At 50.5% G+C, this 70926-nt stretch overlaps 1 protein-coding gene and 1 long non-coding RNA gene across 3 annotated transcripts; one reads left to right on the top strand and one right to left on the bottom strand.

The window, feature by feature from the left end:
• Positions 1 to 33553: 33553 nt before the first annotated feature.
• Positions 33554 to 54181, bottom strand: LOC121824983 (uncharacterized). 2 transcript variants are annotated; one of them, XR_013046945.1, is made up of 5 exons: positions 53979 to 54181; positions 36512 to 38489; positions 35562 to 35783; positions 34121 to 34225; positions 33554 to 33715 (listed from the first exon to the last, which is right to left on the bottom strand). It is a non-coding gene; the product is annotated as an uncharacterized LOC121824983 (long non-coding RNA). The 2 variants fall into 2 exon arrangements; XR_013046946.1 differs by lacking the exon at positions 34121 to 34225.
• Positions 49913 to 58741, top strand: Pkdcc (protein kinase domain containing, cytoplasmic). Its single transcript, XM_006990511.4, has 7 exons — positions 49913 to 50591; positions 54770 to 54892; positions 55265 to 55536; positions 56160 to 56239; positions 56466 to 56570; positions 58078 to 58251; positions 58487 to 58741. The coding sequence occupies exons 1-7, from the start codon at positions 49953 to 49955 to the stop codon at positions 58570 to 58572; spliced, it is 1479 nt and encodes a 492-aa protein (XP_006990573.3). The 5' UTR covers positions 49913 to 49952; the 3' UTR covers positions 58573 to 58741.
• The last annotated feature ends 12185 nt before the right edge of the window (positions 58742 to 70926 follow it).

Here is a 70926-nt window from a genome sequence, read left to right on the forward strand (position 1 = left end):
TTGAGGAACACCAAATAGGGAAAACAGAACAGCACCCCAAAACCCTTCTGCTCCTGTCCTTTGTCTCAGGCGGCAGAGCCTCCCTGCAAGAGGCCAAAGCCACCGTCCACACATCCTGCTTCTCACACCTAAGTGAAGGCAACAGGACTCTCAAGGGAGGGGCCCCCCCGGGTCCTCTGTTATTCACGGCACTTCTTGTCACCGTGCCTTGCTGCAGGTGCTGTCCCTGAGCACTCACACCTTTGTGTTCCCATCATCTTACCCTGCTGGCACACACATAGGCATGCACATACTCACAACACACTCCTATACCCTGCTGCCACACATAGAGTCACAGGTGAACACACACACACACACACACACACACACACACACACACACACACCAGTTAGATGCGCCTCTCTTCATATCACACACACACACACACACACACACACACACACACACACACACACACACCGAGGTCTTGGTGTATTTACTATGCACAGACAACATCCATCAATCTTTCCTGATTGTCAAACATACATATGTCCGGAAGACTCTGACCTTGTCAAAGAGATAACCAGATCTGAATGGCAGTCTCAATGATCAGCTCACGCACCCCACCTTCCCCTCTCGCCTTTTCATTTCCAATAAACTCCTGCGTCCTGAGTCCCAAAGGAGGAAGAGGAGCACTGAAAGGGAATGGCTGACCAGATAGCTGCCACTCCACAGAGTGTGCCCACTGGTGAGGACCCAACAGGATGAGGTTGGCCCTCAGCTTCGAGACCCAAGTACCAGATCCCTCAGTTCTCAAAGGCCTCACAAATGCCCAGGGGCTGAAATGCTCTCAGCAATTTCATGGAGGGTGTGGGTAAACTGAGGCAGCTGAGAAGGGGAGGAGGAAGGAAAGGGGTAGAAAAATTGGGGCCCCAGATGAACCCTGGAGTACTCACTCCAACTCACTCCAAGCTGCAACGTGTGTGTGGAACTGACAGACGTCCCCGAGGCTACAAAAATGTCGCAGTCGCCAGCATCCTTCTCCTGCTAGGTCACGTGATAGGTCAGGGCCAGATCAAATGCCAGCCCAGCTTCGGAAATGCCCACCCCTTTCCCTGTCACCACAGCTGGTCAAGCTCAGCCTTTATCGGTGTCCTGGGTTCTGTACCAGGGCTGTAGCAGCCACCCTCACCCCAAGGCATCTTACTGCATAATACCCACAGCCCTGGAGCAGGCCTCCCGATGCTTGTGATCTCTGTCATGTCCACAGGACACTAACAACGGACTCCATGTTCAGCTGGGAGCTGCTACTCTCCAGCACCACCCCAGTACATCAATAGTGGCCCCCCTCTACCCTACTTCAAGACTGCCCTACTACAATATCTAGACTAGGTAAGTCTTCTAGTCTTGGGTGATACACACACACACACACACACACACACACACACACACACACACACACACACACACTCCAGGCTTGAATCTGCCACCCACCTCCGGGTCCCATTAGCATTTTTAAGGTTCTTATTCTCATACACATCCTGTGCCGGGGAATGTCTCTTCCTCAAGGCATTAGCACCTTCCACAGGCCTTTTATCACCCCAGCCTCTCAGGCCTGAGGTCAGCCTTCAATCCACAAGCGTCTGGAGAAGAGGCTGGAGGCCTGGTCACACTTCCCTGACACGTTTCACAGCCGGTCTCTTCCTGTCGGAGGCACGTCCTGATGTCTGGAGCCCCTTCCCACACCTCCTCCCTCCCCCAGAGGTGTCCCCCTAATCAGTAGGCATCAGTCGGCTCTAATCAACCCCCTGTTTTGACTATTTTAGCAGCAATAAAAGGGCCATAAAGAGCAAGTCGTGGGCCTCCAGCAGCACGGAGCTCCCTCTCTGTGATATAATGAAAAACACCAAGTACTTCCTCGGAGCCCTAAGTGACAGCCTTGGCAGCCGAGCTATTGGAGGAAGCCTAATTATGCTATAAATTAAAGGGCTTTTTTTTTTAACCCAACATTATGACCTTTAATAAGATTGTTTTTACAACCGGCTGTCAATAAATCATCCAGGAGAGCCAGCGAGAAGCCTTCTCCTAGAACTTCTGTGAGTTTCATTAGCTGCAGTTTATTTGGGTTTTGGTGCGCGATGGTGTTTTTTTTTTAAAATCTCACATTAAAGGCTCTGAGCCACAAAAGCGAATTCAGCAAAGTTCTCGTTCCCGCCTCTGAAAACAAGCCCCTCCCCCACCCCACCCCCACCCCGCCCAGCCACCCCCACTAGAGAAATTAGCTGAGATGGGTGGGGCCCAGCCTATAAGGTCGTTAGCTGGGAGAGAATGACAAGCGGCTGAGGTGACATCAGTCAGTCCTGGCAGCGGGGAGTACCCAAAGAGCCTGAAGGTGACAGGCCCAGAGTGGACAGCTGACCCGATGGCGGCCAGACGTGAGAGGTGGGGACTGAGGAGGATCACTGGCCTCAAGAGAAACAGGCCAGCTCCTAGACAGACTGGAAGAGGACACTTCAACCTAAAGTGTCACCTAAACCTGCGACTTTGACCCGGACGAGGGAGAACCACCAAATAAGCCATTTAACCCATTGCTCAGAACTTTCTTTTCTTTTGTTTTTCAAAAAAGGCTTTCTCTGTGTAACATCCTGGCTGTCCTAGAACTCACTCTGGCCTTGAACTCCAAAGATCCTCCTGCCTCTGCCTCCCGAGTGCTGGGATTAAAGGCGTGCATCACCACTGCCTGGGGTACTCGGAACTTTCTTTAGGTATAGTTCTTAACTTCTTCAGAAAAACCACGACACCACACAAGTGTCTGGCTTCCTAAAATCTTCCTGCCTAAGGAGACAGATGGGGAATAAAAGTCAGCCGTACCCAGTTCTTGTTTGTGCGGGGGGGGGGGGGGGGGGGGGGGGGGGGGGGGGGGGAGCGCTCGCATGCCACGGTTGTGGGGCATTTACCCAACAACCCCACAGTTCCCCAGAGTTTTCTTTTTTTTTCTTTTCTTTTCTTTTTTTTTTTTTTTTTTTTTTTTTGGTTTTTCGAGACAGGGTTTCTCTGTGTAGCTTTGCGCCTTTCCTGGAACTCACTTGGTAGCCCAGGCTGGCCTCGAACTCACAGAGATCCGCCTGCCTCTGCCTCCCGAGTGCTGGGATCAAAGGCGTGCGCCACCACCGCCCGGCCAGAGTTTTCTTTAGTGTGAGCAGCAGGAAATATTAGATAAAAGGATTTATTGCGGAGAATCTTGCGGAGATAAACAGATAGAAAATAAAGGATAGCCTTGAGAGGGCCTGGAACCTTTTCCAACGGGCCCTGACTGTCTCTGGCCCAGGGTTTTTATAGAGACGCCAAGGGGTGGAGCAAAAGACCTCCTCCCCCAGCACAGCCAAGTGCAGACCATCTCAGACACCTGCACTCAGGCCCGTGGTCCTGATCATCCTCTATGCAAACCTGCTGGGTAAAGCCACGAGGAACCCGAGAACGGGCTCCCACACACGGCACATGTATGAAGGTGAGAAAACAACTTAGAGAAGTCAGACCTCTCCTTCCAGCGTGAGGAGCCCAGGGATCAAACCCAGGCTCTGCAGCAAGTACTGTGGCAGGCCGAGCCATCTCCCTGTCAAAGTCGATTTAGAGGTAACTGCGCTAGCGAGATTATACAGTCAGAGGAGGTGGCTAACCAAAGCAGAGCCGGGGAGGGGCTGAGGAGAGGGCTCAGTAGGAAAGCGCTTGCCACACAACCACGACAGTGTAAAGACCTAATCCAATCCTCATGTCCACGTAAAAACCTAGGCGTGGCTTCTCATACTTGTAATCCAAGCGCTGGAGAGATGCAGACCCAAAGATCCCTAGGGTTCCCTGACTGGCCAGCCTAGCCTGAACCCTAATGCCGAGTCCCAAGTCCCCGTGAAAGACCCTGTTTCAAAAAACAAAGTGGTTGGCTTGGTGCCTAAGAAAAGACATCTAAGGTTGACTTCTGGCCTACACACACACATATGCACACACATGAACACACACACACACATGAACACAAAAGAAACAGACCAAGTGAAATGAAGCTTTTGTCCATCTTTTAAGAAAGCAGAATGTCAGGCAGTGGTGGCTCACGCCTTTGATCCCAGCACTCGAGAGGCAGAGGCAGATGAATCTCTATGAGTTCGAGGCCAGCCTGGTCTATAGAGCGAGTTCCAGGACAGCCAGAGCTATACAAAGAAACCCTGTCTCAAAAGGAAGAAGAGGAGGGAGTAGACGGAGGGAGGGAGGGAGGGAGGGAGGGAGGAGAGAGACAGACCGAGACAGAGATAGAGACACACACAAAGAGACAGAGAGAGAGAGAGAGAGAGAGAGAGAGAGAGAGAGAGAGAGAGAGAGAGAGAGAGAGAGAGAGAGCGCATCATGTTGCAGCTGGCTTACCAGCACAGGCTAGTCTCAGGAGCCTTAGGTTTATTTAAGTTCCAACATTCATCGCAGTATCTTAAGGATGCATATGTAGAGGAGACAGTTAAGATGATGGAACCACATGGCTCCAGCTCAAACACTGGCTTTCACCTCTGCAAGCTAGTATCTTAAGCGAGCGACTTCATCTTTCTGGGCCTCAGTTTCTCTACCTGTTACATGGAGATACCAGCAGGCCTCTCCCTAGAGGGCTGTTTTGAGGCATGAGCTAAGGCACACAAGTCACGTAGGAATCTCTGTGCCCTCAGCAGTCATGAGCTCATGCTATGGTTTGGCTGTGGTTTCCCCGGGACCTCCAAACGTTCGCGTGTTGAAATTTAATCTCCGTTGCAAGATCCTAAGAGGGTGACACTTGAATGCCATGGGGTGTTTAGAGGGGAGCGACTAGAAGTAGATGAGGTCATCAAGATTCAGCCCCATGACTGAACACTAGTGACTTTCAAACAGAGAAGAGGGCTGGGGGTGTGGCTCAGTGGTAGAGCACATCCTTTGTGCGTGAAAGACCCTGGGTTCAACTCCCATTACCCTCCAGAAAAAGAAGTCTGTTACATAGAGCAACTCTGTCTTGGAAATAAAATTTAAAAAAAAAGAAAGAAAGAAAGAAAGAAAGAAAGAAAGAAAGAAAGAAAGAAAGAAAGAAAGAAAGAAAGAAAGAAAGAAAGAAAGAAAGAAAGAGAGAGACCAGAAGGGACACACATGAGTACTCCCTTTCTCTTGCCAAGTGATGTCCTATACCACCTCATGACTCTGCCAGCAAGGACATCACCAGATATAGCCCCTTGAATCGCCTCTGAGCTAAGTAAGTTTCTTTTCTTATTATTTTTTTCATTTTATTTTACACGTGCAGGTGTTTTGCCTGTATGCAAAGCTGTGTACCTGTTTGCAGTGCCCTTGGAGGGCGAAGAGGGTGCTGGATCCCCTAGAACTGCAGTTACAGACTCTGGTGGAGTCCACACTCAAACCCAGGTCCTCCGGGAAAGCAGCCGGTGTTCTTAACCACTAAGCCCTCTCTCCCCAGACCTACGTTTCTTAATACAGTCGCCGCCGCCGCTTCAATCATTTCAGTGCGGTAATAGGAGCAAACCGAACAGCTAGTAACAGCGGTGGTGAAGGGCTCCTCACATTGACTTCCTCTGCTTCTCATCTTCACCATCTAAAGAAATGACCAGCAGGACCGAAGAGTTCCCAAAGCCACTTCCATCACTGTACAAAAGTGACTCCGAGCCGTGAGCCCCTTCCCACTGCCCACAAAACAAAGTCTAGGCTGTCAGGAAAATGTCCGCCTGACTGGGTCCCCACCTACCCCTGTAGGCTGGCCTCCTGCTAGTCTTGCCGGTCACCTTAACCCAGCTTTCACAAGGCTCTGCCTCTGAGCCTAGGCTCACAGTCTCCCTGCCACCCAGAATCCCGTCCAGAGCCGCATCACCTGACCAAACCGTGGTTCCTCATCCAAGCATCCTTCTCTCTAGGAATCCATCCAAGTCCCTTCACCCACCACTCTGGCAGATGCTCCTGTAATTGATTGTCTCAGTTACTTTTTTTTTTTCTGAGATGGGGTTTCATTGTGTAACCCTGGCTATCCTAGAACTCACTCTGTAGACCAGGCTCGCCTCGAACTCACAGAGATCCACCTGCCTCTGCCTCCCCAGTGCTGGGATTAAAGACATGCGCCGCCACCGCCACCACCACCACCACCACCACCACCACCACCACCACCACCACCGGCTGTCTTAGTTACTTTTCTTGCTGTGATAAAGCACAGTGACCAAGGCAATGTGTACAAGAAAGAGCTTAACTGGGTTTATGGTTCCAGAGGGTTAGAATCCATGACGGCCAAGCAAAAGCGTGGTTGCAGGAACAGCTGGGAACTCACATCTCCCACCACAAGAAGGAGGCAAAGAGAGCTAACTTGAAGTGGTACCAGTCTTTGAAACCTCCAAGTCCTCCCCCCCCCCCCAGTGACATACTTCCTCCACAAGGTGACACATCCTAATCCTCCCCAAAGAGTCACCAACTGGGGACTAATTCATCTTGTGAGGGACATCTCACTCAAACCACTGACACTGACCCTCCTGCTAACAGACCGCAGCACCTTGTCATCACTACTTTGTCTGCCCGGCTGCCCCTGTCAAAGTGGGTGGCATGGATCAACACCAGTTCTAGTCTCTTCGAATCCCTAAAGTCTGACGTCATCAAGCTTGTGCTGTGATCCGTTCTTAAAATATTTGCCAAAGGTATGTCAAATTACACAGTGCTGAGGGACATGATGTATAGGAAAAAGGACGTGCAGAAATAGAGTTATTTTGTAGATAGGTGTTTGATTTGTAAGAGTCCTGGCTTTCTTTACGTCCATAAAATGATTCTGTTAGAAGATTATCAGAAATAAAATGAATACATCTTACCATGACTTGCAATCTGACTTTCCTCTCCTTTTTTTCTCAGAGAAAGATGAAAAAGGAGAAATCAAAGAAGGGACTGAATAAAACAAAGATGCGTAAGAAAATAATGATTTGGGGGCTGGGACACAGCAGGGTCCCCATCTGCAAGACCCCTTTCCCCTCGCCTCTCCATTCCCGCATCTGCCAGCTCCTCAGGTTCAGGAGTCCTTTCTCCTCGGGCAGAAACAACAGGGGTCCCAAAATTTCTGAATGAAAACCATCCGTGAAGCTGTGCATGGGAAATGAAATGCCAGCGCCCAGGCGTCCGTGACTGTGAGGAAAGCAGGACATCTCGGTTCACCTGGCCTTCCTTTGGCTTGCCTCATTAATCAGCTCCCCTGGTCATCGATGCGTCTTGCCTCAGGCTCACAGGTCTGGTTTTTGTATAATACACATTTCCCATCGGTTTTTATTTCATCTGGTTTTTTTTTTTTTCCAAGCAGCTTTTCCGTTATTTCTGAACATTTTAGTTTTGTGTGTGTGTGTGTGTGTGTGTGTGTGTGTGTGTGTGTGTGTGTGTGTGTTAATGTAAATTACAGACGCCTGTGGATTGACGTAATCCGAAAAGAAGGCGACTGTTTCCCCTCCTTCCAAACAGGGAATGCAGCTTTTGAAACTAATAAACCCCTTAACGTTCATGCGCCCATTTTAACCTTTTAAAATGGCTAGTTTCTAAAAGAAAAGGGGAAAACAAGAGGCGAGGAAATGCATTCGTTGCTGCTTCACTGAGGGAACCAGAAGCGTCTTATGCAGGGAGAATAGCTCTATCACTCCTTTCCCTAGGGTTCAAGGTTGCAGTCAGGAGCCCAGAAGAAAGGCCCTGTTGCGGGGACCAGCCCCGGAAGTGAAAAGGCGAGACTCAGTGTGCTGGAAGAAGGGATTCAGTGGAATGGGTGGGGAGGTGAGAATAGAGGGATCAAAGGGGAGACTAGGAGGGGTTGGATTCTGATGCCACAGCTGGGAGAATGAGAAGAACAGCCCTGCCTAGAGCAGAGGGTGGGGACCCTCCCAGAACACAGCATCGTCAGCCTTGTCTGCCTTCTCTGGAAGCAGGAACTGAATGTGGAGGAGACCTCGGATCTGCAAATTCTAGGTGCTTGGGAGAGCTTAAAGGGCGCCATGAAGGGCACCAACAATAAAAGACAAGAATCATGACTGACCCAATCACCAATGCATTCAAGACTTAACCTGGTTTTGGACATCCCAGTGGAGAAAGAAGCATTCCCCCCAGTAACTCCTAGGGTGGAGCCAATGGTCTCTTTCTTCTCTCCAGAGGGCTCTGACCACTCATCTACTCAGGCACTGTGTTCATTCTGCCTCCAGCTTTGACCCACACTTACCTGGCAGAGAGATGATACATAGAATGTGTAGAGTGGGATCTATTACGTGAGTAAAAGGATGAATGAATGAACTAATGTATGAATGGATAAATGGATGAATGGAATGAATACTTCTGAGTCTCTGTAGTCCTCTGGGAAGTAGAGGCACTTTGTCTCCTCAAACTCTAAGGTCATACACTCCCAGGAATCAGGGCTGCCTACACTGTACAGTTGCCCAGGTAAAAGGGATCCGAGTGGAATCTTTGTTTCCAAAACGGCACATCATTCAAGAAGCAGATCTTTCTAATTACAGTTGAGACGTCTCTCTCTTGCTTTTTCTTATTACCAGGTTCAGTGGATTGAGATTTGAGAATTACAGAAGGCTAAGGAGACTGCCCCCAACAAATTAGCTAGAGTGGCTCTTTCTGTTTCAGTCTGGCTTGAAAATAATTTCTCCCATGCTTCCACCTCATGGTTCATTGAAGAGGCTTTGAAATTTATCAAATTTAGCCCTTCCTTGGCACATGATGCCCAAGGACAGTGTTAGGGACCTGCGGGGGCAGTAACTTCCGGTCCCTGGGGGGTGTACTTCCTTCTCAGTGGAATGGCGGGGACTGATGTTCAAGATTATGAGAGCAGAAAGAACAGTCATGGATCAACCTCTCCTTAGCCAACACCAAGAAAGTGTGGGATCAGTTGCCACCTCACATGTCCCCTGCAGTTTCAGCTGTCTGTGCCTGCTCCACTATGGAGTTCTACTCTGGGACATTAGTCAAACCAAACATCTTTGGGCTCAACATAAAAGCACTTAAAAAAATCACAACAATATATCAACTTTATTCACCTCCTGTTTAGATGTTAAAAAAATGCTTCAAAGGGAGGTATCCCAAGTAGAGGCAGAATTTAGAGATTATTTCCCACAACATGGCTTATTGTGGAATATTCCTTCATACTGTGTGAGGATATGTCACTGTGATTGGTTTAATAAAAACCTAAACAGCCAATAGCTAGGCAGGATTTCGGTGGGCAGAGAGAACGCTGGGAAAAAGAAGGGCAGAATTGCCAGGAGACTGGGAGGAGGTATGACACATAGGAGGTGAGGTAACAAGCCATGGAGCCATGTGGCAGCCCTTAAATTAATAGAAATGGGCTCATTTAAGTTATAAGAGCCAGTTAGAAACAAGCCTAAGCTATCGGCCAAGCTTTCATAATTAATAATAAGTCTCTGTGTGGTTATTTGGGAGCTGGCTGGTGGGACAGGGAAAGATTCACAACACCAGCTCACTGGTTTGTTCTGAGAGAAAGGAGGCCCAGCGTATCCACTCTACCACTTTTGAGGGCAAAAAAAAAAAAAAAAAAAAAAAAGAAAAGAAAGAAAGAAAAAATCTAAACCAGAGTTTAAAATTCACTTCAGGACTTTTTACTGCGGGAGTGGGTTGGAGAGTTGTCAGTAGGCAGGAAAAAAAAACACACATCTGGAGCATGGCCCTGTCCTGGCGCTGGCAGGTGTGACTCAGCAAGTAAGTCAGATCTGTCTGTCTGTCTTTCTGTCTGTCTTTTGTTTGGATGGCCACGATTTACCTAGTTTCTATTCATTTGTTAAAGTACGAGGTGGCTCTGATGGTTAAGTTCTACGCGTTCATATTTGTCCACATTAACAGCCATATTTCACTAGTGAGCAGAGGGGGGTGCTGCTTGCCATCAACGTAAAAACAACATTAATAGTAATGATGGCAATAACAATTTTTTTTCTCTGTTTCTTCTTCAAATTGCCAGGTCCTAAAACCCTGATTACCCAACTCACTCAGAAGACTGCCAAGAGAAAAGATATTGAGAGTTTTCTTCACCAAAGCTATGTCCCTTTATAAAACCTGAATCTGGAAAGGTCAGCCCCAAGAGGTCCATACTGAAAGCCGGCTTTTGGATTACCTTGGTTCAGTGTTTCTCAACCTACGGGTTGCAACCTATCTCGGGGCATTGATTGACCCTTTCACAAGGGTTGCTTAAGACCCTCAGAAAACACAGATATTTACATTACAATTCACAACAGTACCAAAATTACAGATATGAAGTAGCAATGAAGATAATGTTATGGTTGGGGGTCACCACAGCGTAAGGAACTGTTTTAAAGGGTTGCAGCATCAGGAAGGTTGAGAACCACCACTTCAGCCAGTCATGATTCGACTGTGGCAACATGAGGGTCTTATAGGCCTTTTGCCCAGCAAGCGGATTGGTTTATAATATGAAACTGAAAGAGCCGTCTTAACTTCCAAGACGATTTGAGAAGAAAGTGAGTGAATTGTTCTGGAGACAGAGACGTCTCGCTTGGGTTTGGTTGGGACAACGTCAATTTCAACCGTAAAGGAAGCCCTTTCCCATGGACGGGTAAGCGTGGCATTTGCTGCTAAGTTAAAAGCAAGAGCCATGTAATAAACATTGGGTAACAACCCCCCACATACTTGGATTTATTGACTAGTTAAATCTTTAATGGTTAAAGTTTAAAAAAAAAAAAAACTTTTATTTCACTGGCCTGGTGATTTGCACAGCTGGAATGTTGCCTTTTAATATATTCACATTGCAACAGAAAAGCCAGAGTGACCAGGATGTTGACTCTCTTGTTTGCTCGGCCCCAAACTCATAAGAAGCTCACAGCAGACACATCCTTACATCTGGGCTTCCCTCCTCATCGCAAGCCCAGTGCAGGAAGAGAAAAAATGGGAGGAAGCAACTGCCTGGGCTAGTTTGGGTTGCTCTCTTCCCACTTCCGCTCACCCGCTCAAGTTCTGCACCCCAAGACATGAAGGAGTGTTGAGGTGCCAAGTGACCACCTCCTCGGGGTCACACTGTCTGGGTCATGGCTGCCTGGGTGTGGTCTGGTCTGGAAAGGTGGTTTACAGAACACTCACCAAGGGACTGGGAACTGGTTCTCTGAGAACTGACCGTGTGGTGAAGGGAGACTAGAACAGGGTGTGCTGACTGGTTTTAGGTCAACTTGACACAGGCTAGAGTCATCAGAGAGGAGGGGACCCCAGTTAAGAAAATGCCTCCATAAGTGCAGGCTATGGGCAAGCCTTGTAGGGTGTTTTCTTAATTGATGATTGATGAGGGAGGGCCCAGTCCATTATATGTGGGGCCATGTCTGCGCTGGTGGTCCTGGGTTCTGTAAGAAAGCAGGCTGAGCCAGCCAGTAAGCAGCACTCCTCCATGGCCTCTGCATCAGCCCCTGCCTCCAGGTTCGTGCCCTGTGTGAGTTCCTTTCCATTTCCTTCAATGATGGACTACACTGTGGAAGTCTAAGCCGAGTAAACCCTTTTCTCTCCAAGGTGCTTTTGGTCATGGCTTTCATCCCAGTGATGGTAAACCTAAGTTTACTATTAGGAGTTTGAGGAAAGACTTGGAAACAGTGGTAGTGATGAAAGAGACTGCTGATGATGTCGAAGCAAAGGCTTACTCTCTGCCAGATTGTTTCAAGTTGCTTAACAGGAACAATTTCACGGATTCTCTTACTTGGTACTATTTTGCTCAGTACTAAGATATAAGAAAACGGAAGTGGGCTGGAGAAATGGCTCAGAGGCTAGAAGCACTTGTTGCTCTTGCAGAGGTCCTGAGTTCAACTCACGCGGTAGGTCACAACCATTTATAACCCCGTTTCCAGGAGATCCAACCAACAGACACGCACATGCGACACATGCATGCGTGCAGGCAAAACATTTATACACAGTATGAATACATAGTCTTTTTAAAAATGGAGGGGAGGGGCTGATGTGTACAAAGTTGAGAAATTTGACAAGGCTAGAAAGAGACGGGCCCACGCAAAGTGACTGGACAGTCCACTGTCTTCTCACTGAGGCCTTCCAGAGGGTAGGATGGGAATGCTGGAGATCTTTCACTGAGACGAGCCACTGAGTAAGACCACGAAGGGTGTCGCTTTTTAGGAAAGCGTGCTGTCCACAAATGCAGACCCCCCTGCTTCACGCAGTGGTTCTCTGTGGACCTGGACACACACATCGCATCCTGAGAGAGGTACTTCCCACAGCCATTCACTCAGGTCACAGGCAGCAGCTTCAGAAACACACCATGGAATCGACACCTCCACACAGGCACACCAAGGTTCACGCTCACATCTTCTAGTACCACACACACAACCATGGACGTGCACACACTCAAACACACCACTCAGACACATACAGGGATACATACATCAAACGCAATTACCTCTTGATCATCCTTTAGAACGCATCCATGCCCTTACTTCTCAAGGGTTGACTGATGGCTATGTCTGTCTATCCTGTTGACAGTAGTCCATGGGGTCATGGTAAACATCATCCAACGGCTCCCAAGAGAACGAAGAAATTAATAGAATCTTCCATCCATTCCTTCCAGCCGCCTATCCTAAGAGCCCCAGGCTCTCATTCTTTTCAGGATGAAAGGACAACCAACTCAGCCTCCGCCGGTGACCTTTGACAGTTCAAGGTTAAAGGTCAATTCTGGGTCTTCGGTTGCCAATAGCTACCCCAGCCTGCAGGATGAAGGCTTCAGACCACAGGGGTTTACGTTGTTCTTATGAAGGAAACTTGATTGCTAAAGTCCGGAGCAAGGAGGCTTTGATGAAACACAACTAAGCTCAAGGTGAATTTTCTAACTCTTCAGCACTAATATTTCTCATATGGAGGCTCAAGGACATTCACAAGGTTTTCAGTTTCAAGGCCATTTTGCTTTTTTTATGGAGTTTGATGTGCTCTGCACTAACAGGGGTTTAATAATTGACAGAGGGCCAAACTGCCCACTGTGGCACCTGGAGGTCTGTTCGGCTGGACAGCCAGGTCACTCAGTTCACATCACCCACAAAGTCGTACAGTCTATCCCCCTGGCACGAGAGACCTTGCCAACTGCAGGAAGTTGGGAAATAAAAGAAATTTTTCAAATAAAAAGATGTCAATTTAACAGCCAGGGGCCTGGAAACAGATGTTTCTCCCCTGGACCAAGAGCCGCCCACCCGCCCACCCATCCGTCCTCCGGGTTTTCAGAGTCACTTCTTGTCAGGTGCCCTGGTTAAGAGGGAGAATTAATGAGCTGTGCTCCATTTTATGGCTGCGGTCTGATGTGGGAGCTGTGTGCGGAGGGCTTCACGGACAGGCCAGCCTGGCCCCCAGCCCTTCCTCCGGCAGCTCAACCCGGATCAAAGCAGAAAGCAGCGCAGCTTTTATAGCAAAATGATTAAAACCATGTGGGGCTTGTTTCCTCGCACGTGACCTCCCGACAAAGGGCATGGGGGACAGAGGAAAGGTGAACCCAGGGGTCTGTAGGCCCAGGGAGGGACAGGACCCAAGAGGTAGAAAGATAGAAACACACACACACACACACACACACACACACACACACACACACACACACTCATACGGGAACTCTACGGGAACTAATATGGACAGCCACATCCACATAAATAAATGCCTCTCCCTGAAAGCTGAAACAGCCCCAGCATGAGCAGCCAGAGGGCCTAATTAGCCAGGATGTCTCGGCCTGCGTCGCTATATGGATAAATAAATAGTTCCTAGTTACTCCATGCATAGTCCTTGTAGAAAGCACAGCTGGATTGTGCTCCCAAAATGAAGCCCAGTGGCTCTGCCGTGTGCCGTGACAAATTCCTCAGCTGTCTCCAGTCCTAGGCGGCTCCACTGCACCTGAAAATGAGAACTCGTACGTGGACTGGCTTGAGCCTTTCGACATCCGGGCGATTCCCTTGTGTTCATGTGTCGCGTCCTTTTGTCTGAGCCAGCACTGGATTTTAGTGACTTATTTTTACTGAATAAAATGCAGAAGAGGTGGTGCCCCTTCCTGATGTCACATCACCAGGACCAGGGCATGTGTCCTGGCTCTAAAGCTGCCATATGAGGAACTGAAGCACAACAGGCCCACCCAGCAAAGAAGAGACTCCACCGATACGGCCTCCACCTCCCTCTCCAATCCAAGCCATATCACGAAGACAGCCCCGGGCCACACCTTGGTAGCGCCTTCTCAAACCTGTGCTTGAATCCTGACCCATAAGAATGCTGACTGAGGTCGAGGCCGGGCGGTGGTGGCGCACGCCTTTAATCCCAGCACTCGGGAGGCAGAGGCAGGCGGATCTTTGTGAGTTCGAGGCCAGCCTGGTCTACAGAGCGAGATCCAGGAAAGGCGCAAAGCTACACAGAGAAACCCTGTCTCAAAAAACCAAAAATAAAAATAAAAAAAAAGAATGCTGAGATCGTCAAGCTGCTGGTTTGGCCTGCTGATCATCAGGCTGCTGGGTTGGTCATAAATAACTGGAGAACTTACCTGGTTCCTCTTCCACAGCAGAAAGCCGTGGATCTTCAGTCTCTTCCTCCTGTCTGGTACAGCACTGACATTAGGCTTAGTTGTCCTGAGGTGCTAGAACAAAGTCCCATAGCTCGTTGGCTTAGATGCCACCCCGATTTATTTCTCAGAGTTCTTGTGTACTGGAAAGTTCAAGGTCAAGGTATCAGCAGATTGGTCTGGTGAGGGCCCACCCTCTGCTTCGTAGATGAAACATTTTATCTGTGTCTTTATCGTGATAAAAGACACATAGCAGCTCCCTGGAGACTCTTTTAGATGAGCATCCATCACCTCATGACTTCATCACCTCCCTCCCAACACTGTGGCCTTAAAGGTGTTAGGATTTCAGTGTATGAGTCTGGGGCAGGGGAGCGAACACATTCAGAGGACACTAGTACTCACCAATTGCTCATCAAATAAATTATGGAACAGAAATAGAGGTCTCCTGCTCTCTAAACATCTTCTACTAGATAGCAAGTTCTCTCTTGGCGGTGTTACTAACCCTCAAGACAGCCCTACACCGTTTTGGTGCTAAGTGTTCCTTATTTCATAGAACGCAAAACCCGATGGGAAATAAGTGGCATGCTATTCAAAGTCTGCAACTAACACAAGCCACGCTGGGACTTGAGCGAAGACTGCCTTGGGTTCTGCCCTTTCTCTACTGAACTGGATGCCTCTGGTACCAGATCATCCTCACTAGCCCTGGAAAAGAACTGTAATTATCCCCTCTGTCTTGACAGCTGTGGGAATCCAAGATGAGGGCGATAAAGACATTTGCTGGAGATGGAAGCAGCAGCATTTCTTCCGTCCATTCAAGAGACTTGCTGAGCAGCATCCGGACTCCATGACTAATAGGGTGTGGTCCTCTCGTGTCCTCTGGATCCCCGCTCGCCCCTGATACTCACACATGCTAACTGGTGGCAGCCAGGCGTGGTCCAGCTCACGGAAGATGGCTGAACCAGTGAGGTTGGAGAGGATGAGGTGAAAAAGAGGGTACCACGCCAGACAGACTTTTGAAATGTCCCTTTAATCCTCCAACTTCAGACCCACCCTCTAGCCACAACTATCCAATAGGTTTGATATGTATCCTTTCTGTGTGTGGTTTTGAAAGAAAAAATATATCATTGTTAATTGATATAAACAATGCCATGTGGTCTATCTCTTTCTTTCTTTCTTTTTTTCCTTCCCTTTGAGTCCGAGCACTGTTTCAAAGATCCGGACATGTTACCGCAGTTCTGTCTAATCTCCTGCCTCCGACGGTTGCAAACACCGTAGGCAGCCACCACATCTTCCCTTTCTATGCTCCGGGATGGCACTCAGGTGTTCCCACCCTCGAATCAACACCATCACGAGACTCTGCCACACAAGCCAGGCCATGTCCCTTCCCAGGCTTGCATGAGGTGGAAAACTGTCTCACAGGTACGATCCTAATCCCATAGTCCCTTCTTCCTCACTCACTAGGCTGGTCCCTGAAGCCGTGTGCAAGCACTCTGAGGTCACCACGTTCCTGCCAGCGCTTACTGTCTTTGGTACCCAGTCCAACAGCTGTAAACGTATGTCCTTAGCTTAATGGTTTTCTGGTTATTTGGAAGTCAGGGAACTCTTCATACGCTTTGGAGGCTTCCTGGGTTCTCTCGAGTTTACTCATCAGATCGAAAGCAGAAGAGAAAAAGCCCCCTTAACTGACCTGAAGCATCCAAGACCCAAGCAAGAACAAGTGTTTGCCCTGCTTTGCTTAGCAAGCAGAATGCATCAGAAAGCAGAACCAGCACGTCCCGTGTGATATACTTCAGGGCTGGCAAGGCAGGGGTGCCCTAAATGTAGCAAGGGTCTAATTAAGAAACAGGTTCTGCTGCGGGTTTTATTGGCCCCACAGCTCTCTCAGCTCGGTGAACTGGCATCTCTAAAAGCGAGGTGACTTGCCCCAGGCCCCGCCTAGGCATACGTGACAACGCTGGAACCAGTTCCCAGGTCTTCCAGTTCAGGGATCTCCCATACCACACTACCACCTTTGTCTGCTCCAGGGCGCTCAGAGGAGACTTTGCACTCAGGGAGCAGCAGACTGCACTAGATGTTGGAAGACAGAGCCATTCAGGAAAGCGGAGGGGGAAGAGAGCCAGACTGGACCACAGGAAGGAAATTTCAGGGACCCGGAGCTCATGATCGATCAGGATGTCGGCGAGCTTCTTGAAAGGGGGACTGTTGGGGTACTTTTGGAAGAGGAGCAAAAAGAACAGGAGGGTTAGCATAGACCAGCTCCTGGCCAGTGCTCTCCTGCCCCCTTGTATAAAGACCCGGGCAGGCCCTCTTCCCTATGGCTCTCTGTGTCCCCAGATTTATTTTGCTTTCTTTCGCTAAATCAAACTTTATCAGACAGTTTTACTGTCAGCCGTTAAACCAAAATGTGTTTGTGCAACAGTAAACACCTTGTTACTTCAGGGAAGGATTACATAAACAACACGGGATGGGGCCGGCCGGCTGTACCGGGAAGGGCTGCTGCCCATGTGGAGACGGAGGAGGGCATTTCAGGGGCCACTCTACAGCCAGGAGGCGAGGGGACAGGGCTCGAGCAGGCCAGAGTTTCTGCTGTAAAATGGGAAGAAGGGTAGACGGTCCTCCAGTCAGGAGAGTGCGGTCCTCCAGAGATCACAGACGGGGTCAGCACCCAGTCAGAGCCCTGGAGGAGATTCAGCGGGGAGAATGGCCCAGGGAACAGGCTCTCCAGGCAGGAAAAGGCCAGGCAGAGGACAAGAAGGAGACAGAGTGAGATGGCAGAGGTGCCTCAGACACCAGCTCATTTTGACTCCCACACCCACACTTCAGAACAGAAAACTTAATCCCGCATACCACACTTTCTCTTCACATCTATTATTTCCTTCCTCCTACACTACACTCAGTACCACTTACCTTGTTTAGCATTTGCTTCATGGCAGGTACTTCAGCTATATTAATTTTGTTAACCCTCACATCCAGTTTATGAGTCGGGTACTTTTATTATTTCCTTTTATAAGCGGGGATAAAATGCTTCAGAGAATAAGTAACTTGGCTCCGGTCACACAGCCACTCTAAGTCAGAATTGCTGCCCAGCTGTCTCTAATGTCAAGTCCTGTGTTTTTCCTGGATGAGTCCAGACTGAAAGAGGGCCTGAAGAAGGGGCAAGAACAAGAAAGGGAGGGCGATGGGAGGGATGCCCCCCCACCCCCCCCCCCCCACACACACACAGGATTTTACCGGGACACAAAACAAGTAAACGTCCTTATTGAAGAAGAGAGTAGAGATCGGCCTCACCAATGACGAAAGGAGTTGGGGAGTTCCTGGGCTAGCATGGCCCCCAAGTTCCCTCAGATACCAGGATCTCCTCTGGTAGATCCAGAGCACATGAACTCACCAGCAATTCAGGCTGAGTCTGCACATGTTCAAAATCCCAGCCTGTGGCTATAGAGACCTCTTTCTCAAAGCCCAGCGTCCAAGATTCCCTCAGCCCAGCCACTGGCCTTCTAGGCTCCCCCCAGACACTCGTCTCCTCATCAGCACCTCAGTCACTCTACCCCACTGCACAAACTTTGCCATCAAACTGAGCCATCACCTGGGGTTAGCCAGAAGTCAGTGTCTGAGGTCACTGGGGCTGCCCAGTCACTCCTCCTGCCTCCTGAACACCAGCCCCGGACTTCACTGACAACCTAGTCCCTTAAAGGAACTGGACAGGTGTGGATGCTGGGGACCATGACCTAGGATCCATGGCCACAAATCCCAGCCCTCTATTTAACAAAAATTACAAGATTCAAGGGGCCGACGTAAGATCTCATCCTCAAAAGGGCTCTGTGGTGATGTGAATGAGAATGTCCCCCGTAGGTTCAGATGTCTGGGTACTTGATCCACAGTTGATGGCACTGTTTGGGAAGGATTAGGAGGTGTGGCCTTGTGGGAGGAAGCATGTCACTGGGGTGGGCTCTGAGGTTTCAAAAACCACTCACCAGCCGGGCGGTGGTGGCGCACGCCTTTAATCCCAGCACTCGGGAGGCAGAGCCAGGCGGATCTCTGTGAGTTCGAGGCCAGCCTGGGCTACCAAGTGAGTTCCAGGAAAAGGCGCAAAGCTACACAGAGAAACCCTGTCTCGAAAAACCAAAAAAAAAAAAAAAAAAACCACTCACCATCCCCAGCTTTCACTCGCTGCCTCCTACTTGTAGTTGAAGACATTAGCTCTCATGATGGACCTCCTGGAACTGTCCGCCCCAAATAAGCCCTTCTTTCCATGAGTTACTTTGGTCATGGTGTTTTGCCACAGAAATAGAAAAGTAACTAAGACAGAAGTTGGTCGGCAGAGCTTAATGAGCTCTCCTAGATAGAACTTGGAAGACAGTGCAGCCGAGAGTTTTACAGACGGTGGAGACTCCAGAGGTTCCAGAGGGGAACAATATTAGCAACTGAGCTAGAGACATTTCTTGAGTGATAGTTTGGCAAATAATGTGACTGATTTCTGTCCTTGTCCTAAAGACTTGCCTGAGACTAAATTTAAAAGTAACAGACTTCCCCGGGTGAGGTGGTGCATGCCTTTAATCCCAGCACTCGGGAGGCAGAGGCAGGTGGATCTCTGTGAGTTCAAGGCCATCCTGGTCTACAGAGTGAGTTCCAGGACAAGTTAGGGCTGTTACACAGAGAATCCCTGTCTTTAAAAACAAAACAAAACAAAAGCAACAGACTAATTTCTTTGAAGGAAAAAAAATTCAAAACAGTGTAACATTAACGCTGTTGCATGGTTATTAGTAATCACTCTTGTGCAGGTCAATAACGAAATGGACAAATAGAGCTGAAAGAAATGTGGAATGTACAATTTGGGGAGGAAAATGGCACTGGCAAGCTTGGTGTTGTAGTCAAGGCATGTGCTGCAAAGAGGCTGTCCTTGGTAAGGAGATTGGAATCATCAAGGAAAGGCCTGATCTGTAGTGGAATAGAGAAGTGTGCCCTAGGGGCAAGACTAAACTTCACACTCGTGAAAGGAGAAAGCTTATAAAGCAGGGACAAACAAAGGCTGTTGTTAGTGTGGGTCACATGGGCCGAGGTCCATCCCAACCTGGCATCTGAACTTGGAAATGTCATCCAGGGGCAAAGATTGCACAAGTGACCATGTCATGGAATCTTCTCTGATTTCAGAGAGCTGCCGAGGCCAGATGGCATGCGTCAGGGACATCCCAGCATGGAGGCCCCGAGAGGCCATGATGTAAAGCCATGGAAGTGAAGCCTGGTTGCTATGGAACTCCCAAGATGCTGGAGATGCCAGAGCAATGATGTCTCTGCCGGGGAAAGCTGCACACAGAGGGGGGAGGATCAGCCGGAGAGAGAGAGATGTGTGTCTCAGGCAGTGAAGCTGGAAGCATAGAGTCATCTAAGCCTTTTGACATTGTACATGGAGCTGTTGAACTTGGAGTTGGTCCTGCTGGGTTTCAGTCTTGCTTTGGTCCAATATTTCCTCACTACTCCCCCATCCCTCCCCTTTTGAATGATGATGTATATTGTGTGCGTTGTGTGTTGGAAGTATGTAATTTGCTTTTGATTTTACATGGGTTTACAATTAAGACATTGCCTGGAGTCTGAGAAAATACTTTGGACTTTTAAACCATGTTGAGACTGTGAAAGACTATGTGGACTTTTGAATTTGACGTAGTGCATTTTCCATTATGATATGGTCACAGTTCTAAGCGGGGCAGGGAGTGGAGTGTGGTAGTCTGAAGAAGAATCCCTCCCCACAGGCTCAGATGTTTGAATACTTGGTCACCAGTTGATGGCAATGTTTTTGAAGGATTGGGAGGTGTGGCCTTGCTGGAGGAGGTGTTGTGTCTCAGAGGGTAGGTTTTAAGGTTTAAAAGCCACATGCCATTTCCAATTCTCCCTCTCCACTTCCTATTTGCTGCCCAAGGTATGAGCTCACAGCTTCTGTTCCTGCCACTTGTGGCCATGACGGACTCTTAACCTCCCTGGCACCATTAGCCCAAATAAACTCTTCCTTCTATAAGTTGCCTTGGTGATGGCGTTTTGTCACAGCAACAGAAAAGTAACTGATACAGGCCCAAAGCTGGGTAATGGTCAGTTATTATAACATTAAAATCCTTATTTTCATTTTACAAGAAGCCTGAATTTTCCTTTTATGCTTAGTCATGAACATTGTATCCTCGGTCCTGCCAACGAACAAGATGGCTATACCTGTGACCTGGAGTTGCTTCTTGGGACCCCAGGACCGGGGACAGATCTAGGAAAGTTGGTGTGGACAGAAGCTCCACTGTTCCACTCTGTCCTCACGCATTAGACACCTATGCTGAACAGACGCCCCAAAGGCAAGTCACGGCTGGTTCAGGGAAGGCTACAGCTAGGTAGCTCTCTGGGTCATCAACACGGGGCAGTCTGGGGACAGAGGACGATGAGGGACGAGACTGCAGTTTAGAGATGCAAGAGGGAGGTAAGAAAGATTGCCTCCCAGGAGCTGCAGCCAGGAGAACCTCAAAATCACAATGGAACCAGGAAAGTCCCCCACACCAATCTACCCTGTCCCCCAAGTCCCTGGAACCATGGCATCATAGCAGCCTGCCTGACCTGAGGCAGTAGATCTAAGAGATGAGGCACTTGGGTTCAGGATCAGTGATCAGAATTCAAGTGGTACCTTGTGACTCAGTAGGTATGTGTGTGAGAGAGAGATTTTGCTTAATTTGGCGGGGGGGGGGGGGGGGGGTGTTTGGTTTCCTCATTCTCAAGATTAAAATATCACTCATGGTGCAGAATGAAAATCAGAGATACTGGAAGTACAGTTCCTTCAGTGCCTGTCATGTGTGCAGGCAGGGTACCAGACACAGATCTCTGGGGAGCCTCACTTAAGCCTCGGGCTTTATTCTGTGAGGCAGAGACTGAGGCTCAGAGAAAGGACCCTGTTCAAGGTTTCAGGACAGGAGAGAAGTGGGGCTGTGGTGATCCAAAACTCTGGGTGCCACTACCCAGGCCTGGCAAGCAGAATGGTGCTGTCCTGGGGTGGAGGGTTATTCACTCCGCTGGAGGAATTTTTCAGTAAATGACATCAAGGAGGTTCTTTCAAGGACTATCATTTAAAGTCCTTTTGGGGGGATTCCATTTTCTAAAAGAAAAAGTATAATTAGAGACCACCGTGTCTCCCTGGAGTCGGCCCCTCATTCCCACCATCCACCACCCAGGGTGAGACAGAATAGAGTGGAGGCTGCCATCATGTCTGCAGTGAAGGATGCTGGGATGCCTGCCAGCAACCCAGTCTCTCCCTCAAACCCTTGAACCTACTTTCTTCTAATGCTTTCGGCAGTATAATTAACACACTGAAAGTGCCCAATTTGTTGCGTACGCAACTTGATAAACTTTTACAATCAAAGGTAGCCTGTAGTGTGTTCTGTTCGAAGAAGGAGACCGTCCCAGAATTCCAGAAGTCTCTCTTGCTGCATTACCCCATAAAGGCCTAACTTCCAGCACCATTGATCAGTTTTACCTGTTTTAAAACTGTATATAAATAGAATCAAGTTGCATAAGCTTGTGTCTAGCTCTTTGTTTGCTTGTTCCTCATTATATTACTGATAGAATCACCTAGACGTTCCCAGGTAAACAGCAGCCCTTCACTCGTTTCTGAATAGCATTCCTTTGTGTGAACCCACCACGGGTTACTAATCTGGGTCTGTACATAGTTTCCAATAACTGCCGGGTTTTTAATCCTTTGCGATTTTGAATAGCTAAAGAATACGATCTCCAAAGGTCTCTTTGAACTGCAGATTACGATTCATCAGAAGCGAACATTTTCAACAAAGGCAAAGACTTCTTTTCTCTTAAGTTAAAGCACTATATTCAATCAATGTAATATCTTTGCCTCAAGTAGAAGTCCTAGAGAGATAGGATCTTAAAAAGTCACTTTGGAGGGGCAGGAGAGATGGCTCAGAGGTTAAGAGTCCTGGCTGCTCTTGCAGGGGACCCAGGTTTGATTCCCAGCACCTATTTGGTGGCTCGCAATCATCTACTAAATCCAGTTCCAGGGAATCTGGTACCCTCGAGACAGGGTTTTTCCATGTAGTTTTGGTGCCTGTCCTAGATCTCACTCTGTAGACCAGGCTGGCCTCAAACTCACACAAGTCTGCCTGGCTCTGCCTCCCAAATGCTGAGATTAAAGGTGTGCACCACTACTGCCTGGCTGGTACCCTCTTCTAACCTCTGTGGGCACCAGGCATGCATGTGGTACACATGAATATACTTAGGCACGTACATGTACATAAAATAAAATACATTTTTTTAGAAAGTCACTTTGGTTCAATCTCCAGCACTATGTAAATCGGCATGGGGTTACATACCTAGAACTCAGTACAGGGGAAGATGAGGTAGGGAAATCAGATGTTAAACTTCATCATCTGCTACACAGGGAACTCTAGGCCAGTCTAAACCAAAAAAGAAAAAAAAAGAAAGAGAGAGAGAGAGGGAGAGAGAGAGAGAGAAAGGCAAAAAATATATAAAAGTTGTGTGTATGGTGTGTGTATTCAATATAAAAGAATAAATATATAATGTGATAATTGTGCCTGTTGGAAGAAGTCACTTTGAACAAATACATGGAGGAACTCTACAGCATCTTTCCTACTCTGTTTGAGCTACTGCAACAAAATGCCATAAACTTGGTAATTTACAAACATAAATTTAAGCTTCACAGTTCTGGATGCTAAGAAGTTCAAGATCCAAACATTGGCTGGAGCCAAATGAGATTAAAGGGCATACACCTTTAATCTCAGCACTCAAGAAGGCACAGGCCGGTGGATCTCTGTGAGTTGGAGAACAGGGATCTACTTAGCCAATTTCAGGCCAGTCTGTCTATAATAATAATAAATTAATTTTTAAAAAACATTGTTGGGTTTGATGTGTGATATGAGCTCTTCTGGTTCATAAGAAATGCCTTTTTCCTACACCCTTCCACAATAACCAGGGCACAGTGGCTCACTGAAGTCCTTTCTTATTGGGGTACTTACCCTTTCCTGGGGGTTCTACCTCTATAAAGAATCAGTTTCCAAATGCCACCTTTTCACACTGGGAAAATGGGGGACACAGAGATTCAGATCCAGCAGGTCCCCCCCCCCAATCTTCCTTGGAACCCGTCACAATTGCCAGCATAGGTCCTCCGTGTCCTCCTAACAAATCGTTATGAGAGGAAGGTGGGACGCAAGGGCACAGTACAGGAGAGGTCTCGTCAAACCTTCCTCGTCCTAAAGAGGGAGGAAAACAGTTTCTTCTAACAAAGGCTTGTCATTTGGAGACACAAACGTAAGTGACTTAAATGGTTGAAAAGCGTTTTCCTCTGTTTCGCAGTCACAAGAGGAGGAGGGCGGGTGAATGACATGCACAACCATGGTAAATTAGTAATTTCCCTTACCCTGAATTTCTCAGTTACCATAATGAAAGCACTTATGTTACAGAAAATGCCTGAGGCCTCATTTGACCCCAAAGTATCACCGGAGCTGTAATTGCCGCCCATTCTTCCTCTTCCTTCTCTTCTTTTTTCAGGCTCACCCTTCGATGCTGGGGCTGACACCTTTCAGTGGCTCTAAAGACTCATTGAGAACACTGAACACGATGCTCACAGATTTCACTGGGACCACATGTGGGAAAAGCTCTCCTTGTGGAATTCTTGCAAGGAGGAGGAAGACGGTGGGTATCACCAGCTACGTTATCTCTGCCCAGGCCACTTCTCTGAGCTGTTTCCTCATCATTAAAATGAGGACAATAATGACCATCTCCTGGGACTTTATATTAATTAAATGTGTTGATATGTGTGAAACGCTGTTTAGCTAGGGGACCAGTCCATAGCGGATACCCACTCTATAGTACTTTAGTGGATATGGACAGCAGTAGCAGAGCGGGGAGGGAGATTCTATCGATATTCAGAATATAGTTAAAGTCAATCAAACGTCACCTTATGTCATTGTTCCTACCATCTACTGCGTTTTCAAGATCTCAGTTACAGAAAACCCAGGTTTGATTCCCAGCACCAGCGTGGTGGTTCACAATCACCCATAACTCCAGTTCCAGAGAATCCAACGCCCTCTTCTGACTTAAGTGGCCACCAAGCATACAAGTAGAACTCAGACATACATACAGGCAAAACACTCAGACATATCTATAAATTAAATTTACTTTAAATTTTTAAAGTAAAATACAATTGGATGGGTGTAGAAAATAACTACGCCAATGTGTTTGTCACTTAACTTTCTGACCATCTAAACATCACTCAACAGCATCTATGAAGCATCCCAAACAGTCCTTTACTTCAGGCTAGTTGTGCTGAAAGCCAATAAACAAGAAAAGAAGCAATAAAGACCATTGATCACAAGTATGACAAGTTACAACAGGTTCCATGAAGAAAAGTAATCAAGGTGCAACGACAAGGGACCATAATGCAAAGGACTTTTAGATAAAATTGCTGCCAGAGTCTCAGCACGTGGCATTTTAAGATGAAACAGTAGGATTCTGCCAGGCTAAGAAGGAAGGGACGGTGTCCCCAAAGAAATAGACTAGGGGCTGAGCATGGTGGTGCGTGCCTTTAATCCCAGCACTCCGGGGAAAGCCAGGCAGATCTCTGTGAGTTCTAGCCTGGTCTACAAAGCGAGATGCAGGACAATCAGGGCTACATAGAGAAACCCTGTCTCAAAAAACCACCAAGAAGGAAGGGAAGGATGGAGGGAGGAGAGAGAGAGAGAGAGAGAGAGAGAGAGAGAAGGAAGGAAGGAAGGAAGGAAGGAAGGAAGGAAGGAAGGAAGGAAGGAAGGAAGGAAGGAAGGAAGGAAGGAAAGAGAGAGGAACTAAGAAATAAAGGGGGCTCGCTTGGTGGCTGGAGCATGCAGAGAGAAGAGGGGCAGAGAGGGAGGAGGGGGAGGGAGAGGTAAAGAAAGGAGGAGGAAGGGGAGAGGAAGAGTAGAACTGAGGAAGAGGGAAAGAGGAGGAAGAACAGGAAGAGGAGAAGAGGGCGGGTCCCTGATCATGACTTCTGTTACACAAACTTTGTATGCCATGATAAGGAGCTTGGATATTCCTTTAACTGTGACTCTGAATAGATTTCTGCCTTTCTTTTCAAGAGGTCTCATGTGTAAAACTCACAAACGCATTTAAAAAGCCGTCCAATTAGGTAATCAAACAAAACTTCATCGGCCACTCGTTGCTCAAATGGCAACTTCCAGCACCGATTTAAAACACTCTTCTCACAAGCTTGCCACAAAAGGGCCTGGGTTGTTGTTGAATTTTCTCTAATCACTATGAATGACACCCAAGCTGATATCACCAGGTGGGGGACGGGGGCAGGGCAGGACAACCAGGTGAAGAGCGCATGAGCCCTTGAATATTTTTTCTACAAACCCCTGTGACCTAGCACCTAGTTCCAGTGTTAAACATCTAGAGCTAACAGTGTTAAAACAGTAGACAGCCTTGTCCACTAGGACGATCTGATCCGCTATACCTTTTCTTTCAATACGATCTAGGCAATCCAATGGCACATTAAAAACTAGGAAACTGAGCGGGTAGAGAGATGGCCCAGTGGCTAAGAGCACCTGCTGCTCTTCCAGAGGACCTGAGTTCCATTCCCAGCATCCACGTGAGGCGGCTCACAACTGGCTCTAACTCCAGCTCCTTCCTCCATGCAGATAGACACACTTACACATAATTTAAATAATAATGAAAATAAATAAATAAAACCCAGGAAAGTGGAAAACCAATCTTTCCCATATGTTTGTTATTGCGTAGGGCAATATAGAAATAGAGCTTCCACAACAGCCTCAAAATTATAGGCATTTGTAGGCAGTCAAGACATAGAATTTGCAAAGCATGTACTTTTCTCCCATGTGAAACCTTTCTTGAGGGGGTTGGGGCAGGAGGCTTCTGGAAAGTTTTCTCTACAAAAGAACTACATTGAAAGACCTAACCTTGCCCTATACTTTTGCACATTTTTAGGATCTACTTACATCTGGGAGTCAAATTTATTCCCCCCCGCCACAGAATGTTTAAAACACAAGTATGGAGTTGTGTTCACGAACATATATTCAAGTAGCCTGAGTTTGCAACCAACAGAAAAGAAAACCTCAACATTAAAACCTTGCTTTAAAAAAAAAAAGAATAAAAAAAATAGTGTCCATATTTTGGTTAAATCCCTTCCATGATGGCTGCCTGTCATCCCATCCCTAGAAAGAGGCTTGTGTAGCCTGTAGATTAAGAGCTAAGAGCGACAGCTAGATAGAGTCTATTCCAGTGGGGGGTCTCAACCTCCCTAAAGCTGCGACCCTTTAATACAGCTCTTCGTGTCCTGGTGACTCCCAACCATAATTTTCATTGCTACTTCATAGCTGTAATTTTGCTACTGTTATAACTCATAATGTAAATATCTGATATGCGACCCCTGTGAAAGGGTCATTCTACCCCCCAAGGGGTTGAAATCCACAGGTTGAGAACGACTGGTCTATTCCTTTCATGATGGATTGGATATCCTTTGTTTGAGACAAGGCCCTAAACTCTCTATATGATTGAGGGTGACCTTGAACTTCTGCTTCTCCAGCCTTCATATCCTGAGAGCTGAAATTATAGACCTGAGGCACCACACAGTTTATAATGGTGCTGGGCATCAAACCTAGGGCTTCATGTCCGCTAGTCAGGAGCTCTACCAACTGAACTAACTACCCTCCAGCTCTTGGTCATGCTTCTAACCCTCTTGGCAAGAGACATGGGCTGCAAAAATTCCTAGAAGCAGCCATGGAAGCAGGAGTCGCAACAAATGAAAGTGACATGGGATTGATCCCTCTCTCTCTCACTTACTTAAGTTCCCAAAGAAAACAACCCACCAGAATGCAACTGCAAGGACAGACTAGAGTGGTAGCCTGGAAACCAGACAGTCTCTGTTCGATACTCAACTTTCTCAATTATCTGGGTGACCTCAGGCAAGTTAACTAACCACTCTACGACTCAGTTCTATCATCTGTGCAGTCCCTGCCATAAAGAAATCTGTATCATTGGTTATTGTGCTGATTAAATGAGAGAGAGCGTGTAAAGGACTTAGAATGTTCTCAGTTGCTGCTAAAGTGCTTAAAAAGCGTTCTCTATGATTGAATTCTGATTGGTAAGCAAAATCTAAACAAATGGCCCTTGAGAAGGAAGACAACCCCCTCACCCCAGAGCAATGCACCCTTCCTGGCCATCAGGCTATTCCTGCCTTTCACAGCCTGCATCCCCCATCCCCGGGGCCAGGCTGGAGAAGTTTGCCATATAGCCATCTTGCTGCTCGGAACCATTTTCCCCATGTGAATCACCTCTTCTCGGCCCGTCTTCCCACAGTGCCTGTAGACATCCCATCTCCCCGGCACCCCTACCCAGTTTGCTGGTGATTCAATTAGAACCACTCTCCAAGCTCAGCGAAGGCACCCAAGGTCAGAGGCAAGGGCACAAATTGAATTACCTTCCCTGTGAGTCACAGCCTATCATTTCATATTTGGGTCAGCAAGCTCCTTCCGGAAGAACTCCACACGCAGTCTGGTCGCATAGATCCTGCTCTTCTGTCTCGTGCTTCTTCAGAGCACACGTAATTTTACTCTGACTTCGATGACTCTGTGTCTCACAAGGGGAACTACATGTCTGCATATGGTTTTTTTTTCCTCTGTTGTCTACTTTGATGTTAGTCTCCTTGCTTAGCTGAAAACCAACTGTTTCCATTCTGACCGCGCTTGATTTAGATGACCAGCTTTGGAAATCTCCTGGCCTGGGCATGTGACTGATAGCTTCACATTTTCCCTTTCAATTTCCAGAAGTGCCCTGTGTTCAATACGTCTGAAACCAAACTCATAATCTTATCCCCCAAACTTCCTCCATGCTAACCTTGTCTGAATGATGGCATCTCCATCACCCATGCATCTGGACAAGTCTGGGACCTAGGAGTTATGCTCAATACCTTCTCTCCTTGCCTGCCATATGTCCTGTATCTCTAAGATTCGAGCTCCTGAGCATCCCCCGAATCCATCCATTTCTTTCTATCTTTACTGTCGTGATCTTAGTCCAAGCTACCTTGGTTTCTGACGAGACCAGAACAATGGCCTCCAGGATGGGTCTCCCAGCCACCTTCATAGAATTCTCCCGTCTCTTACTGACTTATTGGGGAATGACACATGTTCTGTCTTCCAGATTTTCTAGTTATGGCTTCTAACCTTGTCACACATTGAACCAACAGGCATCTTTATCGAATTCAGAATCCGTGTGTAGAAGTCTTAATTCCCTGGGTTGAAGAGGCATCCCAGAGACTACTCATTAAGTATCCCCAAATGACCCTGGTGCAGCTAGTCCGGGAATTAGCATCTGAAAGTCATTGGTTGTCTCTCAGAAGCACCATCTTTGGCCCATTGTAGAGATTTACAGGCATGTTTCCAACATGAATAAAGCGCTGACCGAACCTCTGCTGCGCGCCAGGCCATTCAGGCACACAGGGGCTATCGTCATGCATAAAGCACACAAAAGTCCTGGTCTTCATGGAGCCGCTGACAGTCTCATGCTAAGAGACAAAGGAAACAAAAATGAGGATGAAATGATGATGGGCAGCAGTTAAGTGCTACGGAGAAAGGCCAGTTGAAAACTGTAAGCCAGAGCCGTGGATGGGAACAGCTTGACTAGGAAGAGGCAGGAAGACCCGGAAGTAGGAATTAACTGAAGACTCTAAAGGAAAGAGGAGACTGAGTCCTCACAGTGACTCAGAGGGCTTTCCATGGTGAGTTCTAGCAGCAGCAAACAAGCTGCTCTTCTAGAATTTTCCAAAAGAAAAATACGTAGTCTACCGATCCCATGTTCATGCTCTTAGTCCTCAGCTCAACACTAGAGAAGATCTCTCAAATAAAAGGTGGCATTTCACCATGTTGTCCTTGCTCAAACCCTTCCTTCTGCCCAGGATCCTGCTCTGTGACCCCCTCAGCCTCCGACCATTAACTCACTCAGCCCTGTTTCTAGCCCCCATAACTGAATGAACATCCACTCTAGGGCATCTGAGATGGGGCATTGTGCTTCCTGGTGACTGTTTGTCCCCATCCCTAAGACCAAGCTTCAAAATGTCTATATTAACCTCAGTGCTCAGCAAAGCAATGGCTGGGCCAGAGCAGATTATTTCTTTTAAGTAATTTTATTTATTTATTTATTTAATTTTTTAATGTGTTGGTATTTGGCCTGTATTTTATGTCTGTGTGAGGGATGTGAGGGAATCAGATCCACTGGAACTTGAGTTACAGTTGTGAGCTGCCATGTGGGAATTGAACCCGGGTCCTTTGGAAGAACAGCCAGTGCTCTTAACCACTGAGCCAACCCTCCAGCCCTGCCAGAGTAGATTTTTTTTACAAGAGTAAATATGAAACCCCAGAGCTTCTGCTGGCCAGTTCTATGGGATGTGACACCCGCATCCCACAATTCTTTAGCAGCTCCTGTGAGATGGTCTGCAGGCCCAGGTAAGTGATTCTAAGCTATGGTAGTATTCATAATAATTTCTATAACAGGCTTTTCTTCTGGCTCCTCTGGGTTCTCCTTCCTCTTCCTCCTTATTTCTTTATGTTTTTACTTGCATTTCACAACAAGGGAATAGTGAGGCCCAGGCCTTCAGAGATCTCACATCTCCTCAGGAATCCAAAGGCTCCTCAACAAAGGTCTCCAGAGCAAAGGAAACCAGCTTAGAATCCTCCCAGGGAATCTGGAGGGGGGAGGTGGCTAAGCACGGAACTGAGCTGAACAGGGATCCAAAAACCAAGAGGTTTCTAAGAGAGATATGTCTCCTGGGTTGGCCTCAAATGGACTTGGGACCATTTGGTCCTCTGATCTCACCGTCTTTCAAGTCTGCCCTTGGACAGCCACAGTGTCCCTTAGCTCCAGGCACACGCCTGTGCTACCAGCTGGAGCTTCGTTGAATTGGGTCTCAAGCACCAAAAGGAACCGGGTTTGGTCCCTGTGTGCACAGAATTCGTTCTCACCCATTGTAAGGAGCCCTTCCTTACTTCCCAACCCACCAGCTCATCTTCTTCCCATCTGTCCTTCACCCCCAAGAGAACATTCCTTCCTCTGGATTCCCCTACCACCTGAAGATCAAAATTTCAACACAGGGAGGGGCGATTTCTATACATCGCCTTGTGTAGGGAGTGGGGAAGACATGAGAAGGGTGGACTGGAGAGAAATAAAGGGTCCAGTTAGAGCCCAATCTTTTGACTCTGGGAGCTCTACAGAAACCTGACACCAAGGCTAGGTTCTGCCAGGGCGGGGGTGGGGGGGCGAGTGAGTAAACCATCTTCCCGGAGCAGGAAGTGAAGGAGAGCCAGAGAGAGGGAGCCAGAGAAGCGCTCTGTTTTCTTTGGCCTCCTTCAGCCCTGGAGGGAACTGGGAGAGAGGGGAGAGACTGCAAAGAGGAGAGATCCGGAGGCGGCGTTTGTGTCCTACCCTCCCCCAGGAGACAAGACTGGAGGAGAAAACTGGAGAGGAGGGGGGACAGGGAGATGAGAGGGCCACCCAGGCCAGGCGGGGATTTCCTCCCTCTTGCTCCTTGAGACATGACGGGAGCTGGGAACACAAAGTCCTAAACTCAGAGGCCAGACCAGAGAGAGCACAGAGTGTGACAGAGATGGGATCATCTGGAGGTGGGAGGCATGGCAGGCTAGGTGTGGGAGGACTGGAATTACCCGAAAATTCAAGCACTCTGGGCGGTGAGTTCCTGATAGTCCCTCGAATCTTGATCTAATGCAAGGGAGGTCTTAATATTGCTCACCAAATAGGTAGGAGGGTCAGCCTGGGAAAGGTGCCAGGCTTAGGCAGACAAGGGCATCCCTTTGGGAAGCTGGACCGCCCACATGTCCTGAGTCTGTGCTGAGATATAGTCGGATGTGGTTATTCTTCCTCAAAACCAACTCTCCTGTTGCCTTCCATCCCAAATGTCACCCTTTACAGTCTCAAAACCCCCAAAATGATCTCAACTCACACCCTCCAACAGTTGATTGAATTCTACCCCACACCTTCTTCGGCATTCAAATCCTAAACCTGACTGTGGACTCTCCCTGAGCATCAGCAATAGCAATTCTGTAGAGTGACAGAAGTCAGAGCTTTAGCAAGAAGGGTCAGTTTATGAAAACTACCCCCACTCCTGGGTAATCCCCAGTTCCAAAAAAAAAAACGCTAAAAACCTCATCTCTGCGCCCCTGACCCTGCCTCTTCCGGGATGTTGATCACTGAGTCTTAACTGGGTGCAGCGGGTATTCTGATCCATAGCAAGGAACAAGCTAGGAAAAAAGGCCTTCTAAACCCTCAAGGTGCCAGAACCTTCCAGAACAGGAACAAAAACCTAAACAGTGGTTTCTCTCATTATACATATCACAGAGAGGGCTTGTTCACCCACCACAAGATCCCAGTCAGGACCATGCCAGTTTCTTCTTCCTGCTCCAGACCTGATGATTTCCCTAGTGTGGTGAGGAAAGCTAACAGAAGGTCTGTATCCCCCATCCCAGAAGGCCTCAATTAAAGGGACCCTGGCTTGTAAAGTTCCACAGGAAGCCACAGGTCTAGGACAGACCGGAAGAAAGGTGTTCCCTTCCTGGAGCCCTCTGTTTCTCATGGGCCAGGTTCTGTGTCAAGGACTTTATAGCCAGAGTGTCTGTCCAACCATGAAAGACCACATCAAGAAATGCTCAGCACATCCCACACCTTGACCATACAACCCTTGGTCCTCCAGTTACACGTTGACATTACCTATTGTCTTTCTTTTTTTTTTATTTTTATTTTTTTATTTTTTATTTTTTATTTTTTTTTCGAGTCAGGGTTTCTCTGTGTAGCTTTGCGCCTTTCCTGGAACTCACTCGGTAGTCCAGGCTGGCCTCGAACTCACAATAATCCACCTGGCCCTGCCTCCCGGGTGCTGGGATTAAAGGCGTGCGCCACCACTGCCTGGCTAGCCTTTCTTTCTTAAACCAGCCTAGGAATTCACTCCTAAAACAGCCTGGAGAGACCACCCTTAACTGCTTGTATCCAATCCCATATTGTCCCTCTTTCCACCTCCCATATCCATCCCCCTCCCCTATCTTGAGTATTCTTCCACCGCTGTCTGCACATGTCTTATGGAGCCCTACGCTCCACGTCAGGGACAACAAGCCGTGTACCCAGCTCCTGGGACAGAAAGGCTTGAGTGTCACAGACAGAGTAGCACCAGGGAGGTGTGAGACCCGGCACAACCAGTCCTTAGCTATCTCTGACATGAAACTTTAGAGCCAAGAACCCATGAGAGCAGAGGTGACAGCTTGGTGACATGGAGCTTCCCCGCCCCCAACCCTCCCCTAGAAACTGACAGCTCTGGAGATTAGGGACCCACCATCTACAGATCCCCTCTAGACTCCACAGATGACGATAAAAGTGAGAACGGAATAACCAGCCCTGAGAGGGGGTAGAACAGATGTGGCCATCAGAGCCCCAGATGTGGCTCAGCCACGGCTGCTGCCGGGGATGCTGTGGCTCTAGACAGGAATGTAGACCCAGATGTGGACAGGGATGGAGATGGGGGCCGGAAGAGGGGACAGAACTGCTTCTGGGCTCCAGAAGGGGCACAGCTCTGAGGAAGAAAGGGGTTTAGTGTTTGGCGACTCAAAAAGCGTTCAGCCTGTTCCTTGGGGGTGGGGGGAAAGGTTTGTATAAATAAACACGCCACCCTCCTGCATCTCAAGCCTCATCACTCCACCCCAACACTTCTGCAAATCCTGATGCTCGGTCTGACCTCTGTTCATCGGTCCTCTTGTTCTTGGGTACCTCCTGCCACTCAGGGGAGGGGGCAGTGGCAGCTGCCTCTGTCTCTGGAACAGGGAGAGAGATGTCACTTTTAACCTAGAGGGTCAGCATCTTTCCTTCACCGCTACCCAGCATTCCAGGCACCGTCAAGATGAAGAAGGGGCCCACGGCCCTGTTCAGTCCACCCTCCACCCGCCCCCCGCCCCAGTGCACATAAACACCCCAATGACAAAGCTTCCTGCGCCATCGCTCACAAGGTCCATTTACTTCCCACTTTGTTTTGAATTTTCATCTTGGGAGAAATTTGCAAATCGCTGTAACAGCAGAAACTTTCCAGAAGCGGCGGAATGTGTTCAGCGTATTCTCAGCCTTGCAACTTTTAGACATCTCCTTCCCAGAGAGTGTCATCTAAAGAGGCAGAGGAAACAGGAGTGTAAAGGTGGCTGGCACTATCTAGGGTGGAAGAAGTCACCTAGGGCTGTCTGCCCAGCTCCCCCTACCCCTACCCCCCACCCCCCACCCCTGTCCCCATCCTGTCTGTGAAAATATAGACCTCGGCCCACACTCTAATGTCCCAGGAGGACTGGCTACCTCCACAGAATGTCTCTCCTGGGCAGGAAGTTCTTTAAATATAGCCTGAGGCCCTCCCATCACCAAATCGGCCATTTCCTCTGGTCAGGCCGTAGGAAGGGGGTACAGAGAAAGACAGCTGTCACTTTTACTGAGAGCCGGAGAGGCAGTTCTGGAGCTATCCGGCCTCAACCTGTACTTGTCTCTTGCCTGCCTCCTGCATACCTCTGTTCTGTGACCCACCCAGCTCTGGGTTGCGAGTCCTCAGAAGTAGTTTTCAGTGTCATCCTGTCCCTTCCACAGGGTCTCTAGGGATCCTGACAGAGTTGACCCTCTACCTCCAGTCCCCTACAAAGAGCCACATATAAACATTCACAACAGCACCTGCTGGGTGTGCCACACGGCTTCAGCAAATCTAATTCCACCTTGACACATACAAAGATGCCACCAGAGTATTCAGCAAGAGGAAACAACCTCTGAGAGGATTCAAACCTCGCCTTGGGCTGCATGGCTAACGGGCTCCATAGCTAACGGGCTCCATGGCTAACGCTGTGTCGGGGCCGAGCAGAAGCCTAAGTCCTCCACCTGTGCTTTCTGCTCACGTGACGATGAGGAGGCAGGACAGCTCAACCTAACGTCCCCTGGGTGACAGAGGAGCACACACAGCACTCCTCTCTGATCCTCTCTGAGGTGACTTCCCGGCCAACAAACAGGTAGCGGGTTCAAGCCTGCACTCACAGCTTTGCACAGCCCAGGCCCAGAGATCTCAGCAGCCAAGAACATTCTCCTCCTCCAGAGGGATAGCTTTTAGAGTCCCATCTGGAATTACAGATTTATACGGATTCTTCATATCAGCTGGGCTGGGAAATCAAGAAAGACTAAGCCTGACGGCGGTGGTGGTGCAGGTCTTTAATCCCAGCACTCGGGAGGCAGAGGCAGGCTGATCTCTGTCTGAGTTTGAGGCCAGCCTGGTCTACAGAGCAAGTTCCAGGACAGCTAGGATGTTACACAGAGAAACCCTGTCTCGAAAAAAAAAAAAAAAAATCAAGCCAGATGCTCAGGAAGAGAGGTGACCATGGCCAGTTTGACATGAATGTGGAACTCTGGCAACAGGAGAGAGAAGAACAGAACCAAGGCTTGGAGAAGTGGGCTGACCACCACGTCATGCAGAGGAGATGGGGAACCCAGAATGGACACACACACTATGTGGGGTTCAGCTGGCTGGCTGCAGCTCTCCCATCTCAGAGTCCAGAATCTGGATCCCTGAGGGGCCTGCACAGCCCTCTTCCTGCGGTCTGCTCCACATTCCTCACATTCTTTACGCTCAATTAAGGAGAAATTATCACCGGAGCGAGCAAGGCCACCTCAGCACAGCCATGCCCCACACCGCCAGGATCACGTGGAGAAACAGCCCTCCCTCAGTAGAACCAGGCAAGACCTTAGACCGGAAGGTTCAGTGGGGAGAAGAAAAGCAAACAACGAGGGCAGAGTGTCTCTCTGCCCTCCACAAGACAAAGGGCAGAAAAGAAGAAGAGGGTGAGGGAGAGAATGGGATCTGAAGAGACAAGGTCAGAACTAAGGGAGGTCGGAAGACTTCTAACCATGACATCATCGCTTCGCTACAGTCACTGCCCACCATCACACGTCCCCCGAGACCTCCTAACATGCTGACAGTGTTACTCACCAAGGGACACGGAATGATGTCTATGGTCTCCAAATCATACTGCCAGACTGGAGTCTGCAAAGGGATGCTCTTTGTGGCTTGAGGAGAACATGTATGTTCTTTCTTCTTCCTTGGCCTGGTCTGCCAAGCAAATGCCTCTGAAGTCCAAGATGGCCTTCCCCTTCCAGAAGCCTTCCCTGACAGCCCACGGGCCTAGGGGTCTCTTTCTCTGATCTCCTTCATCTGCCACATAAAATTATTACAGTTCTTAGCATGCAATTTTGTTCTTCTGCAACTCTTCAGAATGAATGGGAACTAAATGATCGTTCTTACTCATTGAGACTCTTCTATGTTCCGGGCACCTTGCTAGCATCATAACAAGAACTCCTTTTAATCCAGAGACCACTGGAATTCTTATCCCCAGTTTACCTATGAGCAAGTTGAGACTCGGAAAGATTAAGCAACTGGGTCCACAATGACCCTGCTAATAAATCAATGAAGTGTCTTTTTTTTTTTTTTTTTTTTTTTTTCAGGGGGAGTTGGTTTTTTGAGACAGGGTTTCCCTGTGTAGCTTTGGAGCCTGTCCTGAAATTCAATCTGTAGACCAGGCTAGTCTCAAACTCACAGAGATCCACCTGGCTCTGCCTCCCAAGTGCTGGGATTAAAGGTGTGTACCACCACCGCCTGGCTTGAAGTGGAGTCTTAACACACGATGTTCAGCTATCAAAAGTTGTGCTGTTAACCTGACACTAAGATGCTTAACGATGGAGTTTACCTATATTTAACTGTGCTTCCCACTACTTGACAAATAAATAAATAAATAAATAAATAAATAAATAAATAAATAAATTAAAAAAAAGGTGCTCAGTGTAAGATGGGTAGATAGATGGACAGATAGACAGACAGATGGACAAATGGAAGTTTGATCTAGGCTTCATAGATTCAATCACAGAAGTGAGAAAAAAACAAACCTGTTTTCCCATCTCCATGGTAATCAATAGGTTAAACTTGTAAGATGATTTGTTAGCCCAAGGACCCAATTCTATGACTTTGCTGGGTCTCAGATCATGACTATACTTAGGATAGTGTGTGGCTTTTGGAGCTTCAAGCTGTGTTCATATGAGGGCTTCGGCTTGGGGCCACTGTTGTGGTTTGGGTATGCAATGCCACCCCTCACACACAGGCACAAAGGTTCCTGCACTAAGGGCTGGTTGCCAGGTGATATAGGCTTTTAGGAGGTTGGGTCATGAAGGCTCGAATCTCATGAATGGACTAAGCCATTGATGGAGTCGTTGTTAGAACTCTGCCCTCACTCTAGCTGTGTGACCGCACACGCGCGGTTCAGGAGTTAAGCAAAGGGTCTTGCATCTTATGCCATCAGTGTGCGCTGGCGATCACATACTCGCAGTGTGGTCACACAATCTGCGTATGCGTGGCGTGGCTCCGTAAGCCCATCTGCGCCTTAAAGAGCCGTGACGCAGACCCCGCCCTCTCTCTCTCTGTTCTTCTCTGTCTCCCACCATCTTTCCCTCTCACCTCACATGCTCCTTCCCCAGGCCTGGTTCTTCTCCCCCGCCCCTCTTCCTCCTAATAAAGCTCTAAAACTAATACTGGGTTCTGCCGTGACCGTGACCTTTCCACGCGGTAACTATCGCGGCCACTTACCATTCATTTCAGTCATAATTTGATGGCAAACTATTGGGAAGTGGAGCCTAGTTAGAGGAAGTAGCGTTACTGGGGATATGTCCTATAAATTCTCTCTCTCTCTCTCTCTCTCTCTCTCTCTCTCTCTCTCTCTCTCTCTCTCTCTGTCTTCCTCTTCCTTTTCTGCCTCCCTCCCCTCTTCTCTCTGTTCCTAGCCACTCTGAGGTGAGCAGCCTCCCCTAGGGCGCATTTCTGTCACCATGACAGCTCAGGGTGCCGTCCGTGCCTCAGGTCCAAAGCCATGGAGTCACCTGACCATGGCCTGAAAGCTCACACAATGATGAGCAGAAACGGGCCTTTCTGGCTGTAAGTCGCTTTGTTCAGGTGTTCCGTCCCAACAGACGGTGGTGATTAGCACACCCCGCTTGGAGACTGCAGTTTGCGGCCAGAAGCGTGAGCCAGTTGGTCAGCGGTGTGGCCTGCGTTGGTGTGATCAGCCTGCAGCCAGGAGGAAGAGAACACATGCCTGGCAAGCTGACTTCCGGTTTCCCAACTACAGTCCTTCAGTCCTAGGCCTTTAGGGGGTGAGGGGTGGTGGGTAACAGCAACTGGGAGAGTTGGGGCCGGAGTGCCTGGGGGTGGGAGCGAGGCTTGGAACACACTAAGTGTGTATGTCCCGCGTGTGCTTTGTGACCCCCACATCCACGGGAGAGCAGGATACGGCACATGTGTGTGCTGGGGCAGCAGGGGCAGGGGAGGGTGTGGGAGGGACAAGCACACACCTGTAATAACATTGGCCCCAGACGCTCAGAGAGAAGAAATCCCCCAACTGTTTTTATCAGAGCCCGAGTTACCAAATTACGTTGTTGTTTTAAATTTGAGCTCCTCTGCCTGCAGATGGGGGATCTCAGGTTCACGAGTTTAATGCTTGGCTGGGCCTGGAGCTCCTGCTTCTCAACCCAACTGGGTTCCCAGACTCCGGGCCGGAGGAACAAAAATCTTCTCTCCCAGGGCTTTGAAGTGGAAACACTAACTGCTCCCTTTAATTAGAAAGAAACCCCCTATTGTTCCTACTTTATTACTGATGGATGGGGACGTAGCAGGGGGGAGATTCTCAAGAGCACAATTTGGTAGGGGGAGGGTAGAGAGGGACCAAGAAATCTTGAATACAGACTCTTCCTAGGCCGGTTCCACGTTCCCAAGCCAGAACTCCTGATGCTCCTTCTCGATGATTCTGCTGGCCCTCGGGCCTCTGATGAGGCATTGACAGGGAAGCGGGAGGTGAGAGCTGATACTAAATCAGTCCTGTTGACACAAGCAATAAGAATATGAACAGATCATCCCATGAGACAAAGTCCTAAGACAGGTCCGAGGGTGGGAACCGGGGACGAGCTGGGTCGTACAGTCTGGAGAGTTGGCAGACACACACAAGAAGGTGCTCCCAGGCCCTGGGGGTAAGTGACCCACGCAGATGTCAGAATGGGCCGAGCTTTCCTGAGCACACTTAGGACCCAAGTCCGGCTGTAGAGGGGAAACCTAGGCAGCGGACCTGTAAGAAAGGCAGAAGGAAAGAACGGAGGACCAGAGAGGCTCTGGGACGCTTCCAGCATGCAGAGAATGTGGCCCTGATGAAACCCGTAAGGGGAGAGCAGTTTAGGAAGTGTCAGTTCTACCCCTACCCCCACCCCGGGAGCTAGCAGCCCAGTGCAGGAGAGCACAGAGGGAGGGAAGGGTGAAACCAGAGAGAAACGCTGGGGTGCTCATACAGAAGCCCGGATAATGATGGTTTAGATGGAGGTGGTGGTGGTGACGGTGAGACCAGGAAGCGAAGGTGAGTCCGGGCTAGACTTCAAAGGAAGAAACAAGCCATGCTGACAGCACAGATACCAGGGGATAAGAGAATGACAAGCGGCAGACACCTCCAGGATCTCCAGTCCTGGAGATGAGAGGGTGGGTGAGCGCATGCGCGCGGGGGTGGGGGAGGGCAGAGGCTGCCTTTGGGGGGGGGGGCGTGTAAAGGAATTATATGAAACCTCCCAAATCCTCCTTCTCCTTTCCAACGACCGAAGATGTTCTGAACTGAGTCCTGGGGGAAGGAAGGTGGGTTCCTGAGGTGTGCACCGGCAATGAAAGGCAGCCTCTGCCCTCTTTCATGCACTTCAAAGTGGCTCGCACCTGTGCTTCATTTGATCCTCAAAAGAACCGCAGCAGGTGTCTGTACCCCCATTTTGTAGATGAAAAAACTGAGACTCTGGAAAGGCCAAATCATTTGCCCCAAGTCACAGGAGCACTTTAGGGCACAGCTGGGAACAGACACCTTCCGAGTTCCTGCTCAGACGTCTCCCCACTGACTGTGGGCAGCTCGGGTGAGGGGAAGGGAGGGGCCGGGGCCACACATGTCCTGAGTCATGAGGGGACGGGGGGGGGGGGGGGGCGGCAGGCGGGGGTGTCCAAGAAGTCCAGGGCTCAGGGGAAAGACCCACTGGGGTTTGAACCATACTCTCAGCCTTCCCCTCACATTCACACAGGGCGTCTACGGCAGGAGCTCAGGGTTGGAATCTAAGTCTACACAGACATCACAGATGTTTTGCACCGGTGTGCTACCTTGATGGGGATAATGGGGGATCCTGAAGACAGTCCCACGCCAGCTCCATCCATCCATCCAGGCAGGGAGCTGCATCTTCCAAGAGAACTTCCGGGTCTGGGGTCTCACACCCCTCCTTCCCCTCCCCCCAAGCCCAGCAGACCCATAAGGAAATCCTGTCCCAGAGAACCCCTGTTCCTTCCCCCACCAGAAGAACTACCCACAGGTTGCCAGAAACCTCTGGTCTCAGGTTCTGGTTTGACGAACTCTGACCATGACCTTTACTGAGGTCAAACACAGTTCCTAGAGAAATGGGATAACCATGGGTGATGAGCTAGGATGAGATCTGTGGACAGACAGCCAAGTGAGGCAGATGGACCTAAATACAAACAAATGAAGACCAGGAAAGGGAATGTCTCACCTATTTCCTGGCAGAATGGGTGGGTGCCTTGTGGGGTTTGGTTATTTTTGCTGTTTGGTTTGGGTTTTGGTTTTGAGACAGTCTCACACAGTAGCCCAGGCTGGCCTAAAACAGCTCACCAAAATCCTCCCACTTCAGCCTCTAGGGTAGTAAAAATGCAGACACCATAAGCCACCACACCCAGCTTGTCACAGTGTTCACAATTTTACCCCTTCAATGTGACAACATGAGACACATAACCTAGGCTACAAAAAAAAAAAAAAAAAAAAAAAAAAAAACCATGAAGGCCTAAATTAATCAATGTATAAAGTGACATGGTCCCAAAGATAAAACCAGATCTGTTGCTTAAAGATCCTATAAGAGACAGGCCCCCGGAACAAAGTACCCCTTCCACAGGGAAAGTGAGTAATTGTGTCTCCAAGCCTCCAAGCATTCAACGTTTGGTCAGGGATCTGTTTCACGAAAATTTGGCCCTTAACCCACTCACTCACCCCAAGCCCCGCCCCCCCAAGCTTGTTTTAGAGCTTAAAAGTACAATGAAGTTAATTTTTAAAAACCTTTCATTGAGTTCCATGAGGCCCCTATTAATTTTATTGTTTCAATAAAGCATTTATTTAATTGTCTCCAGAAGGGCCTTGTTAAATGCACAGATGTTACCTGAGTCAGAAGGGAGGAAGCTAGGAGCCTTTTTTCCCCACCCTTTCCCATTAGCACGTTAGCAGGATTCTGTTATTGGATTAACTGATTGTCACCTTAAAGTCACAGAGTGGAGCATTGAGGGAACGGGACACCGCTCAGTTGACGTCAGAACAACCCCAAGTCACAGTTTCAGGGAGCAAGGCTCAGTCAGTAAGGAGGCCGGTTTGGGCTAAGACAAAAGTTTTTGTGGTTGCTTTCCCATTGGTAAGGATATATTTGTTGTTTAGCCTGTAATGTATGACTGACGTCGCTTTCAGAAGACAAGCGCCGTTACTAGAGGTAGGCTGCCCAAACCATGGGAGGAGAAGCGTTCAGATTTACTAGCAAAGGATCTCCACCATCACTGCTTGGAGCTTGAAACAGACACCAGAGAACAAGATACAGACCCCAAACCTCATGGTGCTTGCATTCCTGTGAGGGGAGGCTAGAGGCAGACAAGGAAAACTGGCGGAGGTGGCCATTTCAGAAAACAGTGTCTTGAGGACATAAAAGCAACGCGACATGATAGACAGTGGCCAGAGGAGACCTGTCTGATGAAATGACATTGGAAGCTGGATACAGGAAAGGAGCCCACCCTGCTACCCTGGGAAGGGCTGGGGCCTCAGCAGGGCTCTGTAGGCAAAGGGAAGGAGAGCCAAGCATCCAGAGGCCCTGTTTCCAAGATGACTGTTTCCAACTGCTAAGAAGTAAGAAGGTTGCAATGGAAGGGGAGGTCCCATGGTCTTCTTTCCATCAAGAATCTTTGGGGCTGGAGAGATGACTCTCAGAGAAAATCTTCATGAGAGGCTACGTTTGAATCCCCAGGACCCACATCGTTTTACCAAGTAGCACTTCTGTACTGCCAGAGGTCCTAACGGGAGATGGAAGGCTGGGCCAGGAGAATCCCTGGAAACTCATTCACTGGCCAGATAGCTTGAAGTACCCACAGACCCTGTCTCAAACAAGATGGACAGGGACTGACACCCAACGTTGTCCTCTGACCTTTACACGTGCACCGTGGTACATACACCTCCACATTCACCTATACAAACACACACACCACCACCACCACTACACATGAAAAGATTTTTTTTTTAAATGTCAAGACTGGCTGAGTGTGGCAGTACACACTTGTGCTCCCATCACTGGGAGGCAGAGTAAAGCGGATGGCTAATTTTTGGCTATACAGCAAGTTCCAGGCGAGTCTGGGCTACCAAGCAATACCTAATCAGAAGAAAACAAAACAAAAAGAGAATATGTCAGCTAGGCGGTGGTGGTGTATGCCTTTAGTCCCAGCACTCAGGAGGCAGAGGCAGCTAGATCTCTGTGAGTTCAAGGCTAGCCTGGTCTATAGAGTGAGTTCCAGGACAGCCAAGGCTACACAGAGAAAACCTGTCTCAAAAAACCAAAAGAGGAGAGAGAGAGAGACTATGGTAAGAAATGCCACAGGACAGAGACTCCATTATTCAAAGCAGATGATCAAGATGCAGGGCTGAGCAGGGGCAGATGAACACAGGCGGAACGTCAAGTCCTTAACTTGTTCTTAACTTCCACAGGGAGTCAAAGCCGAAAGAGAAAACAAAGTTTAGTTCCAGCCCTGGGTCATTTGTGGCAGCGTATGGGGAAGAATAAGCTATCAGAGAGCCGAAGAAGAACTCCTGAGATTGGGGAAGCCACCAGCTGGGCTGCCACTCGGAGTCAGGAAGTACTTGTGCGTACTAGAATCCAAGAGGTAGGTTGCGCCTGACTGTAAGTGCCAGCTAAATTACTCTCCAAATGATGGGGAATCATCAAAGATGTTTTCCAGCAGGAAAATGACGTGTTCGAAGCAGTGTTCCTGGCAGATGAATCTGGTGCCCATGCATGCTTTGAGGTGGGGAGAGCCCCAATCCTGGGAGCATTATGTGAGAGAAGGAAGGGCCCAGCTCTGGAGAATAGCGATAAAGAAAAAAAAGAGGGGGGGGGGCACAAATCCAATGACAGGTTTTTGTTTTGAGTTTTTCTGGGTGTTATTGTTGCTGTTGCTGCTGCTGCTGCTGCTGCTGCTGCTGCTGCTGCTGCTGCTGCTGCTGCTGCTGCTGCTGCTGCTGCTGTAACAGCCCAGGACTGGGATTTGAGCTTGGAAACATCAAGAGTCCTGAGGTATCTAACCTCAAGCCTGACTGCAAAACTCAAAGAAAGCTGGTGGGGGAGGGGCTGATGGGTACACAGGGCATCTGCAGGAGCCTTTACCATCCCAGGGTGGGGGGTGGGGGTGGGGTCACAGTGGTCACCTCTGCAGATGGGGCTGGAGGAGCAGGCAGGACGTCTCTCACATCTTCCTATAGGTAATCTCCTTTAATGGAGGGATTTTGTGTAATTTTTACTTCCTTTTGTGTGTGTGTGTGTGTGTGTGTGTGTGTGTGTGTGTGCGCTTTTTCTGAATTTTTCAAATAATTATTTTAATTCCACACAGACTCCCAGAGCCAAGTTAACCCTTTGTCAACTATCCTTTCTGATCAGTTCGTTCCCCCTCATCCTCAGAAAAGGGGAGGGAGGAAAGACTACAAAACCCTCTGGGGTTTCTGAGGGACTCAGCATACAAGTTCAGTCAGCCTGGTTCTCGACGCAGAACCTCCTCAAGGCGCCCCCGTCCCCTTCATTTGTCCCCATAGCTACTCACTCCAGAAGGACTCGACTCACCTCTCTCCTCTAAATGCTCCCAGAGCATCACAGAGCACCACACACTTACCTTCTGGCCAAGATGGCAGCTCCAGGCTTGGACAGGCTGTCCCTGGGATCTTTGTTGCGGAAATCAGCTCAGCCCAGGCAGGCGGTGAGCTACAACACAGGCCCAAAGAGGGAATCCGCAGCAGACCCTCCATAGTGACAGGCCTCCCCACCCAAGCTCGGGCTCCCCACCCAAGCTCGGGCTCTGACTGCTGTCTCAGGCATCTCACCTCGCCTTCTCACCTCAATTCTCTCATCAGGAAAATTGGAGATAATGATAGCGTTTATCTCCTACAGTTGTTAAGTAGATTATATGATAATGGAACGCATTTAATAAGTGTGCTCTATCATTAGTATTAATAAGAACAATAAAATAATAAATCTTTATGGCCAAACCTTGTTACCTGGAGGCAAAAGTGACTTTAATGAACTTCTGCCTAGGCATCCATGGATGCCTTCCTCTCTGCCTCTCCCTTTGACTAGATTTTTTTTTCCCCTAAAAACAAATGAAAAGTTGAGGCAAGTCTCAGAATCTGGGTCAGGGTCCACTGCTGCTTACAAAGGCTGGATAGTTTGACAGATCCCCAAAACCCTCAAGCCTCGTCATCTACAAAATGAACACCCATTCTGACCTCATGGTATGTGTCAGGGAGACGGGGCCTTTCCTGGTTCAGAGCAGGCCCTCCCGACATGCCAGCTCTCCATCAGGATAGTATAGCTCTTGCCCATCTTTCTGTCCTTTGCCCTCGACTTCCCACATTCTTCCTTATTCAGGCCCTAATGGTTTGGGATGGATCTTCCCAAGTACACTGTAAACTCCTGAGAGGGGCCACAGAGCCAAGACTCTCTTGACTAGGAGTAGTGCCTTCCTCCTGTGTGCCCCAGGACAAAGAAGGGATCAGATGAGAGAGAACTGTTCATCCTCTGTAAGTTTAGAGCCAGATACATACTCAGTGCCCACCCCCACTTCCCCCCTACACTCCCCAAGCTGCAGCAAAGAGAATGGATTCATAGAGCTGGGGGCCTGGGGGTAGCAGATGCCTTTAATCCTAGCATTTGAGAGAGAGGAGCAAGCAGATCTCTGTGAGTTCGAGGCTAGTCTGGTCTACAGAGCTAGTTGTAGGACAGCCGGGGACTACACAGAGAAACCCTATCTTGAAAAACAGAGAGAGAGAGAGAGAGAGAGGATTCCTTCTCCTTGATCATGGTCTAGAAGAAACATTTTTCTATCTACTCAAGGAGCATTGGTTGGTCAGAGACGATGTGATGTGCTATCTTTAGCCACCACCTGCACACATGCCTCCATACCTGGCTGTTGTAAGCCACAAGGAAGCCTCTGTTTCACCAGCTCCTGCCACAGTCTGTTCATCACCACTTATGGATGGCCAACTCCCTGGCTCTCTGCTCGCCACTCCATCTGCCCAGGATAGACAGAAGCCCTGCGGCTTGGCTCTTGTTCTTCTCCTTTCCCACCCCCGCCACCCCCCACCCCCCCAAGTCACCCCCACCCCCACCCCCCACCCCCCGCTACGCCATTCAGGTTCAAGGTCCCAGGCCCAACGTCAACCCCTCATAATTTCTCTCAGGTAACGTGTACCTGAGAGAGTCCCGGTCACAGCGGGCACAGTCTTGGAAAGCCAGAAGGTGGAGGGAAGGAGAGATCACCACAAAGGCATCCTGAGCAGTGGGTGCAGCCGAGTAGGAAGCGGGCAGCTACCAAGAACAGGCCTAGTCAAGAGCTGGAGGGGAAGCCACCGGCACGGGCCCTGGTGCTGAGGAGACAGATGTTAAGCCGGCCAAGCTGTGGGAGCACCAGGAGCCCTGGGCACATTCTCGGTTCCTGGGTGGAGAGAGGGCCTTGCCCCCTGGCACAGCTATAAGGCTGAAGGGGCTCAAGTTTCCAGGCAGAGCCCCAGCCAAGGGAGCTAAGCTTTTCTCCAGAAAGCTTCTGTCTCTCCCGAGCACAGCTCTCTCCATCTTTGTCTTGACTACCCTTCTCGAGATTCCTTCCGGGCTCTTATCGGCCTGTGTTTCCACATCTTTCCCTATCTCCGGTCAGTCTTTCTCATTTCTCCCACCCCTAGCTCCCATAATTTCTTGGGGATTCTGACTTGGCCTTCCCTTAGGTCCTGTATGTCAGAAACCCGACCTCCATCATCTGTTTTTGTTTTTGTTTTGTTTTGTTTTTTTTTGAAAGGTCAGCTTCACTTCCTACCTGAGGGAGGTGGAGGAATGGGCTGGCTAGCTGTGCCCACCCCCACTCACGCACACCCCCCATCCTTTTGAAAGCAGCCCCCCCCCCTCCTGAGTGCCTGGCTCCAAGGAGGACAGAGCTGAGGCTGAAGCCTGCTCTTGGTCACTGTGGCATCAGAAGGCTGAATCCAGGCCTCCTGTGAACTCGTCGTATGTGGAGAAGGGCCTTTCTGATGAGCGGCTTGCCAGTCTGCTGGTTCTGGGAAAAGTGAATGCTCCAAAGTCCAAGGGAGCCTGGGCGGCTAAGCAATTTCTCTGGTGGAAACTAGAGGGCAAAGGCGTCAAAATCAGCTCTGCCTTGAAGAATCACAGCCAATCACGTTGTCTAACACCTCAAAATATGTTCATTTGCTATCATTAATACTAGATTGCACACACTGGGGAATCTCAACCATGACTGGATCTCTGACATCAAATCTAGAGTTATTTACACAACTTTTCCTAGACCTGGGCAAAGGACTCTGGACATTTTCTTAAAGGAAATAAAGCCACGGGAGTCCAAGAATACACCCATGCATCCTGGTGACAGAAGTGTCTCCAGCTCACTACTTTCTGGAAAAGCATGAAGAAGCAGCTGAGGAAGAGAAGGGGCTCATGGGTAGAGGCAGAGGGTGGCCAAGAGGCAGCACCCGCTTCAGGCTGGGGGACGTGGCTTTCTCCGAGGGGATGGAAAGGTAGGGAGCCGGGCTGTATGGAGAGCTAGTAGAAGCTCACGGAAGCCTGAATTACCAGTTCAGTTCATCCTTGTTTCAGCCGCAGGAACAGCAACACTCCATCAGAGGGGTCGGGGACCTGGGCTGGAAGGAAAAGGGTGGTACCATACAGGCACCCCACGAGGGTCTGATGGTAGGAAGAAAGGAAGGAGCTGGGAGACACTTCCCGGAAAAGAGCCTTGTAGAGTCTAGACCAGCTGCCTCCTTCCCAAGCACTGGTATCCTGGTTAGTCCATTAAATTGGAATGGGAAGAAGGGAAGAGGGGAAAAAAAACATAGTGAGTCTAAAGCACGGAGCCTTGTTAAGCTATTTGCTGGTCCAAAAGCTCCTGGTGGGGGAAAAGAGTAGGAATAAGTAGAGGCTGCGGTCTGAAGCTGTGTTGAGAAACATTATCGGCTCCGAGCTGGACACTGGCCTGTGAGGCCCAGGCTGTGGTGTGGGCCCTGACTGGCCTTTCTTTGCATGGCTGGGCAAACACAGATGAGGGAACAGGGGCTTCCCATAGTGTTCCTGCTTTCCAGTTCTTTGAAATAACTCCTCTCCCTGGGTGGCGCATACTCTCTCTCTCTCTCTCTCTCTCTCTCTCCTCTCTCTCTCTCTCTCTCTCTCTCTCTCTCAAAAGCAAACAATCAAAATTTGGTTAAGAACTGTCAGTTCCAAAGGTTCGATCTCTTTCTTTTAGGAGCCCAAATCCTATTTCCGTCTGTGATCGTGTGTGTCCGTGTGTCCCAGTGAGGGCTGAGGGAAGCCATAAATGTAAGGCCACACAGTTGAAGGGTCTTTGTTTCGGTATGCGAGGCTCCTGTTTTCGTGGCTTCTGGGTGTGCACCATATGTACATTTGTGCCTATTTCTCTGGTCCTTGTTGTGCACTGAACTTTCAAACCATAACAGAAACACCAAAGCTTGGCAGAGATATCACAGGAATAATTATCTAATTTTGGAACATGTTATTATAATACCTACATGATGTGTAATGAAGTTAACAATGTTCACGTTATATTCACTAACTCTGAGCCCTACACTCACAATGCCAATCCCTTCCCCGTCCAGGCTTCTCCAAGACATGAACATGCAGAGGATCCAAAGAAAGTTTTGCAAGGAATATCACACACCACCACCACCACCACCACCACCACCACCACCACCACCACCACCACGACTTTCTCAAAGATGGCCATGTTTGGCTAGGTAGCCAGGTTGTGAAATTGCTGGAAGGCAGACAGACCTATCTTGGGATGGTAGCTGGTCCTCACACTTCTTGAGGAGACACTGTGGGGCTGGTAAGGGAATGTCAGTTGGGGTCACCCAGGCAGATAGGGGAATTCTGATCCACCGGGCTCCCAGTCTTCCCTGGGGGGCCGCTGGTCGCGATTGAGGCTGAGTGTAAGGGGACTGTTTACTGTTTGCTACCGTTCCGTGTTGACTTTAGCCAGTAGCTCTGTTTACAAACCCAGGTTGGTTTTCTCAGCACAGTTAATTAGACCAAAGACATCTGGTGTGAGGGCTGGGGAGGGCATCTGCTCAGAGCCCCCCCCCCACACACACACACACACTCCCGGCTGCTATGGGCCAGAGCTGGGCGGAGCAGCTTAAACAGGAACAGACCGATAGACCGGACTCCATCAGACCCAAATCTCTCAGGGGGAATCATGGCTTCCTTCAACCTGCCTTTCCCATGACGATTAAGTCAGCTTGGCCCCCACTTTCTGAGTCTTGGGGGACCACAAAGTCGAAGCCAGAAGGCCTACCTCAATAGAATCACAGGCTAGGCATAAGAAATTTGCCCCTCTCCCTTTCCACGCTCAAAAGAACCAGTCAGAAATTTCTATTCCCTTTCTTAATCGCAGAGACCCTCCCTCCCTACTTGCAAGAGGAATGTGAGACCTCTTAAGGGGAAAACCTCCTCTCCCTAGAAAGCTCCTCTGAAAGATGGTTCTAGATTCCTCCCCCACCCCTAAGCTTTACCCCCACCCCGGAGTCCTCCGCCTATCCATGACACTGCCGGAAGAGAGAGATTTTCCTGTCCAGAGGCAAGCTGGAGGGAGCCCGAGGAGGTGAGAGGACCTCGGTGGACAGTTTCAGGGCCCTGGGGAAGTGGAGAGCTGCGAGGGGGAGGGGGCAGCGGCTTATCTCGCAGGAGGGGGGAGCTCACTCCAAACAGCTAATGCACTGGCGTGTGAAAGCCCCTCAATTAGCACTAATGATGCAATCAGGGAGAGAGGAGGAGGGGCCAGAAGTTCTGATGGAGTCAGCACCAACTTAGACACACAGGGCGCACACACTCCCTTCCTGGGGCACAGCAGCCCCTTCCAGACACGCGGGTGCACACACGCCACAGACAGACGCGCGTGGACACCGAGGCCCTCGCTGTATACGGTTCCAAATCCCCCACTAGAGGGTCAGAGATCGGGGGAATCTCCGGGATGGGGGTGGAGCTCGTCTGTCTAGAGGTGGGGGATTCGGGGACAAGGCACATCAGAAAGTCCCCCGTAGAAGGCAGCTGAACAGAACATCTCTGAAACCTCATGATTAACTCTGAGACCACAGTCCCCACCCCTCGCGCTCTCGCAGGTGCCGGGCCGCCTCCCCAGACCGCCGCCCTTCGCCACACCCAGAACCCGGGCTGTCCCAGAGCAGCCTCACCCGCAGAAGGCGGGACCCCTGCGCCCAACCCCGCGCCCAGCCCCAAAGCCCCGATCCCCCGATCCCCCGATCCCCAGGAGGCAGCCGTGCACCCCGATGACCCCCCGCACCCAGGCTCGGTTGGCTCGTCCCTCGGAGCCCGTTACCCGCCGGCCTCGCCCCTCCAACTCCCCCGCACCCTGCCCGGGCCAGCTCAGCTCGAGGCCTCCCGGTCCCGTTATCCCGCCTCGCCTCGGGCTTGGAACCCCCTGCGCGCCGCTCGCCGCCCCCGCTCCCCGCCCCCTGCTCCCCTGCTCCCCCGCTCCCCGGGTCGGAGCTCGGGAGGGGGGGGGGGGCCGCGCGCTGGGCAGGGCCGGAGCCGCCTCCGCGCCGCTTCCCAGGCCTGGCTGGCCGCGGGAGGAGGTCCCGCTGTCAGTCAGCGGGGAAGGCCGGCCCGGGCGGCCAGAGGGGGCGGCGCCGAGGACGGGCTCGGCCGGGCGCTGGGAGGCGCTGGCGGAGGGGCGGGCGCGCGCGGTGGGGTGGGGTGGTGGTGGGGGGGGGGTGGCTCCGGGCCTTATAAGCGGCGGGGGCAGGGCGGGAGGGAGGCAAGTGTCAGGCCGATGTGCCGCCCGCCGGGGGCCGGGGTCGGGGCTGCCCGGGCCATGCGCGCGGGCTGGGCAGGGGGCCGGCGCGGCGCGAAGCGGAGTCGCCTCGGAGCCTGAGCCGCCCGGGGCCGGGGCCGGGGCCGGGGAACGGCGCGCGGCCGGCCGAGGGGGAGGGGAGCGATGCGGCGCCGGCGGGCGGCCGTGGCCGCGGGTTTCTGCGCCTCCTTCCTGCTGGGCTCCGTTCTCAACGTGCTCTTCGCACCGGGCTCGGAGCCTCCGCGGCCAGGCCAGTCCCCGGGAACCTCGGCAGCCCCGGGCCCGGGCCGTCGCGGGGGCCGTGGAGAGCTGGCCCGGCAGATCCGGGCGCGCTACGAGGAGGTGCAGCGCTATTCCCGCGGGGGCCCCGGGCCGGGAGCCGGCCGGCCGGAGCGGAGGCGCCTGATGGACCTGGCTCCGGGAGGGCCGGGCCTGCAGCGTCCCCGGCCCCCGCGGGCCCGGTCCCCGCCCGACGGCGCTCCGGGCTGGCCCCCTGCTCCCGGCCCGGGTTCCCCCGGCCCGGGCCCGCGCCTGGGCTGCGCCGCGCTCCGCAACGTGTCTGGCGCGCAGTACGTGGGCTCAGGCTACACTAAGGCTGTGTACCGGGTCCGCCTGCCCGGCGGCGCCGCGGTGGCGCTCAAAGCAGTGGACTTCAGCGGCCACGATCTGGGCAGCTGCGTGCGCGAGTTCGGGGCGCGAAGGGGTTGCTATCGCCTGGCGGCCCACAAGCTGCTCAAGGAGATGGTGCTGCTGGAGCGGCTGAGGCACCCCAACGTGCTGCAGGTACGAGAGCGGGGTTCCGGGATGAGGGGGGATGGCTTGTCACTCTGGAAGTCTCCCTGGTCTTATAGAGTAAGTCAAGAGGCGTCAAAAAACCGTGTCCCGGTTGCAGCTAGGTGCAGAACCCAGATCAGAGCATTACTGAGGAACAAACACCCTGCCTGCCTCTCACCCTTTGGGTAAAACACTCTACCAAACTTAACACACATCCCTTAAAGACAGAGACAGGGGCAAGAAGGGTCCCCAACTGGTGGTAGGGCACTTATGACCACATCGGACCCTGCTGCTGCTGGCTAAAACTGGCGGTTGAACACCAGAGTATTATCTCCAGTCATAGTGACCTCAAGTCCAACTTGCACCATTCAGCTTCAGTCAGCTCCCGGCTGCAGTAATGGGATCCCCCATATTGGTAGAGCCGGAACCCCACTTCTTTCAAAGTCCAGTGAGGTGTCTGGCTTTGGAGATGGTGCTAAACCATGCTCAATGGGGTTGGGAAGGGCTGAAAAGAGACCATGTGTCTGACTTGATTCTCAGAGAGCCACTTGCTCATCCCTCAGTCTGCTCACAGGTCATTGGAAGGGATCAAGGAGGCCAGAAAATAACACAGCCTTGCCCAGAAGTGACCATGGGCTTCTCTGGGACTTCAGCGGGGTCCAGCTGAAGCTCAGGGGAAGCCTCGGGGTCTTGGCCAGAAGACTCAAGGTCTGCCAGTCTGAATGCCACACTCCCAAATGTGCTTAGCCAAGTGACTAGAAGATTCAAAAAGCCAGATGCATACCTTCCTAGTAAGAGACTCTGTGTCTGTGTTCACTGGGAACACAGTCAGGAAGAATGAGTCCCCCTACCTCCCAACCACCCCACCCCACCCCCTATCCCCCCACCCCCGGTCCCTCCAAGACTTAGAACCAGCCTTCACAGTGCCAGCACCATCCAAATACATCCCATTTCCCCTCTCTGAGGGCTCTGCCTTGACTCTACCTGGGATAAGACAGACTACGCCCTCTGCGTATGTCTGGGCTGCCTGAAAAAACACCCCTGGCTACTCTTGGCCAAGGGACATAGGTGTGTGCAGACTCCCAGGCTGTGAATCCTGCCCACACCACCCACCCCACACCCCCTCCGATTCACCTTTCTGCACTCAAAGAACTGACCAGAAACCCAGCAGTCCATCCTTTCTTTCCTCAGTCGTGTGAAGAAGGGGGCCCCAGGCCTGGAGAGATCTGTGGGCCACATAGAATAGAAGAGGCCAGAGCGCTACTTGTATTCCTGGTGCCTCCAAGTCTCCCTAGGACATGACCCCCTGCCAATCCTGACCAGATACCTGTGACAAGCTCTATCAAGGTCCTAGGCCCTGCCCTGGTCCCAGGCAGCTACCCGGGGGGTGTGTTTATGTCTGGCTGTATGGCTGACTCTGACTGGCGCTTGAGGGAGAGAGCAGCTGGTTACGTGGCCATTTCTAACTGGGAGGATCTTGTTTTCTTTTCCTCTTCTGGGTTCTTGGGAACTTTCTGGAAACCCTGTGGTGCCAGCCAGATTCTGAAGAGATGGAGAGGCCTCAAGGAACTTAGCAGGACCTTCAGTGTTCATTAATTGTTCAAGGCCCTTTCTGGGGGGGGGGGCGGGTAGATTTGGCATTCAGTGGGCTTTCCTATGCCTTAGGGATTCCTACCTCCCTGGCCTCACCAAGCATTTCAGCAAGTCTCCAGCTAGATGCCCACCCGACCCACAGACAGGCCCTTCTCCGTCATGTCCCCTCCAGGAATGAGGGCACCAGAGAAAGACAAGACATTTCAAGGAGCACATTTCACCCACACCCTCAACAGCATGGCATCTCTTGGACTTGGTTGTGATTTCCCCCAATCTGAGGTTGGAGCTAGAACCTCTAGAACAGAAGTAACGGGGGTCCTAGGGGAAAGCGGAAGTCCTTATGGTGTCTTAGGGACTGCTTTGGGGGTGAGCTCCCCCCTTACTCTCTGACCCCCAGGCATGTCCTTCTGGCTTCTTCTTCTTCACTTACGCCGTGTCTGTAGCCAACACAGCCTGCCGTGGGTCTTCCTGCTCAAGAGGCCCGCAGAGCTATGTGCCAGCAACTAAAAATCACGTCGTGTTAATACCTCCTAGTCATTTAAAATCTCAAAACCGTTTGACTGTTTGCTGAGCTAGGGAGGAGCTGGAGGTCTTTCTAAAGTATGCCAGGCTCCTGACACCTCCTCGCTCCTCTCCGGACAGCCTGAGGTTAGGCTGGGCGCTCTACTAGTGAACGCAGGACAGCATCAGAGGTCCACTGTGGAGGACTGCCTGAGGATCTTTCAGTCTTTTGGACCCTCTTTATCCTCCACATACACTCTCCTCTTAGGACAGATGCCTCTGTAGCCCAGGGTCAAAGGGCACAAGAGTCCTCCCTCTCTCTATCCCATCATCCTGGGACCTCAGGCCTCAGATGGGCCCCCTGGGCCTGCCTGGACCACAGATTCTGACCATACTAGAGTGTATTTCTCTTCCCAAAAGAACAAAAGATGTAACTGTAGTGCTCAGCCTCACGCTTCCTGGTGTGTGTGTGTGGGGGGGGGGCTAATGGTGTCTTTTTATTTTTTCCTGAGGAGTGTTGATTAATACCTCGTTAACGGTGCATTTAACGACCTCCGGGTGTTTAATAACCTTCAGAAGTTTCCCACAAAGGCTCAGACTGGAGCAAGAAAATGAGAACCAGGTCCCAGGGTTGCTCTCTTTACCTTCCCCAAAGCCCATCCTGAGTCCAGGGCCTCCCTGGGTGGGCTGATTAGGGGTATGGAAGGAGAGAGAGAAAGGGGGTACCTAGGACAGCCCCTGGCCCCTCACGTCACAAGCCAGGTAACCTGGTAGACCAACACCGAGTCTCGCCTCTCCGGTGGGACAGGATTGGGACTCCTGTGACAAGAGTGGGTGTTTAGAGCCAGCAGGGCAGCTGGGGAGGGCGAGGGTGCTGACGTGAGGAGATGCTGCCCCCTGGCCTGTTTAGACCACGGGCTCCCTGTCCTCCATCTCAACCCTCCACCGCAGAGATCTTCACTTTCCCTTGTCTGGCGTGGACAACTCCGCCTTTGTGCTCATGCTCCGTCGGGTGCTGCTGGCCGTTCGGAGCCCGTTGTAAGCCAGACTCCGCAGTGTGTTGGGAGAAACATGGAGAAGCAGGGGTCTCCCTATGAGAATGCTGGTGTGGATGTTAATGGGAAGGATTTTCCCCTGTGCTTTTTCCTGGCCAGCTGGGGGGCGGGGCGGGGGGGGCAGGGAGTAACCAGGAGCCGCCCCCTGGGTGAGAGGAGAAGTATGCAGCAACTTAGGATCATACACTCGCAAGCAGACCTTCCCTGAGAACCGCTGTTCCCTGTGTCTCCCGTTTATGTCACTTACCCAGATGTGCCTCTGTGCTTTGGAAAGTTGAGATGGTAGAGAAAGCCGCACAGATTGGCATCGGGGAGGGCATCAGATCATCATTTGCCGGCCCATGGCATCAGGGAGGGTATCAGATCATCATTTGCCGGCCCGTGGACTAGCAGAGGAACCAGATTGTAGAACTGGGGTGACATCCGGTCGAATCCTGGCTCCTGCGTTTATTAGCCTTATGGCCCATTTAAGCAACGTGACCAGCCTCTCTTGAGTCAATTTCCCCACCCAAGATCAGACATCATGATAGTAGCCACGCGCCACTAGGGTGATTGTGAGACTTGAAAGACTGGTGAGATGGATCTGTAAAAGCGGGTGCCACCAAGCCTGGGGGCCTGAGCTCACTCCCTAGAACCCGCGGTGGAAGAGGAGAATTGACTCCTGAAACTTACCCTCTGACCTAGACACACACACCATACATGCCCACGATAATAGTAAGTTAAAATTTTAAAAATAAGAACCAGATTATGCACATAGTATGTTTAGCACACTGCCTGGTACACATGGTGGCCAAGCCTGCCCATCTCCCTGAGTAACAAGAGGTGAGGGACTGATGAGCGGCCAAACCAGAAGAAGCTGTGGCTCTGGGAACAGAGGCCAGACTTCCCAGGAAACACCATTCTCCACTGGCTTGAGCTAAAGCAAAGACAGAGGGATGGCCTCGAGGGCGGAGGGTGGGGCATCTGATGGTTCGATCTTTCTCTGTCCCTCCCTGCCTCTACCCTGTGACCTAATGACCTGCCCTGGGTTTCCCCCAGCTCTATGGCTATTGCTACCAGGACAGTGAGGACATCCCGGACACACTGACCACCATCACAGAGCTGGGCGCCCCCGTGGAAATGATCCAGCTGTTGCAGACGTCCTGGGAGGACCGATTCCGAGTAAGTCTGGGCCCTTGGTGGGAATGGTTCTTCGAAGGCAGCCTTCCAGAGCGGCCTAGACTTCTCAGCCAGGGAGGGAGGAAGGAGCACACGCTGGCTGGCTTTCTCAGCCATGGGCCAAAGGGTAAGGGGGAGGGGGAGACCGGGACAGAGAATCCTGCTGTTCACAGTTCTTCTAGTCCATGCCATGTGCGTGGCTAGTCCAGCCAAGGGTCAGTTGAAGATCAGCGACCTTTCCAAGCCCCTGGCCTCAGCCTTTCTGCCGCCCTGGGACCTGACGAAGAGAGAGGCCCATCTCCAAGCTCAATCCAGAGCCCGCGAGTCCAGGAGGCCTGACCCCACCAACCTGTGTGTCTGTCTGTCTGTCCTCAGATCTGCCTCAGCCTCGGCCGCCTTCTCCACCACCTAGCCCACTCCCCTCTGGGCTCAGTGACTCTCCTTGACTTCCGCCCTCGGCAGTTCGTGCTCGTGGATGGGGAGCTGAAGGTGACGGACCTGGATGATGCTCGCGTGGAGGAGACACCGTGCACTAGTGTTGTGGACTGCACCCTCGAGTTTCCAGCCAGGAACTTCACCCTGCCCTGCTCGGCCCAGGGCTGGTGTGAGAGTATGAATGAGAAACGGAACCTCTACAATGCCTACAGGTGATGACCCTACGCTTTGGGAGCCCAGCCAAGGAGGGGGCTGACGGGGCAAGAGCCCCATGGGGGTCAGAAGGCCAACCAGGGAGAATAACCTTGACCAGTGGAAACCACCACGGGGGGGGGGGGGAGGGGGGGCCAGTCCAGAGAGAATGTGGCTCTAACGCTAAAAATAGAGAGCTCTAAGGAGAGCTGGGTCAGAGGGGCAGCTGGAAGCTTCTTAAAATAGTGTCACATTCAGGGCCTTGGGCTGCCAGAACTGGCATGTCCCTTCTCCACCCTAGCTCTTGACCTTTACAAAGCTCCCCCGTGGCTGAGAAGCCCCAGCTATGGGGTTGCTCCACTGCTGGGGGTCAAACAGAGGACAGTGTGGGCTGGAAGACGAGGAAGGGCGGAGAAAGGGACCTCTGGTCCCAGTTTGGTCCCAAGTTAGCTGCAGTCACAGCTGGGCCCAATCCCGTATTTCCAGGCTGAGTTGAGTCCCTGGGATAATGTGGACGTGCCTGGTCCCCATGTGAGGATTCAGGCTCTCAGGCCACATTGACGTCTATACCTAGTGGAAGTACAAGGGAAGGGCGCATCTCCAAAGGCTGGGCTCCTGAGTCCCTGTCCCCTCTCTGCCACAGATTCTTCTTCACATACCTCCTGCCCCACAGCGCCCCTCCGGCCCTCCGGCCTCTGCTGGATACCATCGTCAACGCCACAGGTAAGCCTCAGGACCCATCTGCCTCCCTTCACCGGTCACCGCCCTGTCAGAAGCGGGGACAAGAATGACCCTGGGCAGTGCCACGTCTAGGACCCATTATTTTCTAAGACAACGTTCTGGGGTAAGGGCCCTCCCGAGCCACCGGGCTTTGGGCCCAAGCCCTGGCTGGCTGTGGGAAGGAGCAGGGGCCCCGGTGTATCATGATAACTATACTGTACTTCTGCAGGAGAGCTCACCTGGGGGGTGGATGAGACCCTGGCCCAGCTGGAGACGGTGCTGCATCTGTACCGGAGTGGCCAATACCTGCAGAACTCCACAAGCAGCGGCGCAGGTGAGTGACCGCCTCGGGGACCCGGAGGTGAGTGACGTCCACCCACTGGGCTACGGCTTACCCCTCCGGAGACTTGTCTCCAAAGGCCACTCTCGGGGCTCACTTGGGGGGTCACATAGAGAGTGGGGCTTTCACTTGGAAGTCCCATCTCTGCCTGAGCTAGAACAGCTAGCATTTTGCCTTTTCCAAGGATGCCTTCAAACCCCTCCATGAGCCAGATGCGTGACTCACCCCTGGCACCTCATTTTTCCTCATCCATGAACTGGGTTCAAAATAATTCGCCTAACAAAACTCTGATGGGGATTAAAGAGCCTGTGAGGTGTGTAAAAGCAATTAGCGCAGTTCCTATTACGCAGCTGGAACACAGTACACGTTTGCTTCCCTTTCCTTCCTCTGCTCCTCCTGGGGCTCGGAGGGCAGCCGGAGGAGGGGGCAGCCGACTCCGAGACCAGCCGAGAAGCCACTTCTCCCAGGGATGGGGAGAATTACAGCTACTGTTACAGGCAGTGGGTCCCCCTACGGAAGCCGTAGGGTTTAGCGGAGGTTGGCAGGGGGGCAAGGGGTGGGCAGCCTCTGTTTTCAAGGAGGCCTGGCCAGCCTTAGGGGTGGGGGAGCCCTTGTTAGCCCTGTAAATAAAGTTTAACGAGGTGAACAATGGCTGGCTCTGTCCCTGAGGACTCCGTTTATGGGGCCATAAATCACAGGCAACCCTGCCTGGACTTTGGTCTAGTCCCTGGCAGGAGAAGGAGACAGGAGGGTGGGGTGGCCAGAGGCCCAGGGCTTCTGCCTTATCAGTCAGCAAGTGGGGCTCCCGGGGCAGTGGGAAGGCCCAGGGAGCCAGAGGCTTACCTCTCAGGCTCTGGCAGAGCCCAGGGACTAGCTGGCCCCCTGAGGCACAAAACCTCGACCCTTCTTAAACACTTGAACCCTGAAGTGTGGTATTTTGCGTTATTCCACATGCCTCTTCACCTTAAAACTCCTTTAGTGGGGTCCCCGGGCCTGTCTTGGAAGCTTAGCTGGCTTCTCCCCGCAGTCAGGACCAAGTAATGTCTGAGGGGCTCTGACCCCCTTGTAACACACGGGTAAGATTGGAATCTAGTCAAGAATCCTTAGGCCCCACCCCAGGCCTTCCCCAAATCAGAATCTGCGTTTTAATAATACTGCATGGGAATATTATGCACCATGATATTTGAGAAGCCCGATTCTGAATGTCTCAAATGTCCCCTGCCTCAGAACCCAGCATAGACAGCTGGTATCTCTGAGTGTGTGCCTGGCCCACACATGCCCCCCATTTATCCACGTCCTGAAATCCAAGTCTGTGCCTGGCTGTCGGGCGAGCTGGAGCCGCTCTGGCTACTACCTTCATTGTCAGGCTGGGTGAGCTGGCCTAGACATCAGCTTTCATCCGGCAAATGAGTCTCACCATCCCTTTCCCACAGAGTGGGCCTCAGCCCTTACCCTAGGCACCCCGTTCTCACTTTCTTCCCCCCCCCCCTTCCTCCTTTAGAGTACCAACGCATTCCAGACAGTACCATCCCGCAGGAGGACTATCGTTGCTGGCCATCCTACCACCATGGCGGCTGCCTCTTGTCCGTGTTCAACCTGGCTGAGGCCGTCGATGTCTGCGAGAGCCACGCTCAGTGCCGTGCCTTTGTGGTCACCAACCAGACCACCTGGACAGGTGAGCCAGAGGGAGGGGGGTATCTCAGAGGAGCGGCCAGACGTCTCCAAAGGATGCGAAAGGTAGACAGACAGACAGACAGACACACACACACACACACACACCCCGCCTCAGAAAAGCCAGAGGGGAGGCAGAGATGGTGAGAGAGATGTGCATGTGAGTCCTTCAAGACAGCCGCTTTATAGAGATCGGAGAAAACTACCCAGACCTGTAACCTCTCATCTCTGCCCCCTAGGTCGGAAGCTGGTCTTTTTTAAGACTGGATGGAGCCAAGTGGTCCCTGATGCCAGCAAGACCACATATGTGAAGGCCCCTGGTTGACTGGTTGTGGGCTCAGCTGACCAGCTGTGGCGTCTTGACCCAGCTGGGCTTGCCTGCTTCGGGAGTGACTTGCACTTGAGACGTTGCATATCCCCCTGGGAACCCCTGCAGATATGAAGCAGACCGACTAACGTGACCAGGACAAACGTGCAATATGCAAATATGTTTTTTTTTTAAAAAAAAAAAAAAATGTGAGTTTGCCAGCTTAGGTCTGAGGCTGTTGCTCCCAGCCTGAGCATCACTGGTTGAGAGCCGACTGCCTCTCCGGAGCTCTGGGCAGCGAGCAGGGCTCAGGCTAGTCTTAACTGGGACAGTTCCATGGGCAGCCCCATCACTGCATTCATGGTTTAGGAATGTAGCCAGGACGCTGCTGCTGCTGCTGCTGCTGCTGCTGCTGCTGCTGCTGCTGCTGCTGCTGCTGCATAAGCCACAGCGGGCAGGAGCTGCATGGGGACAATCAGTCAGAGTGTTCTCTCAGCTCAGCTCCGCATGAGGAGCTGCGGGATGCTCCAAGCTGTTGAGTGAACCAGTAACCTGGGGAGGCTGTCTCTGGCCTCTCCCTAGAGGTTGCTCCTAGGCCAGCCCAGGGGTCCTGGGCAGTGGTGCACACGCGTCCATATGAGCCGAGAGACGAGGGTGGAGGAGCAGATTGCATTTGAGCCAGGACCTGGGGTGGGGGTAGAATGGAAGCCTTTCTGCCTCATTTGCTTTCAGTGAAAGCCACCAAGCAGCCAAAACCAGGCCCCTCTCCCTCCTGGAGTTTGCATATCCGGAAGCTTTTGTACTTCTTGTTCATTAAATTGTTTATTTTTGTAAAAAAAAAAAATTAATCGATTAATAAAAACGATGTTTCGGGACAAAGACTCCTCTCAGCCACAAGTTCTCTAGTGGTATGGGTCTCATGGGGGTTGACATCCTTTGAGGAGCGGAATCTCCGCGGCAAACACGGAAGATGCCGTGGTGTGTTTTCAGGCACTTCTTCCATGGTCCTATTTCCTGCTTGAACCTCCATGTCAAATCCTGAGCAAAGACACGAGGGGCAGAGCCCTTTCCCCCCAGGAGGGTCTCATTTGAACACATTTTTGGCTGTCTGTGCGCAAAGCCTTAACCCAAGAGTGTCATCCTTGTAGTGGGATGCTGGCTATCTTAATGAACTGCTGGAGAAATAGTCGAGAAAGGAGGAGGGAGCCAAATGGCCTGCAGGCCGACTGCCTTTGCCTGGTGCACCCTAGATGGACGTCATCACCACCGTCCACCACAAGTTCACCGGCACAAGTTGTCTTTTTTTTTAGAGCCTTTCTTTAAGCAAGAAATATGTGGAGAGTGGAGAGAAGGAAGAGTCTATTGAACAGCCAGCTTCATTTTTTTTTTTTTATGAACTTAGCAAGAACAGTCCAGCGGGGATGTATGGATACCCAAAGCAAAAATGATAAACTGGGGGTGAGGGGAAGTCCAGGTGAGAGTTAGGGAACCACATCCTTTTTCTGAGTGTACAACAAGCTAAGGCATAAAATCTTTTCAGAAAGATTCATCCTGAAGTGCAGTAGACAGTTTCTCCATCAAACTAGTGAGCCTTGCCTCAGAACCCTTTTCTGGGGGAAGAAATGGCCATGCTTAGTCCTGCGAAATTGAGGGGGAAACATTTGCAGCCTGGAGTGAAAAGGCATTGGTACACCCAGAAAGGGCTGGTCCTGCCCTAAAGCAGCCCCTTTCTTCCCTCCCGAGGGCCACACCTACGTAGCCACCTCTCTCTGAGTTCGTGGCTGCGCTCAGTTCTCCCCCCTCCCCCCCCAAAAAAAACCCCACCAGAACCAGCTCACAACACCCGCTCTCTTCAGAACCTAGACCTGTTCTACTCCATGGAGTAACCATGCTATCCAGGAGCAGTGGGCGGAGAGGTTACATTCACCTACTGAAGCCTCTGGTGATGGCAGAGAAGGGAACCCTGGGAACCCTGGGGGTTGGGGAGTCCGGATCTGTTTCAAAGTCAAGGAGGGCAGAAGCAACGTGAGGGGATGATCTAGCTTGGTGGGTCTCCACGAGGCTCCAGAGCCCCGCCAAGATGGCGCCAGCAGCCCCGGGACATGCCACCTTTGTTCATTGTGTGTATCTGGTGAAAATAATTTCCCTGAGTTTATTGGTCTGCAAAGTTTAGGTTGAGAATAGCGGAAGAACTGGAGCGAATGATACATACACGTCCTAGCCAGTGTCAGCCGAGGGAATGATACATACACGTCCTAGCCAGTGTCAGCCGGAAGCGTCTTAGTCATAGTAGCAAACATAGTAGCAAACACTTGTCATTATGTCCCAGTCAGCGTTTGCCCTTGTAGATTTGGTCACAAAGAACACCCAGGGCTGCTACAGGGAGCAAGGCATGGCGGACTGTTCGCACCCCCTGCCTGGGATGCCCCCGACTCCCAAGTAAGACGGCCTTTGACTAGGGGAGGTGAGGCCCCGCTCCCGGGCCAGTGCCCTGGGAGTTGAGTGTGTGGCAGACAGCAAAAGCTTAGAAGAGGATTAACGTGAAAGTAGAAAATGGGATTAGGAGGCTTCGGGATAATGTGCCCACCCGCCCCCTGTCCGGGACAACGGCTTCTGGCTTTCATTCCGTGGCCAGAACATGTAAAACATGGTTGCCCCCTGCTCCCGGATCAAGAGGCAGAGAGCTGACTGGGAGGAGACTCCCATTGTTCTCGGCAGCCCTCACACGTACTTTTCATCTAATCCTCACGGCGACCCCGGGATGGGTGTTTGTCCCGAGAGCTGAAGAGCTGTTTTCTGCATCCAGAAGTCTGTGACCTCCTTTTCTCGGCAAAGCAGTCTTGGAAGGCGGGGGTCACCCACAGGACTGGTGATCCACTCACACATGCCGCTCCATAGATCAAGGACCCCAGACTACACCCACCGTACCTGTGAGGGGATGCTCCATAGATGGAGAGCCAGGACTAATCACTGACATCAGCACACACCAAGAATGAGGATCTCCCCAACGGGTCTGTCCCTGTCCCAGACCATTTGGGGTCTGCTGCACAGAAACCCCAGCTCCTAGTCACCTCTCTGTGGCTAATGTTCCTCCATCAGTCTAACTATATGAGGAAGACAGACAAGATCCTTCCACAAATTCCCTCCCAAGCACTCTAGATCCACCTGCCTGCCCTCCCCTGGCCTCGCTCCACTTCATTATATCTTTCTCAAAGTGTGGTGGCAAGACATCCAGGCGCCCAACAGGAAATAGCACAGGGAATGTAAGATACAGAGGGTGACAAGAGTCTGGCATAGGGGAATTTCAAGAGCAGGGCGGCAACCTGGGCTGTCTTGAATCATGGGAAGGGAATGGGAGCCATCCACCAGAACCTGGAAAACCCCCAAAGGAGTCGTGTGCAAAGGCACCACAGGAAAGGAAGTGACCAATGGGAACAGTTGCACAAGGTGACGTCACACAGAGCAGCGCTCTCATAATATAGTCCCTTCCTTCCTTCGCCCAAGTCTCTCCTGTCAAGAGGACAAAACTGAGTCACAGCCAGAGGGCCGAGGAAGTTGGTGTGGGTGCATTGTTGCTAAAGGGGGATTGCTAGGCAGACTAGGAGCCCCCCACCCTTCACCCTGGAGGACCGGCTTCCCTTGAGGAGGTTTGAGAGAAAAATTCCCTCTCTGGTTCCACCCCCCTATTGAGATCCTTCCAGCTGAAAGAGCTCTTAGTCTCTGATGAAACTAGGCCCTTGGAAGAAAAATCTTACATAATACAATGGATTGTGGACTTCCAGTCGTAACCAGATATACAGGCAATCAATGCTATTAAAATTCAGGCTGTCCTGGAACTCTTTCTATAGACCAGGCTAGCCTCAAACTCACAGAGATCCACCTGCCTCTGCCTCCCGAGTGCTGGGATTAAAGGCGTGCACCACCACCGCCCGGCAATGCTATTAAAATTCTATGGGAGGCTGGGTAGTGGTGGTGCACACCTTTAATTGCAGTACTCAGGAGGCAGAGGCAGGCGGATCTCTGTGAGTTCGAGGCCAGCCTGGTCTATAGAGTGAGTTCCAGGACAGCCAAGGCTGTTACATCGAGAAACCTTGTCTCAAAAATTCAAATAAAAAAAAGAAAGAAAAGGAAAGGAAAAAGAAAAAACAAACAAAAATTTCTCTGGGAGGCGTCTAGGGAGATGCCTCAGAGGGTGGGCTCTTGTGTCGCACATACATGACATGAGGACCGGAGTTTGGATCCTCAGCATCACATAAGCCAGAGATCTGTAACCCCAACATTGCACGGGCAAAACCAAGCGGATGTCCAAAGGTTGCTGGCCAGGCAGTCTAGATGAATCAGTACGTCCCAGGTTCAGTAAAGATACCCTGTCCCTAAAGGCAAATCAAAGAGACCTAGAAGATGCCCAACACCAACCTCTCTCCTCCGGGTACACAAACACACGCATGTGTGTATATCACACACATATGCCACATGAACACACCCAAATATTCCCATTAGGGGAAGGGTGTTATAAAAAAAAGCAGTGATGAGGATAATAATGAAGAAAGCTGAAAACCTTGGGACCGTAGTAACCCATTATGGCTTCTTGAGCTGTCACTGAGGGTTTTGAATTTGTCGCCTCAGGCCAGGGTGATGGCTCCTAAGGCAAAGAAAGGCACCTGTTGCCAAGCCAGACGACCTGAGTTCAATCCTTGAGACCCATGTGGTAGAAGGAGAGGACCAGATCCCCACCAGGCACCCTCAGATCTCCACACATGTAACGCGGTGCGTGCTGCCCCCAGGCTCTACATTATAAATAGATAAATAAAATGTAATATAAAATTAAATAGGATTTTCTATTTCTAAAAAACGAACAGTCTTGCTATTAGTGTCCACCGTGGCCTTTTCGTTCTTCACACGGTTCATCACAGAAACAAAGTACACAGCCTCCGTCATACTTGCCTGCCTTTGCCCCGTGGAGCGGCTTCAGCCCCTCAGGCGCCTCCTACATCTTCAGCATCTTCCTTATTGAGATTCCCCTTCTTAGAAGAGCTCTTAGTCTTCTGTCAGCAGATGCCAGTCACCACGTTAGATGCACCTCCCCCCTTAGTGAGTGTATCTTGTCAGTGGAGATGCCACCAAAGCAGATACATCCCCCCCCACACACACACACACACAAAGTCATTGATAAGACATGGCTGTGTGGCAAGGAGATTGATCAATGGTCACATCTCAAGTCACTGAGGGCCTGTTCACCTGGACCACCAGAAACAGCCGTTCCCCGGCAACCGCCCCGCGGCTGACATTTCTCCACACCCAAAGGAACACTTACTTATCCCCGCTCTTTAGTTCTTATCTCAGAGCCATTTCCCTATTTGTCACCAGACATTCTCCCCATCCCCATGGCGACAGCGCTGTGGACAGGCTTTCGGTGCAGGGGCTTTCCGAGGATTCTGGAAAGTGTAAATAGATTGCGTCTACCGCTTCCCCCTTATCCGCACTCTGATTTGACCCTTCAAAGAGCTCTGGTAGATTATGGAAGCGTGGTTTCTTGTTAGCACAGGCAGGCTGCCTTGCCATAGGAGGTGGGGTTTGCTCAAGTGCTCTCTAATCCTGCCCTTAGAGATCCCGCCGACTTGCCCGGCTTTCGAGCTGATGGGCCGTTTCCCAGACACACCTCTGGTGACCTCTGGCTCTTCACAAAGGAGTCAAACTCAAGAACGGCATCTCATTTTGTCCTGCCTCATCGTGAGATAGGCCTCCTTATTTGTTGGCCACCGGGAGTTGGTGGGTGTAAGAAAGGCAAATAAAAATAAAATCTGCCATGTGCTTTGCTTTCCATGGCCTGGAGAAGTCACTGAATTCATGTGAACTTGTGCAGGAGGCCGCCTGAGGTTACCTGTATCTCATTTCGTTTTATGACGCACCGCTTTGTTTACACAATTCTCTGGGTTGTATATAGGATATAAATTGACCTCAAATGATCTGATCTAGTCTAGTCTCTTTTTTTTCCTACCATCCATAAAAAATTTAAAGGCGGCTATTTCTCTAAGAAATGACTATTGTACTTAGAGTTCAGAGATGTAGTAATTGAAAAAGACAGTTTGCCTTGGATCCTGGTCTCCCGTATCTTCTTGTACCAGCCTTGATGCTACGAGGCGTCTTCTGACTCCATTGTTGAACTGTGCAGCATCGTGAAGTTATTAAGAGACAATGAGTTTCTTCTTTAAAATGAAGACGTCTCCTGAGCACATTTAGTACTGCTTTACTTGGGTATCAGGACATTGCTATTCCTCGAATGGACTTCCCATGCTGAAATAATATATATATAAATAACCCACGATCCTGTCATGTATTCTGAAGTGGACTTTTTTCCCAATAACCTCTCCAACAGTTTGCTGAGATGAGATCGCCACAGGGCACATTTCAGGTCAGAAACTTCCGGGTTAACTCCATAAGTCTTTATGGAGCCCATTAGTGCTTGCTTATGAAAGTACAGGCTGAGCCAGGCAGTGGTGGCGCACGCCTTTACCCAGTGCTCGGGAGGCAGACGCAGGGGGAATCTCCGAGTTCAAAGCCAGCCTGATCTACAAAGCAAGTTCCAGGACAGGGAAACCCTGTCTCAAAAAACCAAAAACAGGAAGAAGAAAAAAAAGAAAGGAAGGAAGGAAGGAAAAGAGAGAGGGAGGGAGGGAGGGAGGGAGGGAGGAGATAATACTGAGAGAGAAATTCAGACTTTAGGAAGAGTCAAATGTTGGACTAGGGATGTGGCTCATTTTGTAGAGTCTTCGCCTAGCCTGCATGAGGCTGAATTCAGCCCTCAGCACAGCCTAAACTGTGTGGTGCTGCACACCTGCCTTCCCGGCACTTGGGAGGCAGAGCAGAGGGATCAGGAGTTAAGGGTCTTCTTCACCTACATAGTGGGTTTGAGGCAGGTCTGGGCTATGTGAGACCCTGACTCATAAAAACAGAGACACAAAAATATCCAAATGCACATAGATGTTCCTGGCAATATTATTTAGAATCACAAAAACTTGAGGATTATTCAGCAATATGAGAAAATACATAAATTATAGTGATAAATGAAGAAAACAGGAAGTACACCTAGGCTTTTCCAATGATGGAAAGAAAGACTATGAAAAAGAATGGAAGGAAATACACAGGACCAAGTGCTTCTTTGTAAAAATATTTTTCTTTATGTTCAAATTTTTCATGTATGCTGTATTTTTATTTTTTGTTTATTATTTATGTTAACACATAATGAGTTTCACTGTGGTATTTCATACTTACATGTTACTATACTTTGCAATATTGTTTGATTAATAAAAAAGCCTTTTTTGTTTTTTTGTTTGTTTGTTTTAGTACTGGATATTTTTGTAGTGCTGGGCCTCATGCGTGCTGGTCACACACTCCACTACTGAGCTGTGTGCCAAGTCTCCCCCCCCTAAAAAAATGGTTTTATTTAGATAATAGTTTCACTATATCGAAGGAATGGTTTGATCTTTGTACCAAAAGTGAGACCAAAACCTCTCATTCTGTTATATGACCTTTCTTTAAGTTGAAATTTTGGAAATCCAGTCCCGCTAATTATTTAGTACATAAGAAATCATTTAATGGCTTAATAGAGGAATTGAAATCACTCACACATAACCACCAGAGCCAGCAGGCACTAAGCAGTGCTTATCAGGACCACCTGACCAGTACAGAACTGAGCTGGACAGACATGTGAGAAGAATCAGAGTGTGTGTGTGTGTGTGTGTGTGTGTGTGTGTGTGTGTGTGTGAATGCATATGTATGTGTGCTGTGTGTGAATGCATATGTGTGTGTGCTGTGTGTGAATGCATATACGTGTGTTGTGGGTATGCATATGTGTGTGTATGTGAGTATATGTACGTGTGTGTTATGTATATGTGTGTTGTGTGTATGTGTGTGTATGTGAGTGGGGAGGTGTGCATGTGTGTTGTGTGTATGTGTGTGTTGTATATATGTGTGTGAGTGTGAATGTATGTGAGTTCATATGTGTATGTGTGTGCGTTGTGTGTGTGTGTGTTCTTTCTTTTCTTTTTAATTATGTGTATGTGGGTCATGGGGTATATACACAGAAGTGCAGATGACTGAGGAGGCCAGAGATGTCAGATCCCCTTAGAGCTGCAGCTATAAACAGAGCCCAAGTGTGAGGGGTGGGATCCGAACTCAGGTCCTCTGGAAAAGCAGTACACACTCTTAACGCGGAACAACATTTCCAGCCCCTTTTCGTGGTTTCCAATCTGTGTGCTTTGAGCCAGTAGTTGAACTTTAAAATTAAAATAAGATAAAGACATCTGTGGGTCAAACAGGGCATGTCTACAAGTTGCATTCAGCCGGCTCCGTTCAGTTTGTGACCGCCGGCACAAAAAACCATCTCAGGAGTTCCCGCCAGCTGCTTTCTCCCCAGGTACCCAGTCAAGCAGCCCCTTCTCCCCCACAACCCCATGTTTCTTGGCTCTTCCTTCTGCTGCCAGCCCTGCCGTGATGCCACCTGCTTGACGAGGGTGATGAAGCATACGAGTCCTCAGACTCAGAAAGGCTTGCGAATCTCTCCAAGACTGGAAGCATTTCTCCTGCCAGAATGTGAAAGCTGGCGACGTTTTTGGTATTAATTTGTTTCTCCGTCTGTCGCTTACATTAAGTATGGCTGTGAGGAATGGATTTGATGCTGTTCAAATATGCCCAATTTCATCCACAAGCTCCTTCACAGTTGTCAGATGGTGCCAGCCAGTCCCAGGCTCTGTTTCCAGCTTGTCAATCAGACTTCAGCAGTCAATGTATTTATCACTGTTTACTCCGGCACCACAAAAGACCAGCTTCAGAGGACCAGTGTCCAAATGTGGCTCTCCTGGGTAGGAGTGCGGCCCAATGGCAGAATGCTTGCCTAGCATGCCCAGGGTCCTGGGATCCTGGCTACTTCTGAGCTGAGTCTGCTTTTGATCTCAGATCTAGTCCAGCTCTCTACCTCTGCCAAATGACGACCCTGCAATGACCCAAGAGGCTTTGCCGCACAGATTTCCCACTGTTCTCGGATCCTTGGGTATTTGACCCTAGACTTGCAGTAAGGTGTAGTTGATGTCCCAGAACTAACCATCCTTCTTGGCCCCTGATCCATCAGCTGGCCCCGTTAAGTCAGTGTACTGTCCCCGATGTCCTGAATCATGGCAAATTACATCAGCAGGATATTTTAGGATCTTGGGCATTAATCAATTAGCTAATCACCAATCAATAAACAAATGAGTTGAGACTCCCCCAGTAGCCACTTTGGCTTCTACATAGCAGACCACCCCTTCCTGCTCCATCCAGGACCCACTGTGGTCACAAATGCCTCCTATTAGTTCTTAGTTTATTTTGGGCACTGCAGATGCTGCCAGATGTTTACTTTTAACGTGAGGAGAATTACACTACTCTTGTGGTTGGGGATAGAAGGGGGAGCTCAGGACTGTGGGGCTGAAAAGCCCCTCCACACTCAGCCCCTGGGGCTCCTGCCCCCTCCCCTGCAGATGGGGCCCAGCCCCCCACCCATATTGCCAAGTCAGCAAATCCACGCTCTTCCAAGCATGGAGGGTCTTCTTGCAGAGCCCAGCCGCAGCACACATGGCCCACCATGTGGGGCACATGTGTGTAACTGAGGTCACGCCTGGGCTCTCCGAGCCCACACAGCCCTGGGATGGAGGTTCACCGTACTGCCCCTTCCTCACACTGCCTTTTGCAACACCTCCCTTTTTGACAAGATGAAAAGGGAAAAAAAAAAAGACTTGGAATAATTTGGACTCTCTGTGAAAGCCACTTCTGATACTTAGAGCCACAGCAGATCAAGACTGACCTCAGAACCTGGCAGAGCTTTATCCACTCACAGCCATGTCTCTGTCTCCTGACCCTGTCACGGCTTCCAGGACTTTCTGCTGAGGGGGAGCTAAGGCTAACGGCAGAAGCCAGTGTAAACACAGATCTTACGTCTGGATTCAAAGCCTTCCAATGCATGGCTGGCAACTACCTACAATCCAAACCTTTGGAGGGAGAGTTCTGCATCCTGCAGCACCTTGGACCGCCTTGTCTCTGCTGGGATCGCTCAAGGAATGCCCTACATATCTCCACTCATCAGTGTTCTGGTCCATCCCACTCATCATCGTGAAATCTAATCACCCCAGAACACCTTCTCCCTTCCCTTTTTCCTTCTTGGTGCCAGGAATCAGAACCCAAAGAGGAAAGCTCCTAACTAGAACATGATCCCAATCACCTGCAGAGGCAAGAGAAATAGCAACAGCTTCCCCAGCAGTCCAGGCCAGCCAGATTTGGGGACAGAGCTATGAGTACTGACAGGGGACTTACAAGTAATTGTCTACAGCCCACATGCTGGATTCCTCTAAGAATGCCTAGAAGCTACATAATCGCCAATCTCCACACCGAAGCCATCCATCCCAAACTCAGCAGTGACTGAGAACCTGTAGGAGAAAGGAGAACTCCCTTGACATCCCTTGCACAAACTTGTTTCCCCAGGAATAAATGGGGAGCAGACATCACTACATCCAGATTCAATATGGACGAGTGAGCCCATCTGTAGCCTCCCGCATCCACCATCCTGTGTCATCGTCCTCCTAGTCAGCACACCACAGTATGGAACCATTCGCTTGGAAAAGAAGTCACTCAACCCAGCGCTCACCCTTCTCTTCTCCCCATGTCTCCTCTGAGAGCGGCATCAAGGTGGTCCGCATTACCAGATCGTCCATCCTCTCCTCCACGACTTCCACGACTTCCACGACTTCCGTCATCCTCCAGGCGCCCTTCCCTGTCTCTCCTTTCCCTTCAAAAAGTCTCTAGTGATGTAGCTGTGCTTAAATACCCATCCTGTTTTCCCACATTGTTTAACAATGTTGCCACCAAGTGACTACTCCTGAGTAACTTCCCGGGACCGAGAGAATACAGAGTTCAGAAGAAGCAGGTGCATCTGAAAAGGACCAGCAGATGTGTGGTTCCAGTCTCCTTCCTAATGATGACTGAGGGTAACTTATTTCTACCTTTGTCTCTAAAGCAGGCTGGAAGGGTCCAAAGCCTTAACCATGGTCTTCCCCTCTAGCTAGCTGATCTGGGGCCATGAATAGGTCATTGGAAACAATAGAGCATGTTGGGGTTGGGGATTTAGCTCAGTGGTAGAGCGCTTGCCTAGCAAGTGCAAGGCCCTGGGTTCGGTCCTCAGCTCAAAATAAAAATAATAAGCAAACAAATAAATGAATGAATGAATAAAAACCACAGAGCATGTTGCTGGGGCATTTGGTCTAGTGGTCATGAGCTTGAAACCAAGCTCCCTAGGCCCAAATCCCACCTCCGTAACTTCTGTAACTTGAGCTTTGGGAGACCTTATGTAGATTCATTCAGATGGGTTAGATTCTGCTGTTGCATCTGCGGGAAAGGAGATGTCATAGTATATGCCCTGTGGTGAGGGCAGGGGGTCATAAAGTACAGAGCAAGCTCACAAATCACTGTGCCTGCCACATTGTAAGTCCTTTGTAAACACTGCCATTATCATTCTGGGTGTCCAGACCTGCTCCTCCCCTAATGGTCCTAAGGGGTGAATCCAGGCTCTCTGGGCTCTGTATTTAGCCAGATGTGGCCCCCGCAATCGCAGCAGCTGAGGCAGGCTGGGAGAGCTGGGAACCCGACAAGACCACCCATCGGGCTTGGGAAGGTGCTGGCAGGACGGCCTCAGCTGCAGCTGCTGGGCAGCCGTCCAGGGTGACAGGCACACGGCAGTGTACAAGGGTGTGGAAACAGACAACAGGTGGTAGCTCAGCCGCGGTGTGAGGCTGGGGAGGGGTGTGGCCGAGCATCTAGCATTTGGTAGCAGGGTGTCCCTGACGGCAGGTGGATCACAGCCCTGGGCAACTCCAGAGGGGTCTTCTGAAATCTGGGCAGTCGGGCGGCCGCAGCGGCGGTGGCGGGAGCGTCTGTCTTCAGATCACAGAATGCAGTGAACGAAAGCCTAGAGCTAGGGACGGGGGCACAAGGCAGGGAGCTGGCAAACAGGGTCTCGAGCCTAGAGAGACTGGACAGGAGCAGGAGCAGGACACAGCCGTGAGCGGAGGCATCATCAGAACGTACGCATCCAGCCAGAGGAGGGGAGCAGGATGCCACTGGCTGGGAGCACGGCCGTGAGGCGCTTAGTCCTACCCCAGTCACCAGGGCAAGCCTGACGCTGTCCTGTCTCCATGATGAGGGTACAGGAGAAAGGAACTAGGACTTTAACATATCTCTCTCTCTTTCTTCCTCTCTCTCTCTCTCTCTCTCTCTCTCTCTCTCTCTCTCTCTCTCTCTCTCTCTGTGTGTGTTTGTGTACACGCCTTTCTCTCTCTCTCTCTGCCCCTT

The sequence above is a fragment of the Peromyscus maniculatus genome, chromosome 22, assembly GCF_049852395.1.
Source record: "Peromyscus maniculatus bairdii isolate BWxNUB_F1_BW_parent chromosome 22, HU_Pman_BW_mat_3.1, whole genome shotgun sequence".
In the NCBI taxonomy this organism is placed as follows: Eukaryota; Metazoa; Chordata; class Mammalia; order Rodentia; family Cricetidae; genus Peromyscus; species Peromyscus maniculatus.

Excerpts from the sequence above, each read along its gene's own strand:
- Pkdcc (XM_006990511.4), top strand. The coding sequence starts at position 49,953 with ATGCGGCGCCGGCGGGCGGCCGTGGCCGCGGGTTTCTGCGCCTCCTTC. Across the intron at positions 56,240-56,465 it reads TACCATCGTCAACGCCACAG|GAGAGCTCACCTGGGGGGTG; the intron begins GTAAGCCTCAGG and ends GTACTTCTGCAG. Across the intron at positions 56,571-58,077 it reads CTCCACAAGCAGCGGCGCAG|AGTACCAACGCATTCCAGAC; the intron begins GTGAGTGACCGC and ends TTCCTCCTTTAG.